Source organism: Panthera pardus, unplaced genomic scaffold (assembly GCF_024362965.1).
Source record: "Panthera pardus isolate Hobbes unplaced genomic scaffold, ASM2436296v1 HiC_scaffold_233, whole genome shotgun sequence".
Classification (NCBI taxonomy): domain Eukaryota; kingdom Metazoa; phylum Chordata; class Mammalia; order Carnivora; family Felidae; genus Panthera; species Panthera pardus.
This window is the reverse complement of record NW_026526803.1, coordinates 11,958-84,046: the sequence shown is the minus strand read 5'-3', so window position 1 is coordinate 84,046 and position 72,089 is coordinate 11,958. Positions and strand designations below refer to the sequence as shown.

Sequence of the window (72,089 nt, the reverse complement as noted above, 5' to 3'; positions counted from 1 at the left end):
CTCCTGCCAACCTGAAGGAATATAATGATGAGTTAGCTGTAGGACCCCAGCACAGCTCTTCCAGGCATTAAGAAAGCCACCTTTTTCACCAAAGACGTCTTCCAGAATTCTGTGTTGGTCATCAGCTGTGGACCAGTCCACCATCATCCCCAAATATCAGCATTTTGGTGTCCGAATGTGGGGCTTCGAATCTTCTCACCTTGACTCTGTGCTTCAGTGTCAATTTGGTATGTTTTCTCTTTCATTTACTCTCATTTCAGAGGATTTTTGAGAAGTAGGGTCTTATGGGAACACTTTTGCGGGGATTGCTCTGGCTGCAATCCTCTAGGCTGCGGCGACTCTACGGGGAGGAGAAAGCCTGCCTTTTGGTTGGAAGTTAGGACCTTGGCCAGAATGGCAGTGAGATGCAGAAACTTGACGCCCTCTCTTTATTCCTTTCCGTGTCTAAAGTTGTCTGTCTTGGGCAGGGGACAGCCACTTAAGTGACTACCATGTCTGCCAATCTTAAGACTCCCGTGTGTGAGGATTCCTCCTCATTGATCTAATGTGACCCCCTCCATATCTCTGGGGTAGCCTCTTCTGCATGCCAGATCTCCACTGAGAGCTGACCGAAACCAGCACCTGACTGAATTCAAACCCAACAGGGCGCCATTTCCTAGGGAGGTTCGCTGTGAAGACTACGCGGGTCAGAATGTCACTTATATCATGATGGATTTCTCTCTTTTCTGTTTTCCCTCAATGTCCTCTATTAACTACTACTTAAAATTGGGTCATTTCCCCTTGTCAAACTCTTCTAGTATTTCCATGGGTTGAAAATGGCAGTTCCTTCTCTGCCTTCTCAGCAAAGGAGACGCGGGTCTGTAAGTCAGGCACCCATCTGTTGTCTAGAATGCAATGGGGAAGCCGGTGGGGGTGGGGAGGCTAGCATCCCTCCTTCAGGAGCCCTTCGCCACCTGGTTGGCAGTCATAGTGATTTTGTTCAAGGGATGTCTCGGGTCGCTTTGACACTTCGGGAACCCCTGACATATTCTGTGTGGGGGATGCTACTGGGGAGTCGGGATGGATTCTAAGGGTAATGGACCTTCTCTCTCCCCTTTTCTCTCGAGGTGGAACATGGGAGTTCCTCTTTGGTCCGCAAGGATTCTCCCTTAGGATGCCTTTTGAACCCACTGGAAACAGTTGGGTTTGCAAAATGTGGAAAGGACTGATCCTGTAACACGGCATGGCTTTACTAAACAGGGCAAGTGGACGGCTGTTGCCCTAGGTCCAGCCCTTGGTGGCTAATGGGACACAGGGGCTTCTTGCAGAATGTGTTTGGTCAGTAGCTAAGCAAGTGAGCTCCCCCTTGATATGTTGGATGAAATTTGTCTAAATAGGCCTCCTCCTGAGAGAACTCAGAACTCAGTCACTGAAGGTAAGAGAGGCAATCCTTGAAAGGGTAACACGGACGCTTCCTCTCTGCATGATAGATCTGAGGGCCTCTCCCTCATTCCTTTCGTGAGTTAGGGGCTATAACTGGAGACAACTGTGCTCAGGTTACCTCAAGATGGAGACTTTTAAGGAAATTTCCCAGGCAGCTGCTGAAAATCCACTTATTTCGGGGAAATTCCCTGTCTTTTCCGGCCTGACTTGAACTGCCTTATTCCACTTTGGTGGAACAAAAGACATGGTGTCAGCTCTTCTGTCCCAGCTGACAAGATTAGACCCGGGAAATTTTCCTTCTCTGCCTTCTGCTGGCACCCCAAATCTTCTGCCTTCCCATCCCCTTCCTCCTGTTTCTGCACCAGCTTGTGTGGGGCCTATAGAACTGGTTCCCTTACCACCCTCAGTGCCTTAGGCACCATCGGCCCCTCTTCCCACGCTAAATATCAAGGGAAAAAGAGCATTCCCTTGCACCACGCACTTCAGGTTCTTGGAGCCCACTGACATCTCTGGTAAAAACTGAACGGTGGAACAAATGAGTGTAGGTGAACCAATTCCGTGTTTCAGCTAAATGAAGTTTGCTGGTTTCATTAAGATAGACTTGTCTTTAGAGTCATCAGCATTCAGTGTGAAAATTTATTCTATCAATCTTTATGAAAGGTCAAATATGCTCAATGGATCTCGATTGCAATTTGTCACCAAATGAGGACTTGAAATAATGGTTAATTTCAACTGTCTTAAATGGTTAATTACTTGGGTAATTCTGAAGATAACTTTCAAAGTCTTTGGAAACCTGAGACTTTAGACTTGTGCTTTTAAGTTTACACGGTGAATGACAAGACGTTCATGGGACATCTATGTCCTTTCCAAAGAGATTGCAGGGGAAATCTTTCATTATTGGACATAGAAGTGGTCTTTTAACTTCTTTCTTTTCTACTTTTTATGTTTATCCTTTTTGAAGAGAGAAAAGACAGAGAAACAGAGTGTGAGTGGGGGAGGTGCAGAGTGAGAAGGAGACATAAAACCGAAGCAGCCTCCAGGCTCTGAGCAGTCAACACAGAGCCCGACGTAGGGCTTGAACCCATGAACGGCTAGATCGTGACCCGAGCCGCAGTCGGACACTTAACGACTGAGTCACCCAGTCGCCTCTGTGCTTTTAATGCACAGGAACTTATGCAGAGGAACTCCTTAATGCATAGGAACTAAGGCTATTTGGACCTATTTGAAAACATGCTTTGTGCTTAACTGACTCATGAATTAGCCATCTAAAGAATTCTGGTGCAAAGAGGTCTCAACTGCTTATTAAGTTTTCATTGGAGACTACGGTTCTAAAAGTTAAAATTCTGCTAAGTGTTCTTAAGACTGATGGAAATAAGGAAAGCAGTTTTGTTGGAAAATAGGAGGTTGTAAGAAAGATACAAAGAATGGCAATACATTTTTTGTTGAGGGTAAAAGAAAGAAAATTGGGTTAAATGGGTTGTTTGGAAAGAAATGACTTGGGACAAAACCTGAAGGCAAAGGAAAGTTGTACCAGGTTCATGAAGGGAAATCTTTGGAAAGGAATTTTATGGGTGGTAAAGCTGGACTAAGTTTGCCGTCTACGGATTTTACTACACTGATATAAGTTTAAAATCCTGTTTTCTTATGTTTTGGAAAGACAAAGTTTTCTTGGATTGTTGATCTGCTCTTCATAAGAAAATGTAAACAAAGTTTTGTTTTGTTTTTTTCTTTGTCTTTTGTATGCCAGGAAAACCAAAGCTTTGGATATGTTCTTTGTCAAGTCTGATGACTTAAACTGAAAACTTCTCAATGGTAAAGGAGTTAGGTTTTGCTAACAACTATAAAATGTTCCCTATTTGCCTTTGGAATCTCGTCTTGCCATCTCGGTTAAATATCAACTTAAATTTTATTTTTTATCATTTATTTTTGAAATTCAGAGAGATAGAACATGAGCAGGGGAAGGGCAGATAGGGAGGCACAGAATCTGAACCAGGCTCCAGGCTCCAAGCTGTCAGCACAGAGTGTGACGTGGGCCTGGAATTCACAAACCACGAGATTATGACCCGAGCTGCAGTCAGACGTCTAACCAACAGAGCCACCCCAGTGCCCCAATAATTTAAAGTTTCACATTGGAAATGATCTGTAATTCTATCTAGGATGTGCTCTATCACTTCCTAAGGCTTGAACGAACTTTCCCAAGAATTCAATTGTAAATGAAGTCTTTTTGACCAATTAGGCCTTTTTATGTGGCATGTATGCTAAGTTGCTTGGAGAAGCGTTGTCAATGGTAAACCTTAGGTTCTCTTGCTTGGGTTAATGCTGTAACTGCTCAAAGACAGGCAATGCTCAAGTTTTAATTGGTTCTGCTCTAAGGTCTTCACTTGATATTCTTTGTATCACAGTGTTATATGCCACAGAAAGAACCGAATGCCCTTGTCAGTTGCGTCATCCTGAAGTCTCATCAGATCTCTAACACTATTTCTGAGACTTTAACACTTGGTATTGTTCTTCTCTCACAAAACCTTTTTGGTCTTGTAGGAAACTCACAAAAAAACCACTTTTAGGAGAAATACAAGAATTTGAAAACTTTCTGGCCTGGATAGGCTATAAAAATTCAGTCTGGAGATACCTTAGAAGGGATTCCAGCAAAATACACTTTCAAAGATCCTTAGGATCAATGACTCTTCTTGCAGAGTTTATGGAAATAAATGAGGCCAAGTTTTTCAAGTGGTGTTTTGCAAATGAATTAGTCTGGATGGCTACTTTTGGGCAATGAGGGTTTTTAGAGAGAAAATCTACATTTCAGCAATGCACATTTACAGATGTTAAATCCTAGGTGTCTTTAATTGTTTGCCTAAACTACACGTGAAGTAACCTTGAGAGATCCTGTCACAGTACCACAGGTATGGACAACCTTGTTGTTCTGTGGGCATAGTAATAAGACCCACCCTGGGTATAATCTTTAAACAGCTTGAAAATGGGATGGGTTTCCCCAACAACTGTATGCAAAGTCTTTTCTCACTGTATACCTATCAAGGGACAGTGCTCTAGTATTCACTTGTAGCTGAGTTAATTTGTAAATCTCTAAGTATGCAAACGATGTCCTCCCTACACCTGATCTGACAGTTACTCGAAACTCACCCCATATAAACCCCCAAGACCTGGTTTATTCACAGGATGGAATCTCATGCAACAGGGGATTTAACTCTGAAATAAAAAGCCCTTAATGCATCATATTATGTCTTCCAACTGCAATCATTTAGAGGGGCAATCTTCATGGGCTCCCGTATCGAAACAAAACCTCTACCCACTTTACAGGAAGTCAGTGGGCAAACGAGTGTGCCTTATTATTCCGAGGAACCTGTACGAGACCTCAAACCTCTCTTAGGATGGTCCCACCTTTCTTTTTCACTTTCCTTTCTCAATTCATACTAACATTTCCTTCTTACAGATGGGCCATTCGAAGGATCACTGCAGACATTTGAGTTCCCAACTGGAAAGACCAATCGGATTCCTGCTGCCTGTTCCCACTTCCATCTGAGGATGCTTCAAACCTCACATCTAAAAACCTCACTGGCAGCACTGGTAGACACGGGGTTTGGAATCTGATCTGACAAAATATTGTGTATACATTCTAGATTACCACCGAGAGAATTCTGGACTTCTGACTGACATGAATACTTCAATTGATTTAAACAATGCCTCTCTTCCCTTTAGTGACTGGCTACACTCCTGGACTTGAGCATGTTTGTCAACTACCAAAGGACTTTGGGCTTCTCTCTTGTTTTTCTAACTAGGCTTTGCAGGGTTCTCCCATGCCTATCTGCCTGGTGCCGACTCCATCACTACAATTACTTGCCAAACGATGAGACTTTCTACTCAAGAAAGCCCACTTTGAATTCAGCTGCCCCTGCCTTTTGTAACTCTTTTACATGTTGCTTAAGAAACCAATAAGGATCCATATAGGTTAGGACGACTTACGCCTCTACCCAGTACAACGAAGCTACAGAAGATGAAACCTTCTACCTTCATCAATCTTCAAGGTTTCAGGGTTGACGTTATTCAGTGAGGATATGATGAGGGAGCATAAGGCAGACTGAGGGATAAAGCACAAGCTAGCCCCTCTTCCCACCCCGGGGGGGGGGGGATATTATTGTTTTTCTGTGGACACTCTTGACAACCCAAGTAGAGGGAAAAGGGGCTTAAGCACTTGCCATGGTAATGTGTGATACAGCAAATGCAAATGAAATTCCCTTACTGCCTATAGCCCACTGACAAGTCCCTGAAACGGACAGAGTGAGCTCCTTCTAGAAGCTCGGCTGCTCAATGATGGTGATGACACTTTGCTAGGGTCAAAAGACAACCTTAGCGTAACATTATCCCAACAACGAGGGCCCTGCAGGTCAACGTCTATTAATTCAAATGGCCCAAGATATAAGCTGGCAGTCTTACTCCAAGCTTAAGCACCCCCGATATACATTCAATGCATCTCATGACTTGGGTTTCATTAAAGTGGCATTTCCCTAGCCACACTTAGCCCCTCAAGGTGCTGAAAACTTGCTTCCAACACTGCTTAGAGACTTACCCTATCCCTGATGCCCTGCCATCCTGATGGTGTGTGATAATGAGTTACCCTTCAGGACCCCAGTGCAGTTCTTCCTGCATGTGGGTTCTGTCCCCATCATTTAATAAAATCACCTTCTTTTTATGAAAGTTGTCTTAAGGAAATCTTTCTTTGTCTTGGGCTATGGACCACCCCAACCATCACCGCCACTCTTCATCAGTTTGACAACAGAACACCAACCATTGGTGGCTACAGATGCCTTCACCATGCAGAGCAGACTCTTCATCCATTGGCAATATTCTTCAGGATGTGCCACATGCCGGACACCGCCCACTAAAGCACTGCTACAGCAGAGCCACTCTCCAAATACCTGAGGGTTAACCACAAGCCAAAAGCTGGTAACTAGGTGTCACTACTGGCTTCAAAGGACAGGGCAACAAAAGCCAATGCCAGAAAATTTCCACCCCTGTCTGAAGAAACAGTGCAGGAAGTCTCCCTTGGTACTAGCCCATACATGGTTCTTACTCCTGAGGCAACCATTCTGTCAGGATACTGTGCTCGTTCGTTGCTTCGTTGCTCTATCGCATTCTCTCGTGTTAAGAAAGAACTTTGGTCTTCTCTGTATCCTCCATCCTGTTGCTCTTTTCCAAAAAAGTTCTCCCTGGTGTCCACTCAGGACAGTGTCTCAGAACCATTTTTTCCACTTTTAACTGGAGTGTCAGGCTATATTCTTGTCACTGCGGGGTCCCTTCGGCCACAGGATCCCTCAACAATTGACTTTCTGTACTCTGTGGACAAAGTTAAGCCCAGGGCATTTCAAATTGCCCAGGAGGAATGCCTATGTGGAGTCAGCGTCACCGATATTGGGAGGGAGCTATCCTCTCTTCTGGGATAAGAAGCATGTGGAGGTAGATATTTCCGTCTCAGCTTGATTCCATAATGTGGTGAACTGAAACACTTTTGCTCTGTTTCTAACCATTCTGATTATCCTGACCATAGGGATAACCCTGTATTGGGTCTCAGGCAAGGACAATGAGGCTGTCCCCCACATAGTGTGTGCTGGCCACTCCTAACCAGCTCTGAATCTGGTCTGTGCTAAACAAGAGCAGTTTCTGAGATCCCAAAGGAAGGATTGCCTTCCTGAGAGTACATGGTGTTTGGTTGGCTGGTATAAGAAATAATGGCTAGCCAACTTGTTTCCCTCCCTGGCCATTAAAGATTTCATTCTGAAGAGCAGTTGGTTCACCATGGGCAGGATTCTCGAGGACCTGCTTAGCACAGAAAGAGACCTTTCAAGAATTACAGCACCCCAGCCCTGTTCTAAACATTTGAACTTTCGCCTGCAACACAAGCCTGTTACCTTGGAATCACTGTCTTCTCTATCCACTGACAGGATGGCAAGGGAAAACAGTGAACTCCAGAAGCTTTCCCTCACTTTCTGAAGTAAGAACTCGGGCATCTTGCTTTTGGGTTCCCACTGTAGACGACAGAAGCTTTCCTTTGCCCCACTCTTTTGTGTTTCTTATCTATCTGTATCTTATTCCTGGGACGATCATCTTTCCAGGGAGTTGTCCTAGTCATTTTACCTCATTTTCTGGACCACATTCTTCCTTGGGGAACACCACCAGATAGCTAAAGCAGAGTTAATACTTTTCTTACTCAATGTGTTCTAAAGAATAGAAATGAAAGGAAAACTTCCAGACTCATTCTACGAAGACAGCTTTACCTTGACTCCGAAACCAGAGACCAAGAAAAAAAAGACTACAGAACAATATGCCTGATGAATAAGGATGCAAAAATTCTCAAGAAGACACTGGCAAATCAAACACACAGCATATGAAAATATTCACCATGGTCAAATGGGATTCCTTCCTGGGCTATAGGGCTGGTTCAATATTTGCAAATCAATCAATATGATATATCACATTACTAAAAGAACAAGAACCACATGATTCTGTCAATACAGGCAGAAAAAGCATTTGACAAAACACAGCAAACTTTCTTAATAAACACTTTCACGAAAGTTGGAATAGAAGGAACATACATAAGTACACATGATAAAAGCCATTGATGATAAAAGCCCATAGCTACTAGTATCATCCTCCTGGGGAAAAAAATGAAAGTTTTCCTCCTCTGAGATCAGGAACATGACAAAGATGTCCACTCTCACCACTGTTGTTGAACGTAGTTTTGGAATTCCCGAAACCAGAATTCATACAACAAAATGAAATAAATGGCATCAAAATGGCAAAGATGAAGTCGAACTTTCACTCTTCAGAGACCACATGATACTCTACATGGAAAACCTCACAGACCGCACCAAATTCTCCTAGAACTGAAACATGAATTCAGCAAAGTCGCAGGGTACAAAATCAATGTACAGAAACCCGTTGCATTTTCATACACGAATAATGAAAAACAGGGAGATATCAAGAAATTGATCACATTCACAATTGCGCCAGCACCATAAAATACGTATAATCTAAATAACAAAGACACCTATCCAAAGATATAAAAAAATTATGCTGAAAACTATAGAATGGTTATGAAGGAAATTGAAGAAGACACAAAGAAATGGGAAAATCTTCCATGTTCGTGGATTAGAAGAATAATTATTGTTAAAATGTCAATACTACCCAAAGCAATCGGCATATTCACTGCAATCCACATCAACATTGTGTCAGCATTATTTTAAAGCTAGAACAAACAATCCTAACATTTATGTGGAATCACAAAAGACCCCGAATATCCAAAGTATTATTGAAGTCTAAAACCAAAACACGATGCATCACAATCTCAGAATTTAGCTTCTGCTACAAACCTGTAATTAAGACAGTACGGTATGGGCACACAGACACACAGGCCAATGGAATAAAATATAGAACCCAGAATCAGACCCAAATATATATGGCTCACTAATCTTCCACAAAGCAGGAAACAGTATCCCATGGGAAAAAAAAAGATTCTTTAACAAATGTTGTTGGGAGAACTGGTAACAACATGTAGAAAAAAAGAAGCTAGACCAATTCCTTAGAGATATCTCAAAATAAACTTAAAAAGGATAAAGACCTGAATGTGAGTCAGGAATCTGTAAAAACTCTAGAAGAGAAAAGACAGACCCTCTCTTACCTCATCTGCGGCAATTTCTTACATGACACATCTCCAAAGGTAAGAGAATTAAAAGCAAAAATGAACTATACGGACCTCATAAAGATAAAAACCTTCTGCACTCCAAAGAAAACAATAAACACAAAAAAGGCAACAGATGAAATGGGTGTATTTGCAAATGACTTATCAGACAAGGGCTACTATCCAAAAACCTATAAAGAACTCACCAAACTCCACATCTGAAAACAATCCAGTCATGAATTGGGCAGAAGATATGAATAGGCACTCTTCTCTAAAGAAGACCTACAGATCGCCAAGAGACACCTGACAAGAGGCTCCTCATCTTGCTCTCAACACCACTACTCTTCACGGAAATACAAATCAAAACCACACTGAGATTGCACTTCACATCAGACTGGGGGAAATGAAAAAATCAGGATACTATAGATGCTGAAGAGGATGGGGAGAAACAAGAAACCTTTTGCATTGTTGGTGGGAAAGAAAACTGGTGAAGGTTCTCTGGAAAACTGTGGAGATTCCTCACAAAATTAAAAATAAATGTACCCTATGACTCAGCAAAAGCACTGCTAGAATACAGGGGACTCAGGAGTGCTGGTGCATAAGGGACTGGCACACCAATGTTTATAGCAGCATTTTCAACAGTAGACAAATGATGGAAAGAATCTAAATAGCCTTCAACTGATGAATGGATGAAGAAATGGTCGTTTCCAAACATAATTGACTAATACGTGGCAATAAAAATGAGATTTGTAGCAAAGTGGATGGAACTGGATGGTGTTCTGCCAAGTGAAATAAGACAGAGAAAGACAGATACAATATGTTTTCATTCGTATTTGGATGCTGAGAAACTTAGACCAGGGGAGAGGGGAAAGGGGGAAAAAATTTACAGAGAGGGAAGGAGTCTTACCGTAAGCGAGTCTTAAATACTGAGAAAAAGCTGAGGCTTGATGGGGGGTGGGGGAGAGGGGAAAGCGGGTGATGGTCATTGAGGAGAGGATGTGTGGGGATGAGTACTGGGTGTTGAATGGAAACCAATTTGACAATCAATTATATTGAATACAAGAAAAAGGAAAAGATGCTCAAAGTCACTCTTCATCAGAGGACTACAATTAAAATCCACACTGAGATGACCCCTCACACGGGTCGGAGTGTGCCATGTGTGGGCAGTCAGCACTGCTGCTTTGCTTGGGACACAGTGTGTCTTCCAAAAGCGACAAGGGGGGGGGGGGAACTCGCTCTTTGGGAAACATGGACAATCAGGAACAATGAGGCTCCACCGTAGCCCAGGGTGTCCCGAACCTGGCCCATCAGTAACATCGGGGCTGGTACATGCTCTGGAGCCGCTCTCGGTGGCCAAGGAAGGGGGTGAGGAATAGGCTTGGAAAGAGCACATATGTGGGTTATGATTGCATGGAAACCCGCCCATGCATCTTTTGGGGGGGGTGTTTGGCCTCTTGCCTAGTTTTTTAGACAGTTTTAACAAACGTGAGAGGAAGCTCCAGAGATGTCACACACATTCCTGCCCTCACTGCTGCAAAGTCTCTCCCAGGAGCAGGTATTCGTACAGCCCTCTGAGGCGAGGCCTTTGTTAAAACCCCAAAACTTTGCTGACGTGTGTCCACGCCCAAGGAGCACAGCTGAGATCGGGTTCTCTTCTGACGTTGTACCAGAGTGCGTCCGGGCGGGTGTTTGTTGATGAGTCTCCATCGTTGCAACTTACCACTGGATGGTCTTCCTGCCCTGAGGCAGCTGATTCTGTGTCTGCTGGCCCCACAGCCCATTTGCCAGGCAGAGAGGTAGGCGGGAGGAGAGTGGGCTCCTGAAGGCAGTAGGAAGGCTCGCGAAGGCTCCTGAAGGCTGTAGAAGGCAAGAGAAGTGCTCCCTGAACGTCGCTCTTCTCGCTTGCTAGATAACTTCCAACTACGAGGATGTCACCTTGGGGCTCCTGCTTCTCAGAAGGCGTCCCCATCGAGGCAGGTGAGTTCTGCGGAACACCTCGACACAAGGACTCCCGCAGGCGTCACAATGCCAGCCATGAGAAGCCGGGTGGCTCAGGGCCCCCTGGTTCTACTCATGCTGGGACAGCATTTGGCCACCCTCGGGAGAAAGTACAGACTGTCCATGTGGATGCCCACAGGCTCCCATCAGTCGTGGTGGCCGCTTTCTGGCGGCGGGTTCGGTGTGTGGGGCGCTCGGGGGACCGTAAGGGCCCTTCTCACTGCAAGAGGCTGCTTCTGGGAGGTTCTCCCGGTGCCTGCCTCAGCCGCTACTGTGGTGTGAGAAGTGTGCCGCCTGCCCACGCCGAGGCTGTCGCAGACCGTCCCGCCTTGTCTGTTACTTGGCCCCGCACAGGCTGCACATGTCCTGTCCCCCGAGGCGGCTTTCACGAAAAAAAGTCGACTTAGGCCCTCCAGTCCTGTGGGCCAGGCCCTAGAGAGTTTGGTGAGCTGGGGAAACCCTACAGAAATTGGGAAGTTGAGGAGAAGGGGAGAGTGCCCTTTTCCCCCTGGGTCAGTGTTTCTCAAACTCGGTGGTGTCGGGACATTTGGACATCAGGGGATTATTGAGGGCCCCAGAGAGCCTTCGAGTGTGGGGGTTGTGTCTCTTGATCTCTACTGTGGTGAGGTTAAACCGAGAATTGAAGCGGGCGCCTGGGTGCCTCTCTGTGTTAAGGGTCCTACTCTGGCTCAGGTGATGATCTCACAGTTGATGGTTTAGAGCCCCATGTCGGGCTCTGTACTGCCAGCTGCCAACCTGGACTTGTCTCAGATTCTCTGTGGCCCTCTCCCTCTGCCCCTCCCCTTCACGTGCCCTGCGTCTCTCTCTCAAAAACAAACATTAAGGAAACGAAACCAAATCCGAGCATCTCAGATGTGATGAATTCACTTAAAGACAATAAATTAGTACTTATTAACGTACTCATACCTTTCATGGAAAAAATCCGTACATTTTCAGAACAACACTGTGTAGAAGCGTGGCATTTGCTTAGTGCAAGATCTTTATTCTTCCAGCTGCTTCTGCATTCAGTGTCTTGTGGCCAATGATGTTTAGGAAGGTGATGTGGACTCCCCCAGATGAACAGCTGGAGGCGAGTAGGGTGTGGCGGTAGCTCCTCTGGCGTCTGGATGCTCTTTCCTGACTCCGCACTCAGATGGGTGGGGCTTCCTTGCTTCTCTTGGGGGTTAGCTGCCCGCACAGAGCGGCCTAGTTGTGTGGCACGCGGTGGACGTTTGGAACATCCTAGGCCACTACTTTCAGCTGATCTTCCATATTTTTCACTCAGCGAACACATTCTTGGAACCACCACCTGGATGTGAAGAACTGGAACCTTACCGTGCTTCCTACCTCCTGCTGACTCCCACCGAACGTCCCCCAAAGGTAACCACGGTCTTGACTTTCACCGGCAATTGCTTTGGCTTGTTCTTCGCTTCATGTTGAGCTAACCCTTGAGCGCTGTGTGTGCGCAATGCACCTGCTTTCCTTGTGTGGCTCTGCTCGTCCTCCCTTGCTGTCAAAGGCCTAGTGAGTGAGCACGGAACGGTTTATTCTTTCTCCGGTGGGTGTTCCGGTTTGTGCAGAGGCTGCCTGCAGCTCCACATGCATCGTATTGGGTTGCCTTGGAAGAGCAGGTCATGAATGGTGGCACGTGTGTCTTTTCCCCACGAGCAACAGAGTGAGGGAGCTCCCCGGTGGCTCATCCCTGGTATTGCCTTTTCTCTTGTGTTTGCTCTTTGCTGGGGCTCAGGTGTTGGGAGGTGTGGAGTATTCATGCTGCTCCTGTGGGACCCAGGAAGCAAGTGCTTCTAAGCCACTTGCATATTTCTTTTGTCAAATATTTGCCTTTTGCAAGCCACTTTGTGATAGTTTTGTGTGTTTTGTGTTTTGTCAAAAGAGGTCTTTCTATGAGTGTGGAATATATCTGTGAATGGCAGAATTTTTCATATTCTTGTGTATGTCTGCCTTTCATTCTCCCAGTGTTGCCTTTTGTAAGTTTCTTTTGTTTCTTTCCAGTAGTGTGACCATTTTCACCCTTCTTGCCTTGAACCGGCTAGGGCCTCCAGTACAGTGTTGAAAGGAAGTGGTGAGAGTAGGTGTCCTTGTCTCCTTCCAGATAGTAGAGAGAAGGTTTTCATTATTTTTGTATATATTTTCTAAAGTTTGTTTATTTATTTATTTAGAGCACATGCATGGGAAGGAGACTGAGGGGGGGAAAGAGAGGATTCCCAAGAAGAGTCCACACTCTCACCTGAGAGTCTGATGCAGGGCTCAAACCCATGAACCGTGAGATCATGGCCTGAGCTGAATCAAGAGCTGGAAGCTTCACCAACTATAGGCCACTCAGGAACCCAAAGAGTTCAGTATTTTACCACTACATATGACACCAGTGGCGTTACTGGTAGAGTGGTCTATCAAAATTTGAAAATTCTCTATTTTTAATTTTCTAAGATTTAAAAATCATCAATGAAATAATGACTAGATTTTCTGAGAAGTGTTTTGTGCATCTTTTGCAAAAAGAGATTTTCTTTTTAATGTTTTGGCTTAACGTAAAACAACTCTTGACCTTCTAGAATAAGCAGAACCTGTTGTCTCTTTTCATTGGATTCCATTTGTAACTATTGTGCTTCGGATTCTTGCATCTGTATTCGAGAGTAGTGGGTGTTCACTTGCACCCAATTTTGCTGTCTTTCCTGGGGTTTGAGGTTAAGGTCCTGCTGGCCTCCTAAAATGACGTAGGTAGGAGCACTCCTTGTGCTTTCCCAGAAGAATTTTTTTGTATGTTCTTTATTTTTGGGAAAAAGTGATAGGCAAACCTGCTGGCGTTAGGTTTTCCTTGAGAGAAGGGATTTCATGGCAGATTGCTTTTTTAAGTGGAAACAAGATTTTTCCGATTTTCCATATCTTCTATTTTCTAGATAAGGCATTTTGTTTTCGAAGAATTTGCTCAGACTTCCCAAACTTACCAAGAAAAAAGTGCAAACTGGTTTATAATATCCTTCTTATCTGCAGCATATGTTTTGATATTTACTTTAGTAATCCTTGATAGAGGTAAATCGTGCTTTGTCCCTTTCTCAGACAACCAACTTTGGCTTTTTTGATTTCTGACATCTACTCTTTGTTTTCTGTTGCATGGATTTCTGCCTTTTATTGTTCCATCTATGTGGTGATTTCCGTCCTTTCCTGTAGTTCTAGAAAGAAATCCTTCATTTGATGTTTAGCCTTTGTTCTTTTCCAGTATGTGTATTGTATTTGCTTATTGGTGTGTTGATTCATTTTAGAATGAGAGCATGAGCAGGGCAGAGGGGCAGAGGGGGAGAGAGAGAGAGAGACAGAGAGACAGAGAGAGAATCTCAAGCAGGCTCCTCACTCAGTGAGGAACCTTGCTCGGGGCTCGATCTTGTGGCCATGGGATCAGGCCCTGAGCCAAAATCAATAGTTGGTTGCCGAGGGACTGAGCTATCCCTATGAGTCTCCCTTTAAGCACACTTTTACTGATCTCACAAGTTTTGATAAGCCAAATGTTTATCTTTTATGTGAAACTATTTTCTAACTTTCATTGTGGCATTTTTTTTTCTTAATTCATCACAATGTTTAGTAGCATAACACCTTGATATTTTGGGATACTTTCTCGTTCTCTCTGTGCGGATTTCTAGCTTAATTCCATGAAGTTATCTGTCTCAGTGTTTTGGTGTGGTTATAACAAAATACCATAGACTGGCTGCCTAATAAGCAGAAGAAGCTTCTTTCTTATAGTTGAGGAGACTGGGAAGTTCTCAAGGTCAAGGCGTCTGCAGATTCAGAGTCAGGTGAGAGTCAGCTTCCTGGTTCATCAACAGCTTGCTTCTCCATGTCCTCCTGTGGTGGCAAGGGTGACAGTGCTCTCTCAGCCGCCCATGACTGGTCATCACCGGAAGTCTCCCTGTCTTCATACCATCACTTTGGAAGTGATGAATTTTGGGGGAAATTGAACTCTTCATTGAATGCAAGCCCTAAATATGCCCTGCAGTATTTCAGTCCTTTGAGATGAGATGACTTTCCTAGTGTCCTAGCATATATGAGTTTTCATGAACTGTTCTTTGGTCACGTGAAAAAAATATTTATCGGTAAGATATGCAGTATTTCTATATTTATAGGTTAGATGAAGTTTGTTAATGACAGAATTCAGATTTTAGTAACAACTTTAAATCAAGTAAGTAATAGACGAGAATGAGTTTAATACTACTAACATATCACAGTGTTTAGCTACTGTGAGAAAAAACTAATGAAAGATTTTGCATTCTCTTTTATGTTTTCTTTAAAATGTGGTGTGCATTTTATACTTTCTATACATCGCAGTTTGGAGGAGCCTCCTTTCAAGTACTTATAATAAAGTACGTGACTGCATTTTGGACAGCCCCGTCCCACTCCCTTGATTTTCCTGTTGTCAGTTCTGTCCGATACTGAGAAATGTTATTTCGAGTCTCCCATCGTGCTTTTCTATATTTGTCAATTTTTCTGTAGTTTGACATTGCGTTATCAGTTATATGCAAATTAGTCTTGTTTTCTTGGAAGATGGAATTTTAATCGCAAATTGTTCCTCTTTTTCTCTAGTAGAGCTTTTTGCTATAGAGGTTATTTTATTGGAGGGTCCCAGTGGCCACATCAGTTTTCTGTTTGGTAAGATTTGCCTGGCGATCTTTTACTTCCACCTGTCAGTGATCATTCGTTTTAAGGTGTAACTTTGTGACCAGTGAATGCTTAGTTTCCTTTTAATGAATTTGATAGTCAATCTTTTGCTTGGAGTATTTGAGTACGTGTGACTGATATGTTGGTTTACACCTACCATATTACTAGTTTCTTCCTGGTCCCACCTGTTATTTGTTCTTTTGGCCTCTGACCTTCCATTAGAAATATAAGGGATTTTTATCAACTGATGAATGGATAAAGAAATTGTGGCTTATATACACAATGGAATACTACGTGGCAATCAGAAAAAATGAAATATGGCCTTTTGTAGCAACGTGGATGGAACTGGAGAGTGTTATGCTAAGTGAAATAAGCCATACAGAGAAAGACAGATACCATATGGTTTCACTCTTATGTGGATCCTGAGAAACGTAACAGAAGCCCATGGTGGAGGGAAAGGAAAAAGAAAAAAGGTTAGAGTGGGGGAGAAAGACAAAGCATAAGAGACTGTTAAAAAATGAGAACAAACAGAGGGTTGATGGGGGGTGGGAGGGAAGGGAGGGTGGGCGATGGGTATTGAGGAGGGCACCTTTTGGGATGAGCACGGGGGTGTTGTATGGAAATCAATTTGACCATAAATTTCATATATTAAAAAAAAGAAATATGAGGGATTTTTGAAATGTACACGTATCTGGTAGGTAATTGGAATATATTTCTAGAGGCTGGTGCATTTTAAACTGACCCCCGCCTGATTCAGGACTTGGACTGCTTCCTTGACACTGCCGTCTCATTTTTCTTTTCTTTTTTTTAATATTTATTGGTTTTTTGAGAGAGACATAAAAAAGTGGGGGAGGGGCTAGAGAAATGGAGACACAGAATCTGAAGCAGGTTCCAGGCTCTGAACCATCAGCACAGAACCTGACACGGGGTTCCAACTCACAAACCGTGAGATCGTGACCTGAGCCAAAGTCGGACATTCAACTGACTGAGTTAACCAGGTGCCCCTGCTGTTTCCTTTGACATTTGAACCACGGTGAACACTTTCACCTTTTTTTTCGGTAAAATTTTAAAGTTTTAGATAGATTTTGGCGTAGTTGTCATTGTTTTGTGTCTTTAATGATTGTTAAGATTTGTTCTCATAGCCTTTCTGTTGGGACGCTGTTCTGGAAGCCTTGATTTTTCCTATATCTGTCAGAGACTAGGTTTCTTTTCTTTAACGACGTGTTTTAATATTGTTTTTAGTTCGTTTGTGTAGTTGATTCCTCATCTTAGTTGTTTGTTTGTTTTTTCTCTTTTTGCTTTTGTTTTGCCTGGAAAATATCTTTACCTTGTCTTCACTTTGAAGGTTTTTATTAGGTAAAGACTTCCAGGTTGGTGGTTATTTTCATTCAACATTTTCTAGATGACAATCCATCATCTGGCTTCATTTGCTTTCTGGAAACGTGAGCTGGTAGTCTTGTCCCATGGAAGGCGGTATCTTTTACCTCTCATGACTGTTAACATCTTTTTGCCTCAGGCATTCTTTGTGGAGTCATTGTCATGGTTCTTTTATGAGTTTTGGAAAGTTTTGATTCTTTGTAGGGATCTGGTAACCCCCATTCTGTGTTTTCTCTACTTTGAAGGTTCTCATTGGACCCTTCAACCATATTTTGTGTGTCTTTTGGTTTCTCTACTGATTTTTTCTCTGTGTATGGTCTAGATAAATTTTTACATACTTATCTTCCAGTTCACTGTGGCTCTCTTCACTTGTGTTTAGTCTGATATTAAGCCCACATAGTTCTTAATCTTACTAAAATTTTTTTTTTACTCTTATTTATGTTGGAAAGGACAGAATTTGAGCAAGGGAAGAACAGAGAGCTAGACACAGATACCGAAGCAAGTTCTAGGCTCTGAGCACTCAGCACAGAGTCCAACGCGGGGCTCAAACTCCCGAATCACGAGATCACGACCTGACCTGAAGTCAGATGCTTAACCAAATGAGCCATCCAGGCGCCTAGAGTTCTTAGTTTTAGCTCTGATAATTTTTAGGTTTAGAATCTGTTTTGATTCTCTGAAAATTTCCCATTTGTCAAGTAGGCTTGTTGGACAGTTGACCTTTGCATCCCGTATTCCCAGTCGGTGTGTCTCCCTTTGGTCTCTTTCTGTTCGTTCTTCTTTTCGTCTATATGATGTAAAACCTTGTTTTTTAAAATGTTTATTTATTTATTTTTCAGAAAGAGAGTGAGAGTACGCGTCGGGGTAGAGGATGGGAGGGGAGCGTAGAGACTCTTGAGAGGCTCCATTCTATCAGTAGAGAGACCAACACAGGGCTCACACTCACAAACCTGAGTCGAAACCAAATTTTGGTCACCTAAACGAGTAACCTGAGCTATCCTCGTGCCTTTCCCTGTTTTTTTTTTTTTCTTTTTTATTAAAATTTTTTTTTAATATTATTTATTTTGAGAGAGAGGTAGAGACAAATCTTGAGCATGGGAGATGGAGACAAACAGGGAGACACAGAATCCAAAGCAGGCTCCATGCTTTTCAATGTCAGCACAGAGTCCGACACGGGAATCAAATCATAAAACCGTGAAATCATGACCCGAACCAAAGTGGGATGATTAACCGACTGAGCCACCCAGGCATCCCTTTTCTTTTTTCTTTTCTTTCTTTTGTTTCTTTTTTTCATTTCTTTTCATTTATTCTTTTTCTTTTCTTAATTTCTTTTTTAAATTTTGTGTTGGACATTATGGAGAAGCATAGAGGCTCTTCGTGTGCTTGCTTTTCTTCAGCCTTTCATCCCACACACACTGAGTGTGATGGTTATTGAGCTCAGTCAGGCCTGAATGACTTGTCACCGGTCCTCTGTCTTTGTAAGGTTCAGTGTGAGCGGGGCTCAAAATGTTCACCACCCCCGTGTAGTCCTCCAGGATGTCCATCTCGAGGCCTGGAGTGTCTTCCAGGACCCCTCTTTGGGGCTTGGTCCAAAAGCCCAGGTATTCTTCTCCGCAGCACAATGAGATTATTGAAGGCTCAGCTTCTCAGGCAGTGTTTGCCGAGTGCCGGGGTAATTTTCTGTACCTCCCTGTGCTGTACAGTGTTGGTTATCAGTGATTTTCTGCTTGTCTGTTTTGTTTCCTTTCCTGCTCATTGGTATATTGCCTCAAATCCCTGAAGAAATTCAGAATCCTCAAATTCCTTGAGGGAGAGAGAGGACTCTGAACATTAGTGTTGGCTCAGCGGGCTTCCCTTTGTTGGGGTCTCGTTCCTTCCAGTTGTGACTACCTCAGTGTCTCCTTGATGCCTTCAAACATGCTTCAGATTGAAATCATCTTTCCTAGTTCATGATAGGTTGACTAACAGAATATTCACAAGTATAAGAGCAGGCGGGGAAGAAAGAGAAGTCATAGTAAACATTTTGCTCAACAGCATTTGTTGCAGGAGAAAACGAAACCCTGTAATCCTTGCCTAGTACCCGTCGTTCTAAAATGGTCAGTTTGCTCATCCTCAGCCAGCGTCCGTTGAGTGGTGATGTTGTGTCTCAGGCCCCCCCACCCCACCGCCGCTGCCTTCCTCCCCTTTCATGTGCTTGCCCAGGGCAAGCATTGCAGTGACGGGCTGGATGTGGCAAAGCAGGACGAGGAGGTGGATGGGGTGACACTTATTCTGTGAGTGTTTGATCAGTTTTGGCTTTTTAAAAAATTTTTTGGTAATATTTATTTACTTTTGAGAGAGAGAAAGTACGGACAAAAGGGCAGAGGAAGGGAGACCCAGAAACTGAAGCAGAATCGGGATGAATTGCCCCTCAACTGTACAGAGCAACCCCGACAACAAGGGTTTCTGGGTTGGTGCACCTGCATCATCTGCACAGACACAACTAGGCACCCTTGTTGAGCCCCTTTATGACCCTGCACCATTGTGGTAGTTGGGATCTGGCATCTGTGTTCCTCGGAGTCGAAGGTGGAGGCACATCTGAGTTTATCTGAAAGAATGATGCAGTTAGGAGGAATCGCTTACTTGCGCACTGCCGTTCAGGAAAGGCTTTTTCTGGAGAGGTCCATCAGCATCTGAGTCTAACAGAACATTCTCCAAGCAGTCTCTGGGGCCAAAAGCCAGAATCAAGGAGAAACGTGGCTTTGTTTTAAGCTATGGAAGGGGAAGTGGAGTCAAGTGAGGCACCAGGCCGCTGGTGTTGGGCAGAAACTTCCCCGTAAGGAATTTGGTATTCAGAGAAGGGCCTTGGGTCATTGTGTCCTCAGGGGAAAGGACTGACATGATGTTAACATTTTTAAAAGCTGGTGCTGTTACTGTGTGGATAGTGTGTTGGGGGGTGACACGACTGGAAGCAGGGTAGACGCCATTGGGTAGTGTGGCTCCTATTGTGTGGGTTGAGCTATAAGATTCGTGCTTTAGGCAACAGGTACAACCGCCTCATATCACCCATCACATAAAGCACAGGACAGTTTGTGTCTTTATACCCTACACAGAACTACGTAATATTGAAAGCAATGTGTGTAATAGTTACCTGGGTGAGTACAAGGCGTACACTAAAGTGTTCACCTGTTTATTGAGTGCATGGCAGGTACTGTTCTAGGTGCTGAACACTATGTGCTGCAGGTACCTCACCCAAAGACGTATGTGGTTATACGGAGAGCAATAGAAGGGCATGGGAGTGTGTGGTTTGGTGGAATAGGGGGAACGTGTGCACAGTGCTGCTGCAGGATGGCTGATTTTGTCACGAGTCTGAGTCACTCAGAATCGGGGAGGAGATTCTTCTTGGGAGGTTCGGCTGCCCTGAATTCTTCTTCATCCACCCCCCTCTGTCTCTTGGACACCTTTCCGACCGCCTCATAGTGAAGCTCCATCTGGGTGGGTTGTCGGCTCTTTGAGTTCCACATGGGCCACAAATCTGCAAACATCTCTGCCTCCTCTTGTGAACGTAGCAGCTTGCTACCTGGTCCGGTGGTCAGAAGCCAGGGAGATGGCTTTGCCTCTTTCCTGCTCTTCCCTCTCCCTGCTGGTCCCTGGGTACTCTGTCATGGAGCTTGCATGTCTCAGAGGCCATGTGTGAGGTCCCTGGAGATCTGTACCCTGTCTTCACTTGGGTGGACTCGTGGAGGGACCGAGTCCTGCAGTCCTCCCTGCACCTGCCCCACTCGCCTCTCAGCAGCTTGGCTGTGTTGGGAGCGCCTCCCGCTGTGCAGAGATGCCGACATCCTGCCCCATCCGTGTACAATACGCCACGATCTCTGAGAAGACGGCCTTTCTTCTGAAACTGTGTCCCGCCTGTTGGCCCTTTGTGCTGGCTTTTGCTGAGCAACTTAGTAACTAACTCTTTTGGGGAAACAGGTTTGCTTTGTGTACAAGGAACCTCCAAATTACTCCTATTCTGTTCCTGGGTGGCTCAGTCGGTTAAACAGCCAACTTCAGCTCGGGTCATGAACTTTGTGTTGGCGAGGTAACCCCCGAGTCTGGCTCTGTGCTAACAACACAGAGCCTGGAGTCTGCTTTGAATTCCTTGTCTCCTTCTCACTCCGCCCCTCCCTTGCTGCTCTTTGTCTCTGCCTCTAAGAAATAAAGAATGACATTTAAAAAATTAAAATCAAAAAATTCTATTTTACTTTTTTCTGTTGACGATGGTAGTGCTTTCTCCATTTTTCCCCACGGATGACTACAACTGATCCTAGAAAAACTTGGTTCTCGGTTTTAAATCCTGCCCACAATTGAAAATCCATGTATAACTTCCTCGCCAGAAATCTTAAGTGTTCAAACTCTCCTGTTGTCCAGAAACCTTAGTAGAAACACAAAAATTTCATTAACATTTGTATGTTTTATGTCATATATACCATATTCTCCGAGTCGAGGAAGCTATGGAAACAGTTACATAGAAAACAGGTTCACAGCTCTGTGCTGTATTCATACCTAAGTTTTTTCTCCGTTTTGTTTCTAGGATAAATTGTCTACCAGAACTCGCATCAGTGTTGGCTTAGGTTACACACTAAGCTGTTTTTAAGTGTATCTCCAGAACTAGTCATCAGAAATGGAGGAATTAGAAAGATTCCTGTATATTTACATTGTTACATGCGTAACCATGCATTAACATTGAAGAGTGACTACTTCATGATTGCTTAATGTAATCAGTACGCTTGCTACCTCATGGCCTAGGAGATACAGGGGTGAATGAATTGTTATAAAGCTTTTCTAGCCTGCATTTTACAGCCATATTCCTAATAGAGTCTGAACACATTGTTGCATTACAAAAAAGGCCTGTGAGAGTAGGCTGAGAGGCATTTTCTCCAGGCAGGTACAGAGACAGGCATGCTACAAGGTAATGTCATTTTTTGAAAGACTACTTATGGAAAACACATTATTCGTTTTATATCAGATCTTATGTCCCTTATGTCCGTGTGTGGGTAGGTTGTCCAAGTGCACAAAAGTCTCACACACGATGTTCCTGCTGAAAAACCCTTAGGTGGTAGTGACACACGTGCATCTCGGGTGGACTGGCTGCATGCTCCCTCGATTTTCACGCACAGACGTGTGCACGGCAGGTGAAGAGATTCACTGAGCTCCTTGGTAAGGATTTGCTGTCTGGAAAGTGAGGGTGGGTCTCACAAATGTCCTGATGTGCAGACCTGCATGGGGTGGGGAGGACCCGCTGGATGGGGCAATTTTGGGTCTCGGGGCCTGGCTGTATGTGGTGGATGCGGGCAATGTCTTTGCAACTTTTCAGGAGGGCCTTCCTGGCTCAAGTCTCCATAGACGGCTGGCTGTCTTTAGTCCCAGCGCCCTTGTCATGGAATGGTCCATGTGGGAGAGTAGCTGAGACTCTGCCGGATCACATCTGGTGGCAGCAGGCTTTCCAGCGATGGCACTGCCATTCAGCTTTCCTCGACCTCTGGGTTTTTCACCAGATCTCCTCTCTGTGCTGTCTTCTGTGACATCCTCTGGGTTTTTCTCTGCACTCGACCTTCTTTAGGATACACATTTTGAATCTCTGCATCCCCCAAACCTTTTTCGTATTTTTTTTTTTTTTTTACCATAATCAGAGTCTCATTCTTGAGTTTCCAGATAGGCTGTGACATAGGTCCTGTGACCACGTCATTTGGACAGTTTTCTGTAGCAGGGATTTCTTTATTGTGTTGGCCTTGACGGAGTTTATAAAAACATCCCTCGGAATCCTCCTTTCGTATATTTCATCTGAGGTTGTTCTCTTTGGTAGCAATGACCGTCCTTCTTGTAAATGGCATTTGTCATGAGCTTCACATGTCCTCGTGGCCCCTTCTCCGCTGGTGTACTTAGACTTGCTGCCCTCCAGAGCGAGTGAGCTGCCAAGACACGTTTGATGGTGACCCGTGGGGTTCTGGGTGGCCAGGACATTGTCCAGTGTCAGTGGAAATTTAAAGGACAGTCCCTTGCTTTCAGCGTACTTCCTGAGTTGAGGGACAGAGCCGGGATGGAACTGGTCCAGGGAAAGGGCTCTGGTTGTGCAGCCAGACCACTGGCCACTGGCACTTGTTGCCTTCAGGACCCTGGGGTGAGCTTCCTCCACAGGGCCAGTCGCCCTGATCATACCCAGCCTGTGTCCGCTCAGACGGTAGCTGCTTCACCCCTTCCTACCCAACATCATTGTGCTCACTTGTCTTTTTCGTGAATAAATGTCCTTTGTGGCAATTTCCCCCCGACAGGGCACCTCCTTCTGCATGAAAAACCTGTGCAGGCAGCCATGGTCTCCTCAACTGATTTTCTTGGGTTTTTCACTTTTTGTGTTGGAGTGGTTGACATGTGGTGGATTGTAGTTCCTTCTTCTCTGCAATCACCTCTTGGGCGTCTGGGAAACCGTGTACTTCCTCTTCGTGGTAGAAGCTGCTCTTCCTATCCGTCTTGACCATTCTAAAAGCCAAACCCCTTTCTAAAATCACCAAGCTATCCTGTGCCTGCATTGAAATATTCCAGTTTTTGGTCATTCCCTTCCTTCTGCCTTAACTTGTGATGTCAGGACTTGTCTTTCCGTTTGAGTCGAGATTGCACGTGTGCCCGTCTCATAACATTAGTACCCCCATAGAGATGCCACATCTTCAACATGAGACAAAAAGATGTCTCACAAAAAGCCCCAGGTTTTTCAGGTGCTGGGATAGCCGCAGCGAGAGCTTCGAGAATTTCCCTTTCTTTCACGCTGGCCGGCTGGCAGCTGCAGCTGTGGGCCTCAGTACATGTCAGGCCATTCAGCCTTTTCTTGTCATAACATGATTCTTCTCTGCATCTCGGGAGCACGTCCAGCATCCTTACGGACACATCAGACGGGTCCCAGGGTGTAATCCATGGTTCATGGTATTACGCTTAACACGGTGACAATTACCCAGGAACCATGAGATATCACGTTTCCTGTGGTGCTTGATTTACTGGAGAAATGAAGGGCTTACCAAGAGCTGATTAGCAGATTCGTGCAACACTTGACGTGACCTCAATAGCAACAGGAGGTGGTGCACACTTTCCCCAGAGGACAGCGTCTGCTACAGCTCATTTTATGCGATTAGGACTTCATCCTGAATTTCCACTTTTGTTTGCCTTTCTCTTGACTGCAAATGGCATCTTGTGGGTATGGTCTGTTTCAATTTTTTTACTGGGAGAGAGACAGAGAGGAGGAGAGAATGAGTCTGGGAGGGACACAGAGAGAGAGAGCGACAGGAGGTGGTGCACACTTTCCCCAGAGGACAGCGTCTGCTACAGCTCATTTTATGCGATTAGGACTTAATCCTGAATTTCCACTTTTGTTTGCCTTTCTCTTGACTGCAAATGGCATCTTGTGGGTATTGTCTGTTTTCAATTTTTTTACTGGGAGAGAGACAGAGAGGAGGAGAGAATGAGTCTGGGAGGGACACAGAGAGAGAGAGAGCGACAGCATGCGAAGCAGTCTTCAGGCTCTGAGGTGTTAGCACAGAACCCGACATGGGGCTGGAACCCAGGAACCCTGAGATCATGAGCTGGGCCAAAGTCGGAAGTTTAACCCACTCAGCCACCAAAGGCACCCTAGGTAATCCTATTTGATCTGACATTTCCTTCTTGCCTTTATTCCCCCCCATCACTATGGAGAGGTGAGTGATACAGGCCCATCAGGAAATTGAGTAGTTTTCTGGAGATTAGACTGTTAACATTGCCTTTGTCTTGTAATTTCCTAAGATACTGATCAAGGTTGGGGCAGAAAGAGGGTGAGAGGATCCAAAGCAGGCTTCATGCCATGAGTTCAAAGCCAGATGCAGGGCTTCAATTCATGACCTTGAGATCATGACCTGACCCGAAATCAAGAGTCAGCTGCTTAACCCACTGAGCTACCCAGGCACCCCAACACTTGCTGATTTTCTGTCTTTATTGGTTCCCACCAGGCACATTGGGCTTGTCCATAACTCAGTGTAAACCCAGGGAATGGTGGAGAGCTCCCATTCTGCTACCATGCTACCTGAAAGCAACCATTTGCTGATTTACAAAAAGATCCATTGACCCCCTTTCACTTATCACTTGGTGCTTAAAAGGCGGCAGTTGGCATGGTAAGAGTTATGGAGCATGAGCCCGACTGAGAGTAAACCGCAAGTTAGCCGCCCCCTGCCACCCCATGGGGGATCTGAGGAATATCCCTTGGACACCCCTGCTACCCAAGAACAGGGGCTTAAGCCCTTGCCGTGCTAATGTCGGAAACAAAGGCACGGGAAAAATTAAATTCCTTATGCCTTTAGGCCTTTGACAACACCTTGAAACCAGCACAGTGACCTCCAAGAGCTCAGCTGCCTAGATAATGGCACTTTGATGGGGGCAAAAGAGAACTGTAGCCTAACATTACCCCAACATCCAGGACCTTGTAAGTCCACTTCCTTTCCCTCAGTTTCCCCGATGTACACGGGCAATCAACTTGGGACACGGGATCCAACTTACGGTCCCCGATCTACATCTAAAGGGTCTCATGACACGTTTCATTAAGGGTTAATAGTGTTTCCCAAGAGTTATGCCCTGAAGGTGCAGGAAACCTTGCTTCCAAAATTTCTTATTCTATCCCTGACCTCCTGCCAACCTGAAGGAATATAATGATGAGTTAGCTGTAGGACCCCAGCACAGCTCTTCCAGGCATTAAGAAAGCCACCTTTTTCACCAAAGACGTCTTCCAGAATTCTGTGTTGGTCATCAGCTGTGGACCAGTCCACCATCATCCCCAAATATCAGCATTTTGGTGTCCGAATGTGGGGCTTCGAATCTTCTCACCTTGACTCTGTGCTTCAGTGTCAATTTGGTATGTTTTCTCTTTCATTTACTCTCATTTCAGAGGATTTTTGAGAAGTAGGGTCTTATGGGAACACTTTTGCGGGGATTGCTCTGGCTGCAATCCTCTAGGCTGCGGCGACTCTACGGGGAGGAGAAAGCCTGCCTTTTGGTTGGAAGTTAGGACCTTGGCCAGAATGGCAGTGAGATGCAGAAACTTGACGCCCTCTCTTTATTCCTTTCCGTGTCTAAAGTTGTCTGTCTTGGGCAGGGGACAGCCACTTAAGTGACTACCATGTCTGCCAATCTTAAGACTCCCGTGTGTGAGGATTCCTCCTCATTGATCTAATGTGACCCCCTCCATATCTCTGGGGTAGCCTCTTCTGCATGCCAGATCTCCACTGAGAGCTGACCGAAACCAGTACCTGACTGAATTCAAACCCAACAGGGCGCCATTTCCTAGGGAGGTTCGCTGTGAAGACTACGCGGGTCAGAATGTCACTTATATCATGATGGATTTCTCTCTTTTCTGTTTTCCCTCAATGTCCTCTATTAACTACTACTTAAAATTGGGTCATTTCCCCTTGTCAAACTCTTCTAGTATTTCCATGGGTTGAAAATGGCAGTTCCTTCTCTGCCTTCTCAGCAAAGGAGACGCGGGTCTGTAAGTCAGGCACCCATCTGTTGTCTAGAATGCAATGGGGAAGCCGGTGGGGGTGGGGAGGCTAGCATCCCTCCTTCAGGAGCCCTTCGCCACCTGGTTGGCAGTCATAGTGATTTTGTTCAAGGGATGTCTCGGGTCGCTTTGACACTTCGGGAACCCCTGACATATTCTGTGTGGGGGATGCTACTGGGGAGTCGGGATGGATTCTAAGGGTAATGGACCTTCTCTCTCCCCTTTTCTCTCGAGGTGGAACATGGGAGTTCCTCTTTGGTCCGCAAGGATTCTCCCTTAGGATGCCTTTTGAACCCACTGGAAACAGTTGGGTTTGCAAAATGTGGAAAGGACTGATCCTGTAACACGGCATGGCTTTACTAAACAGGGCAAGTGGACGGCTGTTGCCCTAGGTCCAGCCCTTGGTGGCTAATGGGACACAGGGGCTTCTTGCAGAATGTGTTTGGTCAGTAGCTAAGCAAGTGAGCTCCCCCTTGATATGTTGGATGAAATTTGTCTAAATAGGCCTCCTCCTGAGAGAACTCAGAACTCAGTCACTGAAGGTAAGAGAGGCAATCCTTGAAAGGGTAACACGGACGCTTCCTCTCTGCATGATAGATCTGAGGGCCTCTCCCTCATTCCTTTCGTGAGTTAGGGGCTATAACTGGAGACAACTGTGCTCAGGTTACCTCAAGATGGAGACTTTTAAGGAAATTTCCCAGGCAGCTGCTGAAAATCCACTTATTTCGGGGAAATTCCCTGTCTTTTCCGGCCTGACTTGAACTGCCTTATTCCACTTTGGTGGAACAAAAGACATGGTGTCAGCTCTTCTGTCCCAGCTGACAAGATTAGACCCGGGAAATTTTCCTTCTCTGCCTTCTGCTGGCACCCCAAATCTTCTGCCTTCCCATCCCCTTCCTCCTGTTTCTGCACCAGCTTGTGTGGGGCCTATAGAACTGGTTCCCTTACCACCCTCAGTGCCTTAGGCACCATCGGCCCCTCTTCCCACGCTAAATATCAAGGGAAAAAGAGCATTCCCTTGCACCACGCACTTCAGGTTCTTGGAGCCCACTGACATCTCTGGTAAAAACTGAACGGTGGAACAAATGAGTGTAGGTGAACCAATTCCGTGTTTCAGCTAAATGAAGTTTGCTGGTTTCATTAAGATAGACTTGTCTTTAGAGTCATCAGCATTCAGTGTGAAAATTTATTCTATCAATCTTTATGAAAGGTCAAATATGCTCAATGGATCTCGATTGCAATTTGTCACCAAATGAGGACTTGAAATAATGGTTAATTTCAACTGTCTTAAATGGTTAATTACTTGGGTAATTCTGAAGATAACTTTCAAAGTCTTTGGAAACCTGAGACTTTAGACTTGTGCTTTTAAGTTTACACGGTGAATGACAAGACGTTCATGGGACATCTATGTCCTTTCCAAAGAGATTGCAGGGGAAATCTTTCATTATTGGACATAGAAGTGGTCTTTTAACTTCTTTCTTTTCTACTTTTTATGTTTATCCTTTTTGAAGAGAGAAAAGACAGAGAAACAGAGTGTGAGTGGGGGAGGTGCAGAGTGAGAAGGAGACATAAAACCGAAGCAGCCTCCAGGCTCTGAGCAGTCAACACAGAGCCCGACGTAGGGCTTGAACCCATGAACGGCTAGATCGTGACCCGAGCCGCAGTCGGACACTTAACGACTGAGTCACCCAGTCGCCTCTGTGCTTTTAATGCACAGGAACTTATGCAGAGGAACTCCTTAATGCATAGGAACTAAGGCTATTTGGACCTATTTGAAAACATGCTTTGTGCTTAACTGACTCATGAATTAGCCATCTAAAGAATTCTGGTGCAAAGAGGTCTCAACTGCTTATTAAGTTTTCATTGGAGACTACGGTTCTAAAAGTTAAAATTCTGCTAAGTGTTCTTAAGACTGATGGAAATAAGGAAAGCAGTTTTGTTGGAAAATAGGAGGTTGTAAGAAAGATACAAAGAATGGCAATACATTTTTTGTTGAGGGTAAAAGAAAGAAAATTGGGTTAAATGGGTTGTTTGGAAAGAAATGACTTGGGACAAAACCTGAAGGCAAAGGAAAGTTGTACCAGGTTCATGAAGGGAAATCTTTGGAAAGGAATTTTATGGGTGGTAAAGCTGGACTAAGTTTGCCGTCTACGGATTTTACTACACTGATATAAGTTTAAAATCCTGTTTTCTTATGTTTTGGAAAGACAAAGTTTTCTTGGATTGTTGATCTGCTCTTCATAAGAAAATGTAAACAAAGTTTTGTTTTGTTTTTTTCTTTGTCTTTTGTATGCCAGGAAAACCAAAGCTTTGGATATGTTCTTTGTCAAGTCTGATGACTTAAACTGAAAACTTCTCAATGGTAAAGGAGTTAGGTTTTGCTAACAACTATAAAATGTTCCCTATTTGCCTTTGGAATCTCGTCTTGCCATCTCGGTTAAATATCAACTTAAATTTTATTTTTTATCATTTATTTTTGAAATTCAGAGAGATAGAACATGAGCAGGGGAAGGGCAGATAGGGAGGCACAGAATCTGAACCAGGCTCCAGGCTCCAAGCTGTCAGCACAGAGTGTGACGTGGGCCTGGAATTCACAAACCACGAGATTATGACCCGAGCTGCAGTCAGACGTCTAACCAACAGAGCCACCCCAGTGCCCCAATAATTTAAAGTTTCACATTGGAAATGATCTGTAATTCTATCTAGGATGTGCTCTATCACTTCCTAAGGCTTGAACGAACTTTCCCAAGAATTCAATTGTAAATGAAGTCTTTTTGACCAATTAGGCCTTTTTATGTGGCATGTATGCTAAGTTGCTTGGAGAAGCGTTGTCAATGGTAAACCTTAGGTTCTCTTGCTTGGGTTAATGCTGTAACTGCTCAAAGACAGGCAATGCTCAAGTTTTAATTGGTTCTGCTCTAAGGTCTTCACTTGATATTCTTTGTATCACGGTGTTATATGCCACAGAAAGAACCGAATGCCCTTGTCAGTTGCGTCATCCTGAAGTCTCATCAGATCTCTAACACTATTTCTGAGACTTTAACACTTGGTATTGTTCTTCTCTCACAAAACCTTTTTGGTCTTGTAGGAAACTCACAAAAAAACCACTTTTAGGAGAAATACAAGAATTTGAAAACTTTCTGGCCTGGATAGGCTATAAAAATTCAGTCTGGAGATACCTTAGAAGGGATTCCAGCAAAATACACTTTCAAAGATCCTTAGGATCAATGACTCTTCTTGCAGAGTTTATGGAAATAAATGAGGCCAAGTTTTTCAAGTGGTGTTTTGCAAATGAATTAGTCTGGATGGCTACTTTTGGGCAATGAGGGTTTTTAGAGAGAAAATCTACATTTCAGCAATGCACATTTACAGATGTTAAATCCTAGGTGTCTTTAATTGTTTGCCTAAACTACACGTGAAGTAACCTTGAGAGATCCTGTCACAGTACCACAGGTATGGACAACCTTGTTGTTCTGTGGGCATAGTAATAAGACCCACCCTGGGTATAATCTTTAAACAGCTTGAAAATGGGATGGGTTTCCCCAACAACTGTATGCAAAGTCTTTTCTCACTGTATACCTATCAAGGGACAGTGCTCTAGTATTCACTTGTAGCTGAGTTAATTTGTAAATCTCTAAGTATGCAAACGATGTCCTCCCTACACCTGATCTGACAGTTACTCGAAACTCACCCCATATAAACCCCCAAGACCTGGTTTATTCACAGGATGGAATCTCATGCAACAGGGGATTTAACTCTGAAATAAAAAGCCCTTAATGCATCATATTATGTCTTCCAACTGCAATCATTTAGAGGGGCAATCTTCATGGGCTCCCGTATCGAAACAAAACCTCTACCCACTTTACAGGAAGTCAGTGGGCAAACGAGTGTGCCTTATTATTCCGAGGAACCTGTACGAGACCTCAAACCTCTCTTAGGATGGTCCCACCTTTCTTTTTCACTTTCCTTTCTCAATTCATACTAACATTTCCTTCTTACAGATGGGCCATTCGAAGGATCACTGCAGACATTTGAGTTCCCAACTGGAAAGACCAATCGGATTCCTGCTGCCTGTTCCCACTTCCATCTGAGGATGCTTCAAACCTCACATCTAAAAACCTCACTGGCAGCACTGGTAGACACGGGGTTTGGAATCTGATCTGACAAAATATTGTGTATACATTCTAGATTACCACCGAGAGAATTCTGGACTTCTGACTGACATGAATACTTCAATTGATTTAAACAATGCCTCTCTTCCCTTTAGTGACTGGCTACACTCCTGGACTTGAGCATGTTTGTCAACTACCAAAGGACTTTGGGCTTCTCTCTTGTTTTTCTAACTAGGCTTTGCAGGGTTCTCCCATGCCTATCTGCCTGGTGCCGACTCCATCACTACAATTACTTGCCAAACGATGAGACTTTCTACTCAAGAAAGCCCACTTTGAATTCAGCTGCCCCTGCCTTTTGTAACTCTTTTACATGTTGCTTAAGAAACCAATAAGGATCCATATAGGTTAGGACGACTTACGCCTCTACCCAGTACAACGAAGCTACAGAAGATGAAACCTTCTACCTTCATCAATCTTCAAGGTTTCAGGGTTGACGTTATTCAGTGAGGATATGATGAGGGAGCATAAGGCAGACTGAGGGATAAAGCACAAGCTAGCCCCTCTTCCCACCCCGGGGGGGGGGGGGATATTATTGTTTTTCTGTGGACACTCTTGACAACCCAAGTAGAGGGAAAAGGGGCTTAAGCACTTGCCATGGTAATGTGTGATACAGCAAATGCAAATGAAATTCCCTTACTGCCTATAGCCCACTGACAAGTCCCTGAAACGGACAGAGTGAGCTCCTTCTAGAAGCTCGGCTGCTCAATGATGGTGATGACACTTTGCTAGGGTCAAAAGACAACCTTAGCGTAACATTATCCCAACAACGAGGGCCCTGCAGGTCAACGTCTATTAATTCAAATGGCCCAAGATATAAGCTGGCAGTCTTACTCCAAGCTTAAGCACCCCCGATATACATTCAATGCATCTCATGACTTGGGTTTCATTAAAGTGGCATTTCCCTAGCCACACTTAGCCCCTCAAGGTGCTGAAAACTTGCTTCCAACACTGCTTAGAGACTTACCCTATCCCTGATGCCCTGCCATCCTGATGGTGTGTGATAATGAGTTACCCTTCAGGACCCCAGTGCAGTTCTTCCTGCATGTGGGTTCTGTCCCCATCATTTAATAAAATCACCTTCTTTTTATGAAAGTTGTCTTAAGGAAATCTTTCTTTGTCTTGGGCTATGGACCACCCCAACCATCACCGCCACTCTTCATCAGTTTGACAACAGAACACCAACCATTGGTGGCTACAGATGCCTTCACCATGCAGAGCAGACTCTTCATCCATTGGCAATATTCTTCAGGATGTGCCACATGCCGGACACCGCCCACTAAAGCACTGCTACAGCAGAGCCACTCTCCAAATACCTGAGGGTTAACCACAAGCCAAAAGCTGGTAACTAGGTGTCACTACTGGCTTCAAAGGACAGGGCAACAAAAGCCAATGCCAGAAAATTTCCACCCCTGTCTGAAGAAACAGTGCAGGAAGTCTCCCTTGGTACTAGCCCATACATGGTTCTTACTCCTGAGGCAACCATTCTGTCAGGATACTGTGCTCGTTCGTTGCTTCGTTGCTCTATCGCATTCTCTCGTGTTAAGAAAGAACTTTGGTCTTCTCTGTATCCTCCATCCTGTTGCTCTTTTCCAAAAAAGTTCTCCCTGGTGTCCACTCAGGACAGTGTCTCAGAACCATTTTTTCCACTTTTAACTGGAGTGTCAGGCTATATTCTTGTCACTGCGGGGTCCCTTCGGCCACAGGATCCCTCAACAATTGACTTTCTGTACTCTGTGGACAAAGTTAAGCCCAGGGCATTTCAAATTGCCCAGGAGGAATGCCTATGTGGAGTCAGCGTCACCGATATTGGGAGGGAGCTATCCTCTCTTCTGGGATAAGAAGCATGTGGAGGTAGATATTTCCGTCTCAGCTTGATTCCATAATGTGGTGAACTGAAACACTTTTGCTCTGTTTCTAACCATTCTGATTATCCTGACCATAGGGATAACCCTGTATTGGGTCTCAGGCAAGGACAATGAGGCTGTCCCCCACATAGTGTGTGCTGGCCACTCCTAACCAGCTCTGAATCTGGTCTGTGCTAAACAAGAGCAGTTTCTGAGATCCCAAAGGAAGGATTGCCTTCCTGAGAGTACATGGTGTTTGGTTGGCTGGTATAAGAAATAATGGCTAGCCAACTTGTTTCCCTCCCTGGCCATTAAAGATTTCATTCTGAAGAGCAGTTGGTTCACCATGGGCAGGATTCTCGAGGACCTGCTTAGCACAGAAAGAGACCTTTCAAGAATTACAGCACCCCAGCCCTGTTCTAAACATTTGAACTTTCGCCTGCAACACAAGCCTGTTACCTTGGAATCACTGTCTTCTCTATCCACTGACAGGATGGCAAGGGAAAACAGTGAACTCCAGAAGCTTTCCCTCACTTTCTGAAGTAAGAACTCGGGCATCTTGCTTTTGGGTTCCCACTGTAGACGACAGAAGCTTTCCTTTGCCCCACTCTTTTGTGTTTCTTATCTATCTGTATCTTATTCCTGGGACGATCATCTTTCCAGGGAGTTGTCCTAGTCATTTTACCTCATTTTCTGGACCACATTCTTCCTTGGGGAACACCACCAGATAGCTAAAGCAGAGTTAATACTTTTCTTACTCAATGTGTTCTAAAGAATAGAAATGAAAGGAAAACTTCCAGACTCATTCTACGAAGACAGCTTTACCTTGACTCCGAAACCAGAGACCAAGAAAAAAAAGACTACAGAACAATATGCCTGATGAATAAGGATGCAAAAATTCTCAAGAAGACACTGGCAAATCAAACACACAGCATATGAAAATATTCACCATGGTCAAATGGGATTCCTTCCTGGGCTATAGGGCTGGTTCAATATTTGCAAATCAATCAATATGATATATCACATTACTAAAAGAACAAGAACCACATGATTCTGTCAATACAGGCAGAAAAAGCATTTGACAAAACACAGCAAACTTTCTTAATAAACACTTTCACGAAAGTTGGAATAGAAGGAACATACATAAGTACACATGATAAAAGCCATTGATGATAAAAGCCCATAGCTACTAGTATCATCCTCCTGGGGAAAAAAATGAAAGTTTTCCTCCTCTGAGATCAGGAACATGACAAAGATGTCCACTCTCACCACTGTTGTTGAACGTAGTTTTGGAATTCCCGAAACCAGAATTCATACAACAAAATGAAATAAATGGCATCAAAATGGCAAAGATGAAGTCGAACTTTCACTCTTCAGAGACCACATGATACTCTACATGGAAAACCTCACAGACCGCACCAAATTCTCCTAGAACTGAAACATGAATTCAGCAAAGTCGCAGGGTACAAAATCAATGTACAGAAACCCGTTGCATTTTCATACACGAATAATGAAAAACAGGGAGATATCAAGAAATTGATCACATTCACAATTGCGCCAGCACCATAAAATACGTATAATCTAAATAACAAAGACACCTATCCAAAGATATAAAAAAATTATGCTGAAAACTATAGAATGGTTATGAAGGAAATTGAAGAAGACACAAAGAAATGGGAAAATCTTCCATGTTCGTGGATTAGAAGAATAATTATTGTTAAAATGTCAATACTACCCAAAGCAATCGGCATATTCACTGCAATCCACATCAACATTGTGTCAGCATTATTTTAAAGCTAGAACAAACAATCCTAACATTTATGTGGAATCACAAAAGACCCCGAATATCCAAAGTATTATTGAAGTCTAAAACCAAAACACGATGCATCACAATCTCAGAATTTAGCTTCTGCTACAAACCTGTAATTAAGACAGTACGGTATGGGCACACAGACACACAGGCCAATGGAATAAAATATAGAACCCAGAATCAGACCCAAATATATATGGCTCACTAATCTTCCACAAAGCAGGAAACAGTATCCAATGGGAAAAAAAAAAAAGATTCTTTAACAAATGTTGTTGGGAGAACTGGTAACAACATGTAGAAAAAAAGAAGCTAGACCAATTCCTTAGAGATATCTCAAAATAAACTTAAAAAGGATAAAGACCTGAATGTGAGTCAGGAATCTGTAAAAACTCTAGAAGAGAAAAGACAGACCCTCTCTTACCTCATCTGCGGCAATTTCTTACATGACACATCTCCAAAGGTAAGAGAATTAAAAGCAAAAATGAACTATACGGACCTCATAAAGATAAAAACCTTCTGCACTCCAAAGAAAACAATAAACACAAAAAAGGCAACAGATGAAATGGGTGTATTTGCAAATGACTTATCAGACAAGGGCTACTATCCAAAAACCTATAAAGAACTCACCAAACTCCACATCTGAAAACAATCCAGTCATGAATTGGGCAGAAGATATGAATAGGCACTCTTCTAAAGAAGACCTACAGATCGCCAAGAGACACCTGACAAGAGGCTCCTCATCTTGCTCTCAACACCACTACTCTTCACGGAAATACAAATCAAAACCACACTGAGATTGCACTTCACATCAGACTGGGGGAAATGAAAAAATCAGGATACTATAGATGCTGAAGAGGATGGGGAGAAACAAGAAACCTTTTGCATTGTTGGTGGGAAAGAAAACTGGTGAAGGTTCTCTGGAAAACTGTGGAGATTCCTCACAAAATTAAAAATAAATGTACCCTATGACTCAGCAAAAGCACTGCTAGAATACAGGGGACTCAGGAGTGCTGGTGCATAAGGGACTGGCACACCAATGTTTATAGCAGCATTTTCAACAGTAGACAAATGATGGAAAGAATCTAAATAGCCTTCAACTGATGAATGGATGAAGAAATGGTCGTTTCCAAACATAATTGACTAATACGTGGCAATAAAAATGAGATTTGTAGCAAAGTGGATGGAACTGGATGGTGTTCTGCCAAGTGAAATAAGACAGAGAAAGACAGATACAATATGTTTTCATTCGTATTTGGATGCTGAGAAACTTAGACCAGGGGAGAGGGGAAAGGGGGAAAAAATTTACAGAGAGGGAAGGAGTCTTACCGTAAGCGAGTCTTAAATACTGAGAAAAAGCTGAGGCTTGATGGGGGGTGGGGGAGAGGGGAAAGCGGGTGATGGTCATTGAGGAGAGGATGTGTGGGGATGAGTACTGGGTGTTGAATGGAAACCAATTTGACAATCAATTATATTGAATACAAGAAAAAGGAAAAGATGCTCAAAGTCACTCTTCATCAGAGGACTACAATTAAAATCCACACTGAGATGACCCCTCACACGGGTCGGAGTGTGCCATGTGTGGGCAGTCAGCACTGCTGCTTTGCTTGGGACACAGTGTGTCTTCCAAAAGCGACAAGGGGGGGGGGGGGAACTCGCTCTTTGGGAAACATGGACAATCAGGAACAATGAGGCTCCACCGTAGCCCAGGGTGTCCCGAACCTGGCCCATCAGTAACATCGGGGCTGGTACATGCTCTGGAGCCGCTCTCGGTGGCCAAGGAAGGGGGTGAGGAATAGGCTTGGAAAGAGCACATATGTGGGTTATGATTGCATGGAAACCCGCCCATGCATCTTTTGGGGGGGGTGTTTGGCCTCTTGCCTAGTTTTTTAGACAGTTTTAACAAACGTGAGAGGAAGCTCCAGAGATGTCACACACATTCCTGCCCTCACTGCTGCAAAGTCTCTCCCAGGAGCAGGTATTCGTACAGCCCTCTGAGGCGAGGCCTTTGTTAAAACCCCAAAACTTTGCTGACGTGTGTCCACGCCCAAGGAGCACAGCTGAGATCGGGTTCTCTTCTGACGTTGTACCAGAGTGCGTCCGGGCGGGTGTTTGTTGATGAGTCTCCATCGTTGCAACTTACCACTGGATGGTCTTCCTGCCCTGAGGCAGCTGATTCTGTGTCTGCTGGCCCCACAGCCCATTTGCCAGGCAGAGAGGTAGGCGGGAGGAGAGTGGGCTCCTGAAGGCAGTAGGAAGGCTCGCGAAGGCTCCTGAAGGCTGTAGAAGGCAAGAGAAGTGCTCCCTGAACGTCGCTCTTCTCGCTTGCTAGATAACTTCCAACTACGAGGATGTCACCTTGGGGCTCCTGCTTCTCAGAAGGCGTCCCCATCGAGGCAGGTGAGTTCTGCGGAACACCTCGACACAAGGACTCCCGCAGGCGTCACAATGCCAGCCATGAGAAGCCGGGTGGCTCAGGGCCCCCTGGTTCTACTCATGCTGGGACAGCATTTGGCCACCCTCGGGAGAAAGTACAGACTGTCCATGTGGATGCCCACAGGCTCCCATCAGTCGTGGTGGCCGCTTTCTGGCGGCGGGTTCGGTGTGTGGGGCGCTCGGGGGACCGTAAGGGCCCTTCTCACTGCAAGAGGCTGCTTCTGGGAGGTTCTCCCGGTGCCTGCCTCAGCCGCTACTGTGGTGTGAGAAGTGTGCCGCCTGCCCACGCCGAGGCTGTCGCAGACCGTCCCGCCTTGTCTGTTACTTGGCCCCGCACAGGCTGCACATGTCCTGTCCCCCGAGGCGGCTTTCACGAAAAAAAGTCGACTTAGGCCCTCCAGTCCTGTGGGCCAGGCCCTAGAGAGTTTGGTGAGCTGGGGAAACCCTACAGAAATTGGGAAGTTGAGGAGAAGGGGAGAGTGCCCTTTTCCCCCTGGGTCAGTGTTTCTCAAACTCGGTGGTGTCGGGACATTTGGACATCAGGGGATTATTGAGGGCCCCAGAGAGCCTTCGAGTGTGGGGGTTGTGTCTCTTGATCTCTACTGTGGTGAGGTTAAACCGAGAATTGAAGCGGGCGCCTGGGTGCCTCTCTGTGTTAAGGGTCCTACTCTGGCTCAGGTGATGATCTCACAGTTGATGGTTTAGAGCCCCATGTCGGGCTCTGTACTGCCAGCTGCCAACCTGGACTTGTCTCAGATTCTCTGTGGCCCTCTCCCTCTGCCCCTCCCCTTCACGTGCCCTGCGTCTCTCTCTCAAAAACAAACATTAAGGAAACGAAACCAAATCCGAGCATCTCAGATGTGATGAATTCACTTAAAGACAATAAATTAGTACTTATTAACGTACTCATACCTTTCATGGAAAAAATCCGTACATTTTCAGAACAACACTGTGTAGAAGCGTGGCATTTGCTTAGTGCAAGATCTTTATTCTTCCAGCTGCTTCTGCATTCAGTGTCTTGTGGCCAATGATGTTTAGGAAGGTGATGTGGACTCCCCCAGATGAACAGCTGGAGGCGAGTAGGGTGTGGCGGTAGCTCCTCTGGCGTCTGGATGCTCTTTCCTGACTCCGCACTCAGATGGGTGGGGCTTCCTTGCTTCTCTTGGGGGTTAGCTGCCCGCACAGAGCGGCCTAGTTGTGTGGCACGCGGTGGACGTTTGGAACATCCTAGGCCACTACTTTCAGCTGATCTTCCATATTTTTCACTCAGCGAACACATTCTTGGAACCACCACCTGGATGTGAAGAACTGGAACCTTACCGTGCTTCCTACCTCCTGCTGACTCCCACCGAACGTCCCCCAAAGGTAACCACGGTCTTGACTTTCACCGGCAATTGCTTTGGCTTGTTCTTCGCTTCATGTTGAGCTAACCCTTGAGCGCTGTGTGTGCGCAATGCACCTGCTTTCCTTGTGTGGCTCTGCTCGTCCTCCCTTGCTGTCAAAGGCCTAGTGAGTGAGCACGGAACGGTTTATTCTTTCTCCGGTGGGTGTTCCGGTTTGTGCAGAGGCTGCCTGCAGCTCCACATGCATCGTATTGGGTTGCCTTGGAAGAGCAGGTCATGAATGGTGGCACGTGTGTCTTTTCCCCACGAGCAACAGAGTGAGGGAGCTCCCCGGTGGCTCATCCCTGGTATTGCCTTTTCTCTTGTGTTTGCTCTTTGCTGGGGCTCAGGTGTTGGGAGGTGTGGAGTATTCATGCTGCTCCTGTGGGACCCAGGAAGCAAGTGCTTCTAAGCCACTTGCATATTTCTTTTGTCAAATATTTGCCTTTTGCAAGCCACTTTGTGATAGTTTTGTGTGTTTTGTGTTTTGTCAAAAGAGGTCTTTCTATGAGTGTGGAATATATCTGTGAATGGCAGAATTTTTCATATTCTTGTGTATGTCTGCCTTTCATTCTCCCAGTGTTGCCTTTTGTAAGTTTCTTTTGTTTCTTTCCAGTAGTGTGACCATTTTCACCCTTCTTGCCTTGAACCGGCTAGGGCCTCCAGTACAGTGTTGAAAGGAAGTGGTGAGAGTAGGTGTCCTTGTCTCCTTCCAGATAGTAGAGAGAAGGTTTTCATTATTTTTGTATATATTTTCTAAAGTTTGTTTATTTATTTATTTAGAGCACATGCATGGGAAGGAGACTGAGGGGGGGAAAGAGAGGATTCCCAAGAAGAGTCCACACTCTCACCTGAGAGTCTGATGCAGGGCTCAAACCCATGAACCGTGAGATCATGGCCTGAGCTGAATCAAGAGCTGGAAGCTTCACCAACTATAGGCCACTCAGGAACCCAAAGAGTTCAGTATTTTACCACTACATATGACACCAGTGGCGTTACTGGTAGAGTGGTCTATCAAAATTTGAAAATTCTCTATTTTTAATTTTCTAAGATTTAAAAATCATCAATGAAATAATGACTAGATTTTCTGAGAAGTGTTTTGTGCATCTTTTGCAAAAAGAGATTTTCTTTTTAATGTTTTGGCTTAACGTAAAACAACTCTTGACCTTCTAGAATAAGCAGAACCTGTTGTCTCTTTTCATTGGATTCCATTTGTAACTATTGTGCTTCGGATTCTTGCATCTGTATTCGAGAGTAGTGGGTGTTCACTTGCACCCAATTTTGCTGTCTTTCCTGGGGTTTGAGGTTAAGGTCCTGCTGGCCTCCTAAAATGACGTAGGTAGGAGCACTCCTTGTGCTTTCCCAGAAGAATTTTTTTGTATGTTCTTTATTTTTGGGAAAAAGTGATAGGCAAACCTGCTGGCGTTAGGTTTTCCTTGAGAGAAGGGATTTCATGGCAGATTGCTTTTTTAAGTGGAAACAAGATTTTTCCGATTTTCCATATCTTCTATTTTCTAGATAAGGCATTTTGTTTTCGAAGAATTTGCTCAGACTTCCCAAACTTACCAAGAAAAAAGTGCAAACTGGTTTATAATATCCTTCTTATCTGCAGCATATGTTTTGATATTTACTTTAGTAATCCTTGATAGAGGTAAATCGTGCTTTGTCCCTTTCTCAGACAACCAACTTTGGCTTTTTTGATTTCTGACATCTACTCTTTGTTTTCTGTTGCATGGATTTCTGCCTTTTATTGTTCCATCTATGTGGTGATTTCCGTCCTTTCCTGTAGTTCTAGAAAGAAATCCTTCATTTGATGTTTAGCCTTTGTTCTTTTCCAGTATGTGTATTGTATTTGCTTATTGGTGTGTTGATTCATTTTAGAATGAGAGCATGAGCAGGGCAGAGGGGCAGAGGGGGAGAGAGAGAGAGAGACAGAGAGACAGAGAGAGAATCTCAAGCAGGCTCCTCACTCAGTGAGGAACCTTGCTCGGGGCTCGATCTTGTGGCCATGGGATCAGGCCCTGAGCCAAAATCAATAGTTGGTTGCCGAGGGACTGAGCTATCCCTATGAGTCTCCCTTTAAGCACACTTTTACTGATCTCACAAGTTTTGATAAGCCAAATGTTTATCTTTTATGTGAAACTATTTTCTAACTTTCATTGTGGCATTTTTTTTTCTTAATTCATCACAATGTTTAGTAGCATAACACCTTGATATTTTGGGATACTTTCTCGTTCTCTCTGTGCGGATTTCTAGCTTAATTCCATGAAGTTATCTGTCTCAGTGTTTTGGTGTGGTTATAACAAAATACCATAGACTGGCTGCCTAATAAGCAGAAGAAGCTTCTTTCTTATAGTTGAGGAGACTGGGAAGTTCTCAAGGTCAAGGCGTCTGCAGATTCAGAGTCAGGTGAGAGTCAGCTTCCTGGTTCATCAACAGCTTGCTTCTCCATGTCCTCCTGTGGTGGCAAGGGTGACAGTGCTCTCTCAGCCGCCCATGACTGGTCATCACCGGAAGTCTCCCTGTCTTCATACCATCACTTTGGAAGTGATGAATTTTGGGGGAAATTGAACTCTTCATTGAATGCAAGCCCTAAATATGCCCTGCAGTATTTCAGTCCTTTGAGATGAGATGACTTTCCTAGTGTCCTAGCATATATGAGTTTTCATGAACTGTTCTTTGGTCACGTGAAAAAAATATTTATCGGTAAGATATGCAGTATTTCTATATTTATAGGTTAGATGAAGTTTGTTAATGACAGAATTCAGATTTTAGTAACAACTTTAAATCAAGTAAGTAATAGACGAGAATGAGTTTAATACTACTAACATATCACAGTGTTTAGCTACTGTGAGAAAAAACTAATGAAAGATTTTGCATTCTCTTTTATGTTTTCTTTAAAATGTGGTGTGCATTTTATACTTTCTATACATCGCAGTTTGGAGGAGCCTCCTTTCAAGTACTTATAATAAAGTACGTGACTGCATTTTGGACAGCCCCGTCCCACTCCCTTGATTTTCCTGTTGTCAGTTCTGTCCGATACTGAGAAATGTTATTTCGAGTCTCCCATCGTGCTTTTCTATATTTGTCAATTTTTCTGTAGTTTGACATTGCGTTATCAGTTATATGCAAATTAGTCTTGTTTTCTTGGAAGATGGAATTTTAATCGCAAATTGTTCCTCTTTTTCTCTAGTAGAGCTTTTTGCTATAGAGGTTATTTTATTGGAGGGTCCCAGTGGCCACATCAGTTTTCTGTTTGGTAAGATTTGCCTGGCGATCTTTTACTTCCACCTGTCAGTGATCATTCGTTTTAAGGTGTAACTTTGTGACCAGTGAATGCTTAGTTTCCTTTTAATGAATTTGATAGTCAATCTTTTGCTTGGAGTATTTGAGTACGTGTGACTGATATGTTGGTTTACACCTACCATATTACTAGTTTCTTCCTGGTCCCACCTGTTATTTGTTCTTTTGGCCTCTGACCTTCCATTAGAAATATAAGGGATTTTTATCAACTGATGAATGGATAAAGAAATTGTGGCTTATATACACAATGGAATACTACGTGGCAATCAGAAAAAATGAAATATGGCCTTTTGTAGCAACGTGGATGGAACTGGAGAGTGTTATGCTAAGTGAAATAAGCCATACAGAGAAAGACAGATACCATATGGTTTCACTCTTATGTGGATCCTGAGAAACGTAACAGAAGCCCATGGTGGAGGGAAAGGAAAAAGAAAAAAGGTTAGAGTGGGGGAGAAAGACAAAGCATAAGAGACTGTTAAAAAATGAGAACAAACAGAGGGTTGATGGGGGGTGGGAGGGAAGGGAGGGTGGGCGATGGGTATTGAGGAGGGCACCTTTTGGGATGAGCACGGGGTGTTGTATGGAAATCAATTTGACCATAAATTTCATATATTAAAAAAAAGAAATATGAGGGATTTTTGAAATGTACACGTATCTGGTAGGTAATTGGAATATATTTCTAGAGGCTGGTGCATTTTAAACTGACCCCCGCCTGATTCAGGACTTGGACTGCTTCCTTGACACTGCCGTCTCATTTTTCTTTTCTTTTTTTTAATATTTATTGGTTTTTTGAGAGAGACATAAAAAAGTGGGGGAGGGGCTAGAGAAATGGAGACACAGAATCTGAAGCAGGTTCCAGGCTCTGAACCATCAGCACAGAACCTGACACGGGGTTCCAACTCACAAACCGTGAGATCGTGACCTGAGCCAAAGTCGGACATTCAACTGACTGAGTTAACCAGGTGCCCCTGCTGTTTCCTTTGACATTTGAACCACGGTGAACACTTTCACCTTTTTTTCGGTAAAATTTTAAAGTTTTAGATAGATTTTGGCGTAGTTGTCATTGTTTTGTGTCTTTAATGATTGTTAAGATTTGTTCTCATAGCCTTTCTGTTGGGACGCTGTTCTGGAAGCCTTGATTTTTCCTATATCTGTCAGAGACTAGGTTTCTTTTCTTTAACGACGTGTTTTAATATTGTTTTTAGTTCGTTTGTGTAGTTGATTCCTCATCTTAGTTGTTTGTTTGTTTTTTCTCTTTTTGCTTTTGTTTTGCCTGGAAAATATCTTTACCTTGTCTTCACTTTGAAGGTTTTTATTAGGTAAAGACTTCCAGGTTGGTGGTTATTTTCATTCAACATTTTCTAGATGACAATCCATCATCTGGCTTCATTTGCTTTCTGGAAACGTGAGCTGGTAGTCTTGTCCCATGGAAGGCGGTATCTTTTACCTCTCATGACTGTTAACATCTTTTTGCCTCAGGCATTCTTTGTGGAGTCATTGTCATGGTTCTTTTATGAGTTTTGGAAAGTTTTGATTCTTTGTAGGGATCTGGTAACCCCCATTCTGTGTTTTCTCTACTTTGAAGGTTCTCATTGGACCCTTCAACCATATTTTGTGTGTCTTTTGGGTTTCTCTACTGATTTTTTCTCTGTGTATGGTCTAGATAAATTTTTACATACTTATCTTCCAGTTCACTGTGGCTCTCTTCACTTGTGTTTAGTCTGATATTAAGCCCACATAGTTCTTAATCTTACTAAAATTTTTTTTTTACTCTTATTTATGTTGGAAAGGACAGAATTTGAGCAAGGGAAGAACAGAGAGCTAGACACAGATACCGAAGCAAGTTCTAGGCTCTGAGCACTCAGCACAGAGTCCAACGCGGGGCTCAAACTCCCGAATCACGAGATCACGACCTGACCTGAAGTCAGATGCTTAACCAAATGAGCCATCCAGGCGCCTAGAGTTCTTAGTTTTAGCTCTGATAATTTTTAGGTTTAGAATCTGTTTTGATTCTCTGAAAATTTCCCATTTGTCAAGTAGGCTTGTTGGACAGTTGACCTTTGCATCCCGTATTCCCAGTCGGTGTGTCTCCCTTTGGTCTCTTTCTGTTCGTTCTTCTTTTCGTCTATATGATGTAAAACCTTGTTTTTTAAAATGTTTATTTATTTATTTTTCAGAAAGAGAGTGAGAGTACGCGTCGGGGTAGAGGATGGGAGGGGAGCGTAGAGACTCTTGAGAGGCTCCATTCTATCAGTAGAGAGACCAACACAGGGCTCACACTCACAAACCTGAGTCGAAACCAAATTTTGGTCACCTAAACGAGTAACCTGAGCTATCCTCGTGCCTTTCCCTGTTTTTTTTTTTTTCTTTTTTATTAAAATTTTTTTTTAATATTATTTATTTTGAGAGAGAGGTAGAGACAAATCTTGAGCATGGGAGATGGAGACAAACAGGGAGACACAGAATCCAAAGCAGGCTCCATGCTTTTCAATGTCAGCACAGAGTCCGACACGGGAATCAAATCATAAAACCGTGAAATCATGACCCGAACCAAAGTGGGATGATTAACCGACTGAGCCACCCAGGCATCCCTTTTCTTTTTTCTTTTCTTTCTTTTGTTTCTTTTTTTCATTTCTTTTCATTTATTCTTTTTCTTTTCTTAATTTCTTTTTTAAATTTTGTGTTGGACATTATGGAGAAGCATAGAGGCTCTTCGTGTGCTTGCTTTTCTTCAGCCTTTCATCCCACACACACTGAGTGTGATGGTTATTGAGCTCAGTCAGGCCTGAATGACTTGTCACCGGTCCTCTGTCTTTGTAAGGTTCAGTGTGAGCGGGGCTCAAAATGTTCACCACCCCCGTGTAGTCCTCCAGGATGTCCATCTCGAGGCCTGGAGTGTCTTCCAGGACCCCTCTTTGGGGCTTGGTCCAAAAGCCCAGGTATTTTCTCCGCAGCACAATGAGATTATTGAAGGCTCAGCTTCTCAGGCAGTGTTTGCCGAGTGCCGGGGTAATTTTCTGTACCTCCCTGTGCTGTACAGTGTTGGTTATCAGTGATTTTCTGCTTGTCTGTTTTGTTTCCTTTCCTGCTCATTGGTATATTGCCTCAAATCCCTGAAGAAATTCAGAATCCTCAAATTCCTTGAGGGAGAGAGAGGACTCTGAACATTAGTGTTGGCTCAGCGGGCTTCCCTTTTGTTGGGGTCTCGTTCCTTCCAGTTGTGACTACCTCAGTGTCTCCTTGATGCCTTCAAACATGCTTCAGATTGAAATCATCTTTCCTAGTTCATGATAGGTTGACTAACAGAATATTCACAAGTATAAGAGCAGGCGGGGAAGAAAGAGAAGTCATAGTAAACATTTTGCTCAACAGCATTTGTTGCAGGAGAAAACGAAACCCTGTAATCCTTGCCTAGTACCCGTCGTTCTAAAATGGTCAGTTTGCTCATCCTCAGCCAGCGTCCGTTGAGTGGTGATGTTGTGTCTCAGGCCCCCCCACCCCACCGCCGCTGCCTTCCTCCCCTTTCATGTGCTTGCCCAGGGCAAGCATTGCAGTGACGGGCTGGATGTGGCAAAGCAGGACGAGGAGGTGGATGGGGTGACACTTATTCTGTGAGTGTTTGATCAGTTTTGGCTTTTTAAAAAATTTTTTGGTAATATTTATTTACTTTTGAGAGAGAGAAAGTACGGACAAAAGGGCAGAGGAAGGGAGACCCAGAAACTGAAGCAGAATCGGGATGAATTGCCCCTCAACTGTACAGAGCAACCCCGACAACAAGGGTTTCTGGGTTGGTGCACCTGCATCATCTGCACAGACACAACTAGGCACCCTTGTTGAGCCCCTTTATGACCCTGCACCATTGTGGTAGTTGGGATCTGGCATCTGTGTTCCTCGGAGTCGAAGGTGGAGGCACATCTGAGTTTATCTGAAAGAATGATGCAGTTAGGAGGAATCGCTTACTTGCGCACTGCCGTTCAGGAAAGGCTTTTTCTGGAGAGGTCCATCAGCATCTGAGTCTAACAGAACATTCTCCAAGCAGTCTCTGGGGCCAAAAGCCAGAATCAAGGAGAAACGTGGCTTTGTTTTAAGCTATGGAAGGGGAAGTGGAGTCAAGTGAGGCACCAGGCCGCTGGTGTTGGGCAGAAACTTCCCCGTAAGGAATTTGGTATTCAGAGAAGGGCCTTGGGTCATTGTGTCCTCAGGGGAAAGGACTGACATGATGTTAACATTTTTAAAAGCTGGTGCTGTTACTGTGTGGATAGTGTGTTGGGGGGTGACACGACTGGAAGCAGGGTAGACGCCATTGGGTAGTGTGGCTCCTATTGTGTGGGTTGAGCTATAAGATTCGTGCTTTAGGCAACAGGTACAACCGCCTCATATCACCCATCACATAAAGCACAGGACAGTTTGTGTCTTTATACCCTACACAGAACTACGTAATATTGAAAAGCAATGTGTGTAATAGTTACCTGGGTGAGTACAAGGCGTACACTAAAGTGTTCACCTGTTTATTGAGTGCATGGCAGGTACTGTTCTAGGTGCTGAACACTATGTGCTGCAGGTACCTCACCCAAAGACGTATGTGGTTATACGGAGAGCAATAGAAGGGCATGGGAGTGTGTGGTTTGGTGGAATAGGGGGAACGTGTGCACAGTGCTGCTGCAGGATGGCTGATTTTGTCACGAGTCTGAGTCACTCAGAATCGGGGAGGAGATTCTTCTTGGGAGGTTCGGCTGCCCTGAATTCTTCTTCATCCACCCCCCTCTGTCTCTTGGACACCTTTCCGACCGCCTCATAGTGAAGCTCCATCTGGGTGGGTTGTCGGCTCTTTGAGTTCCACATGGGCCACAAATCTGCAAACATCTCTGCCTCCTCTTGTGAACGTAGCAGCTTGCTACCTGGTCCGGTGGTCAGAAGCCAGGGAGATGGCTTTGCCTCTTTCCTGCTCTTCCCTCTCCCTGCTGGTCCCTGGGTACTCTGTCATGGAGCTTGCATGTCTCAGAGGCCATGTGTGAGGTCCCTGGAGATCTGTACCCTGTCTTCACTTGGGTGGACTCGTGGAGGGACCGAGTCCTGCAGTCCTCCCTGCACCTGCCCCACTCGCCTCTCAGCAGCTTGGCTGTGTTGGGAGCGCCTCCCGCTGTGCAGAGATGCCGACATCCTGCCCCATCCGTGTACAATACGCCACGATCTCTGAGAAGACGGCCTTTCTTCTGAAACTGTGTCCCGCCTGTTGGCCCTTTGTGCTGGCTTTTGCTGAGCAACTTAGTAACTAACTCTTTTGGGGAAACAGGTTTGCTTTGTGTACAAGGAACCTCCAAATTACTCCTATTCTGTTCCTGGGTGGCTCAGTCGGTTAAACAGCCAACTTCAGCTCGGGTCATGAACTTTGTGTTGGCGAGGTAACCCCCGAGTCTGGCTCTGTGCTAACAACACAGAGCCTGGAGTCTGCTTTGAATTCCTTGTCTCCTTCTCACTCCGCCCCTCCCTTGCTGCTCTTTGTCTCTGCCTCTAAGAAATAAAGAATGACATTTAAAAAATTAAAATCAAAAAATTCTATTTTACTTTTTTCTGTTGACGATGGTAGTGCTTTCTCCATTTTTCCCCACGGATGACTACAACTGATCCTAGAAAAACTTGGTTCTCGGTTTTAAATCCTGCCCACAATTGAAAATCCATGTATAACTTCCTCGCCAGAAATCTTAAGTGTTCAAACTCTCCTGTTGTCCAGAAACCTTAGTAGAAACACAAAAATTTCATTAACATTTGTATGTTTTATGTCATATATACCATATTCTCCGAGTCGAGGAAGCTATGGAAACAGTTACATAGAAAACAGGTTCACAGCTCTGTGCTGTATTCATACCTAAGTTTTTTCTCCGTTTTGTTTCTAGGATAAATTGTCTACCAGAACTCGCATCAGTGTTGGCTTAGGTTACACACTAAGCTGTTTTTAAGTGTATCTCCAGAACTAGTCATCAGAAATGGAGGAATTAGAAAGATTCCTGTATATTTACATTGTTACATGCGTAACCATGCATTAACATTGAAGAGTGACTACTTCATGATTGCTTAATGTAATCAGTACGCTTGCTACCTCATGGCCTAGGAGATACAGGGGTGAATGAATTGTTATAAAGCTTTTCTAGCCTGCATTTTACAGCCATATTCCTAATAGAGTCTGAACACATTGTTGCATTACAAAAAAGGCCTGTGAGAGTAGGCTGAGAGGCATTTTCTCCAGGCAGGTACAGAGACAGGCATGCTACAAGGTAATGTCATTTTTTGAAAGACTACTTATGGAAAACACATTATTCGTTTTATATCAGATCTTATGTCCCTTATGTCCGTGTGTGGGTAGGTTGTCCAAGTGCACAAAAGTCTCACACACGATGTTCCTGCTGAAAAACCCTTAGGTGGTAGTGACACACGTGCGTCTCGGGTGGACTGGCTGCATGCTCCCTCGATTTTCACGCACAGACGTGTGCACGGCAGGTGAAGAGATTCACTGAGCTCCTTGGTAAGGATTTGCTGTCTGGAAAGTGAGGGTGGGTCTCACAAATGTCCTGATGTGCAGACCTGCATGGGGTGGGGAGGACCCGCTGGATGGGGCAATTTTGGGTCTCGGGGCCTGGCTGTATGTGGTGGATGCGGGCAATGTCTTTGCAACTTTTCAGGAGGGCCTTCCTGGCTCAAGTCTCCATAGACGGCTGGCTGTCTTTAGTCCCAGCGCCCTTGTCATGGAATGGTCCATGTGGGAGAGTAGCTGAGACTCTGCCGGATCACATCTGGTGGCAGCAGGCTTTCCAGCGATGGCACTGCCATTCAGCTTTCCTCGACCTCTGGGTTTTTCACCAGATCTCCTCTCTGTGCTGTCTTCTGTGACATCCTCTGGGTTTTTCTCTGCACTCGACCTTCTTTAGGATACACATTTTGAATCTCTGCATCCCCCAAACCTTTTTCGTATTTTTTTTTTTTTTTACCATAATCAGAGTCTCATTCTTGAGTTTCCAGATAGGCTGTGACATAGGTCCTGTGACCACGTCATTTGGACAGTTTTCTGTAGCAGGGATTTCTTTATTGTGTTGGCCTTGACGGAGTTTATAAAAACATCCCTCGGAATCCTCCTTTCGTATATTTCATCTGAGGTTGTTCTCTTTGGTAGCAATGACCGTCCTTCTTGTAAATGGCATTTGTCATGAGCTTCACATGTCCTCGTGGCCCCTTCTCCGCTGGTGTACTTAGACTTGCTGCCCTCCAGAGCGAGTGAGCTGCCAAGACACGTTTGATGGTGACCCGTGGGGTTCTGGGTGGCCAGGACATTGTCCAGTGTCAGTGGAAATTTAAAGGACAGTCCCTTGCTTTCAGCGTACTTCCTGAGTTGAGGGACAGAGCCGGGATGGAACTGGTCCAGGGAAAGGGCTCTGGTTGTGCAGCCAGACCACTGGCCACTGGCACTTGTTGCCTTCAGGACCCTGGGGTGAGCTTCCTCCACAGGGCCAGTCGCCCTGATCATACCCAGCCTGTGTCCGCTCAGACGGTAGCTGCTTCACCCCTTCCTACCCAACATCATTGTGCTCACTTGTCTTTTTCGTGAATAAATGTCCTTTGTGGCAATTTCCCCCCGACAGGGCACCTCCTTCTGCATGAAAAACCTGTGCAGGCAGCCATGGTCTCCTCAACTGATTTTCTTGGGTTTTTCACTTTTTGTGTTGGAGTGGTTGACATGTGGTGGATTGTAGTTCCTTCTTCTCTGCAATCACCTCTTGGGCGTCTGGGAAACCGTGTACTTCCTCTTCGTGGTAGAAGCTGCTCTTCCTATCCGTCTTGACCATTCTAAAAGCCAAACCCCTTTCTAAAATCACCAAGCTATCCTGTGCCTGCATTGAAATATTCCAGTTTTTGGTCATTCCCTTCCTTCTGCCTTAACTTGTGATGTCAGGACTTGTCTTTCCGTTTGAGTCGAGATTGCACGTGTGCCCGTCTCATAACATTAGTACCCCCATAGAGATGCCACATCTTCAACATGAGACAAAAAGATGTCTCACAAAAAGCCCCAGGTTTTTCAGGTGCTGGGATAGCCGCAGCGAGAGCTTCGAGAATTTCCCTTTCTTTCACGCTGGCCGGCTGGCAGCTGCAGCTGTGGGCCTCAGTACATGTCAGGCCATTCAGCCTTTTCTTGTCATAACATGATTCTTCTCTGCATCTCGGGAGCACGTCCAGCATCCTTACGGACACATCAGACGGGTCCCAGGGTGTAATCCATGGTTCATGGTATTACGCTTAACACGGTGACAATTACCCAGGAACCATGAGATATCACGTTTCCTGTGGTGCTTGATTTACTGGAGAAATGAAGGGCTTACCAAGAGCTGATTAGCAGATTCGTGCAACACTTGACGTGACCTCAATAGCAACAGGAGGTGGTGCACACTTTCCCCAGAGGACAGCGTCTGCTACAGCTCATTTTATGCGATTAGGACTTCATCCTGAATTTCCACTTTTGTTTGCCTTTCTCTTGACTGCAAATGGCATCTTGTGGGTATGGTCTGTTTCAATTTTTTTACTGGGAGAGAGACAGAGAGGAGGAGAGAATGAGTCTGGGAGGGACACAGAGAGAGAGAGCGACAGGAGGTGGTGCACACTTTCCCCAGAGGACAGCGTCTGCTACAGCTCATTTTATGCGATTAGGACTTAATCCTGAATTTCCACTTTTGTTTGCCTTTCTCTTGACTGCAAATGGCATCTTGTGGGTATTGTCTGTTTTCAATTTTTTTACTGGGAGAGAGACAGAGAGGAGGAGAGAATGAGTCTGGGAGGGACACAGAGAGAGAGAGAGCGACAGCATGCGAAGCAGTCTTCAGGCTCTGAGGTGTTAGCACAGAACCCGACATGGGGCTGGAACCCAGGAACCCTGAGATCATGAGCTGGGCCAAAGTCGGAAGTTTAACCCACTGAGCCACCAAAGGCACCCTAGGTAATCCTATTTGATCTGACATTTCCTTCTTGCCTTTATTCCCCCCCATCACTATGGAGAGGTGAGTGATACAGGCCCATCAGGAAATTGAGTAGTTTTCTGGAGATTAGACTGTTAACATTGCCTTTGTCTTGTAATTTCCTAAGATACTGATCAAGGTTGGGGCAGAAAGAGGGTGAGAGGATCCAAAGCAGGCTTCATGCCATGAGTTCAAAGCCAGATGCAGGGCTTCAATTCATGACCTTGAGATCATGACCTGACCCGAAATCAAGAGTCAGCTGCTTAACCCACTGAGCTACCCAGGCACCCCAACACTTGCTGATTTTCTGTCTTTATTGGTTCCCACCAGGCACATTGGGCTTGTCCATAACTCAGTGTAAACCCAGGGAATGGTGGAGAGCTCCCATTCTGCTACCATGCTACCTGAAAGCAACCATTTGCTGATTTACAAAAAGATCCATTGACCCCCTTTCACTTATCACTTGGTGCTTAAAAGGCGGCAGTTGGCATGGTAAGAGTTATGGAGCATGAGCCCGACTGAGAGTAAACCGCAAGTTAGCCGCCCCCTGCCACCCCATGGGGGATCTGAGGAATATCCCTTGGACACCCCTGCTACCCAAGAACAGGGGCTTAAGCCCTTGCCGTGCTAATGTCGGAAACAAAGGCACGGGAAAAATTAAATTCCTTATGCCTTTAGGCCTTTGACAACACCTTGAAACCAGCACAGTGACCTCCAAGAGCTCAGCTGCCTAGATAATGGCACTTTGATGGGGGCAAAAGAGAACTGTAGCCTAACATTACCCCAACATCCAGGACCTTGTAAGTCCACTTCCTTTCCCTCAGTTTCCCCGATGTACACGGGCAATCAACTTGGGACACGGGATCCAACTTACGGTCCCCGATCTACATCTAAAGGGTCTCATGACACGTTTCATTAAGGGTTAATAGTGTTTCCCAAGAGTTATGCCCTGAAGGTGCAGGAAACCTTGCTTCCAAAATTTCTTATTCTATCCCTGACCTCCTGCCAACCTGAAGGAATATAATGATGAGTTAGCTGTAGGACCCCAGCACAGCTCTTCCAGGCATTAAGAAAGCCACCTTTTTCACCAAAGACGTCTTCCAGAATTCTGTGTTGGTCATCAGCTGTGGACCAGTCCACCATCATCCCCAAATATCAGCATTTTGGTGTCCGAATGTGGGGCTTCGAATCTTCTCACCTTGACTCTGTGCTTCAGTGTCAATTTGGTATGTTTTCTCTTTCATTTACTCTCATTTCAGAGGATTTTTGAGAAGTAGGGTCTTATGGGAACACTTTTGCGGGGATTGCTCTGGCTGCAATCCTCTAGGCTGCGGCGACTCTACGGGGAGGAGAAAGCCTGCCTTTTGGTTGGAAGTTAGGACCTTGGCCAGAATGGCAGTGAGATGCAGAAACTTGACGCCCTCTCTTTATTCCTTTCCGTGTCTAAAGTTGTCTGTCTTGGGCAGGGGACAGCCACTTAAGTGACTACCATGTCTGCCAATCTTAAGACTCCCGTGTGTGAGGATTCCTCCTCATTGATCTAATGTGACCCCCTCCATATCTCTGGGGTAGCCTCTTCTGCATGCCAGATCTCCACTGAGAGCTGACCGAAACCAGTACCTGACTGAATTCAAACCCAACAGGGCGCCATTTCCTAGGGAGGTTCGCTGTGAAGACTACGCGGGTCAGAATGTCACTTATATCATGATGGATTTCTCTCTTTTCTGTTTTCCCTCAATGTCCTCTATTAACTACTACTTAAAATTGGGTCATTTCCCCTTGTCAAACTCTTCTAGTATTTCCATGGGTTGAAAATGGCAGTTCCTTCTCTGCCTTCTCAGCAAAGGAGACGCGGGTCTGTAAGTCAGGCACCCATCTGTTGTCTAGAATGCAATGGGGAAGCCGGTGGGGGTGGGGAGGCTAGCATCCCTCCTTCAGGAGCCCTTCGCCACCTGGTTGGCAGTCATAGTGATTTTGTTCAAGGGATGTCTCGGGTCGCTTTGACACTTCGGGAACCCCTGACATATTCTGTGTGGGGGATGCTACTGGGGAGTCGGGATGGATTCTAAGGGTAATGGACCTTCTCTCTCCCCTTTTCTCTCGAGGTGGAACATGGGAGTTCCTCTTTGGTCCGCAAGGATTCTCCCTTAGGATGCCTTTTGAACCCACTGGAAACAGTTGGGTTTGCAAAATGTGGAAAGGACTGATCCTGTAACACGGCATGGCTTTACTAAACAGGGCAAGTGGACGGCTGTTGCCCTAGGTCCAGCCCTTGGTGGCTAATGGGACACAGGGGCTTCTTGCAGAATGTGTTTGGTCAGTAGCTAAGCAAGTGAGCTCCCCCTTGATATGTTGGATGAAATTTGTCTAAATAGGCCTCCTCCTGAGAGAACTCAGAACTCAGTCACTGAAGGTAAGAGAGGCAATCCTTGAAAGGGTAACACGGACGCTTCCTCTCTGCATGATAGATCTGAGGGCCTCTCCCTCATTCCTTTCGTGAGTTAGGGGCTATAACTGGAGACAACTGTGCTCAGGTTACCTCAAGATGGAGACTTTTAAGGAAATTTCCCAGGCAGCTGCTGAAAATCCACTTATTTCGGGGAAATTCCCTGTCTTTTCCGGCCTGACTTGAACTGCCTTATTCCACTTTGGTGGAACAAAAGACATGGTGTCAGCTCTTCTGTCCCAGCTGACAAGATTAGACCCGGGAAATTTTTCTCTGCCTTCTGCTGGCACCCCAAATCTTCTGCCTTCCCATCCCCTTCCTCCTGTTTCTGCACCAGCTTGTGTGGGGCCTATAGAACTGGTTCCCTTACCACCCTCAGTGCCTTAGGCACCATCGGCCCCTCTTCCCACGCTAAATATCAAGGGAAAAAGAGCATTCCCTTGCACCACGCACTTCAGGTTCTTGGAGCCCACTGACATCTCTGGTAAAAACTGAACGGTGGAACAAATGAGTGTAGGTCTTTTCTGTGGGTGTAGGTGAACCAATTCCGTGTTTCAGCTAAATGAAGTTTGCTGGTTTCATTAAGATAGACTTGTCTTTAGAGTCATCAGCATTCAGTGTGAAAATTTATTCTATCAATCTTTATGAAAGGTCAAATATGCTCAATGGATCTCGATTGCAATTTGTCACCAAATGAGGACTTGAAATAATGGTTAATTTCAACTGTCTTAAATGGTTAATTACTTGGGTAATTCTGAAGATAACTTTCAAAGTCTTTGGAAACCTGAGACTTTAGACTTGTGCTTTTAAGTTTACACGGTGAATGACAAGACGTTCATGGGACATCTATGTCCTTTCCAAAGAGATTGCAGGGGAAATCTTTCATTATTGGACATAGAAGTGGTCTTTTAACTTCTTTCTTTTCTACTTTTTATGTTTATCCTTTTTGAAGAGAGAAAAGACAGAGAAACAGAGTGTGAGTGGGGGAGGTGCAGAGTGAGAAGGAGACATAAAACCGAAGCAGCCTCCAGGCTCTGAGCAGTCAACACAGAGCCCGACGTAGGGCTTGAACCCATGAACGGCTAGATCGTGACCCGAGCCGCAGTCGGACACTTAACGACTGAGTCACCCAGTCGCCTCTGTGCTTTTAATGCACAGGAACTTATGCAGAGGAACTCCTTAATGCATAGGAACTAAGGCTATTTGGACCTATTTGAAAACATGCTTTGTGCTTAACTGACTCATGAATTAGCCATCTAAAGAATTCTGGTGCAAAGAGGTCTCAACTGCTTATTAAGTTTTCATTGGAGACTACGGTTCTAAAAGTTAAAATTCTGCTAAGTGTTCTTAAGACTGATGGAAATAAGGAAAGCAGTTTTGTTGGAAAATAGGAGGTTGTAAGAAAGATACAAAGAATGGCAATACATTTTTTGTTGAGGGTAAAAGAAAGAAAATTGGGTTAAATGGGTTGTTTGGAAAGAAATGACTTGGGACAAAACCTGAAGGCAAAGGAAAGTTGTACCAGGTTCATGAAGGGAAATCTTTGGAAAGGAATTTTATGGGTGGTAAAGCTGGACTAAGTTTGCCGTCTACGGATTTTACTACACTGATATAAGTTTAAAATCCTGTTTTCTTATGTTTTGGAAAGACAAAGTTTTCTTGGATTGTTGATCTGCTCTTCATAAGAAAATGTAAACAAAGTTTTGTTTTGTTTTTTTCTTTGTCTTTTGTATGCCAGGAAAACCAAAGCTTTGGATATGTTCTTTGTCAAGTCTGATGACTTAAACTGAAAACTTCTCAATGGTAAAGGAGTTAGGTTTTGCTAACAACTATAAAATGTTCCCTATTTGCCTTTGGAATCTCGTCTTGCCATCTCGGTTAAATATCAACTTAAATTTTATTTTTTATCATTTATTTTTGAAATTCAGAGAGATAGAACATGAGCAGGGGAAGGGCAGATAGGGAGGCACAGAATCTGAACCAGGCTCCAGGCTCCAAGCTGTCAGCACAGAGTGTGACGTGGGCCTGGAATTCACAAACCACGAGATTATGACCCGAGCTGCAGTCAGACGTCTAACCAACAGAGCCACCCCAGTGCCCCAATAATTTAAAGTTTCACATTGGAAATGATCTGTAATTCTATCTAGGATGTGCTCTATCACTTCCTAAGGCTTGAACGAACTTTCCCAAGAATTCAATTGTAAATGAAGTCTTTTTGACCAATTAGGCCTTTTTATGTGGCATGTATGCTAAGTTGCTTGGAGAAGCGTTGTCAATGGTAAACCTTAGGTTCTCTTGCTTGGGTTAATGCTGTAACTGCTCAAAGACAGGCAATGCTCAAGTTTTAATTGGTTCTGCTCTAAGGTCTTCACTTGATATTCTTTGTATCACAGTGTTATATGCCACAGAAAGAACCGAATGCCCTTGTCAGTTGCGTCATCCTGAAGTCTCATCAGATCTCTAACACTATTTCTGAGACTTTAACACTTGGTATTGTTCTTCTCTCACAAAACCTTTTTGGTCTTGTAGGAAACTCACAAAAAAACCACTTTTAGGAGAAATACAAGAATTTGAAAACTTTCTGGCCTGGATAGGCTATAAAAATTCAGTCTGGAGATACCTTAGAAGGGATTCCAGCAAAATACACTTTCAAAGATCCTTAGGATCAATGACTCTTCTTGCAGAGTTTATGGAAATAAATGAGGCCAAGTTTTTCAAGTGGTGTTTTGCAAATGAATTAGTCTGGATGGCTACTTTTGGGCAATGAGGGTTTTTAGAGAGAAAATCTACATTTCAGCAATGCACATTTACAGATGTTAAATCCTAGGTGTCTTTAATTGTTTGCCTAAACTACACGTGAAGTAACCTTGAGAGATCCTGTCACAGTACCACAGGTATGGACAACCTTGTTGTTCTGTGGGCATAGTAATAAGACCCACCCTGGGTATAATCTTTAAACAGCTTGAAAATGGGATGGGTTTCCCCAACAACTGTATGCAAAGTCTTTTCTCACTGTATACCTATCAAGGGACAGTGCTCTAGTATTCACTTGTAGCTGAGTTAATTTGTAAATCTCTAAGTATGCAAACGATGTCCTCCCTACACCTGATCTGACAGTTACTCGAAACTCACCCCATATAAACCCCCAAGACCTGGTTTATTCACAGGATGGAATCTCATGCAACAGGGGATTTAACTCTGAAATAAAAAGCCCTTAATGCATCATATTATGTCTTCCAACTGCAATCATTTAGAGGGGCAATCTTCATGGGCTCCCGTATCGAAACAAAACCTCTACCCACTTTACAGGAAGTCAGTGGGCAAACGAGTGTGCCTTATTATTCCGAGGAACCTGTACGAGACCTCAAACCTCTCTTAGGATGGTCCCACCTTTCTTTTTCACTTTCCTTTCTCAATTCATACTAACATTTCCTTCTTACAGATGGGCCATTCGAAGGATCACTGCAGACATTTGAGTTCCCAACTGGAAAGACCAATCGGATTCCTGCTGCCTGTTCCCACTTCCATCTGAGGATGCTTCAAACCTCACATCTAAAAACCTCACTGGCAGCACTGGTAGACACGGGGTTTGGAATCTGATCTGACAAAATATTGTGTATACATTCTAGATTACCACCGAGAGAATTCTGGACTTCTGACTGACATGAATACTTCAATTGATTTAAACAATGCCTCTCTTCCCTTTAGTGACTGGCTACACTCCTGGACTTGAGCATGTTTGTCAACTACCAAAGGACTTTGGGCTTCTCTCTTGTTTTTCTAACTAGGCTTTGCAGGGTTCTCCCATGCCTATCTGCCTGGTGCCGACTCCATCACTACAATTACTTGCCAAACGATGAGACTTTCTACTCAAGAAAGCCCACTTTGAATTCAGCTGCCCCTGCCTTTTGTAACTCTTTTACATGTTGCTTAAGAAACCAATAAGGATCCATATAGGTTAGGACGACTTACGCCTCTACCCAGTACAACGAAGCTACAGAAGATGAAACCTTCTACCTTCATCAATCTTCAAGGTTTCAGGGTTGACGTTATTCAGTGAGGATATGATGAGGGAGCATAAGGCAGACTGAGGGATAAAGCACAAGCTAGCCCCTCTTCCCACCCCGGGGGGGGGGGGATATTATTGTTTTTCTGTGGACACTCTTGACAACCCAAGTAGAGGGAAAAGGGGCTTAAGCACTTGCCATGGTAATGTGTGATACAGCAAATGCAAATGAAATTCCCTTACTGCCTATAGCCCACTGACAAGTCCCTGAAACGGACAGAGTGAGCTCCTTCTAGAAGCTCGGCTGCTCAATGATGGTGATGACACTTTGCTAGGGTCAAAAGACAACCTTAGCGTAACATTATCCCAACAACGAGGGCCCTGCAGGTCAACTTCTATTAATTCAAATGGCCCAAGATATAAGCTGGCAGTCTTACTCCAAGCTTAAGCACCCCCGATATACATTCAATGCATCTCATGACTTGGGTTTCATTAAAGTGGCATTTCCCTAGCCACACTTAGCCCCTCAAGGTGCTGAAAACTTGCTTCCAACACTGCTTAGAGACTTACCCTATCCCTGATGCCCTGCCATCCTGATGGTGTGTGATAATGAGTTACCCTTCAGGACCCCAGTGCAGTTCTTCCTGCATGTGGGTTCTGTCCCCATCATTTAATAAAATCACCTTCTTTTTATGAAAGTTGTCTTAAGGAAATCTTTCTTTGTCTTGGGCTATGGACCACCCCAACCATCACCGCCACTCTTCATCAGTTTGACAACAGAACACCAACCATTGGTGGCTACAGATGCCTTCACCATGCAGAGCAGACTCTTCATCCATTGGCAATATTCTTCAGGATGTGCCACATGCCGGACACCGCCCACTAAAGCACTGCTACAGCAGAGCCACTCTCCAAATACCTGAGGGTTAACCACAAGCCAAAAGCTGGTAACTAGGTGTCACTACTGGCTTCAAAGGACAGGGCAACAAAAGCCAATGCCAGAAAATTTCCACCCCTGTCTGAAGAAACAGTGCAGGAAGTCTCCCTTGGTACTAGCCCATACATGGTTCTTACTCCTGAGGCAACCATTCTGTCAGGATACTGTGCTCGTTCGTTGCTTCGTTGCTCTATCGCATTCTCTCGTGTTAAGAAAGAACTTTGGTCTTCTCTGTATCCTCCATCCTGTTGCTCTTTTCCAAAAAAGTTCTCCCTGGTGTCCACTCAGGACAGTGTCTCAGAACCATTTTTTCCACTTTTAACTGGAGTGTCAGGCTATATTCTTGTCACTGCGGGGTCCCTTCGGCCACAGGATCCCTCAACAATTGACTTTCTGTACTCTGTGGACAAAGTTAAGCCCAGGGCATTTCAAATTGCCCAGGAGGAATGCCTATGTGGAGTCAGCGTCACCGATATTGGGAGGGAGCTATCCTCTCTTCTGGGATAAGAAGCATGTGGAGGTAGATATTTCCGTCTCAGCTTGATTCCATAATGTGGTGAACTGAAACACTTTTGCTCTGTTTCTAACCATTCTGATTATCCTGACCATAGGGATAACCCTGTATTGGGTCTCAGGCAAGGACAATGAGGCTGTCCCCCACATAGTGTGTGCTGGCCACTCCTAACCAGCTCTGAATCTGGTCTGTGCTAAACAAGAGCAGTTTCTGAGATCCCAAAGGAAGGATTGCCTTCCTGAGAGTACATGGTGTTTGGTTGGCTGGTATAAGAAATAATGGCTAGCCAACTTGTTTCCCTCCCTGGCCATTAAAGATTTCATTCTGAAGAGCAGTTGGTTCACCATGGGCAGGATTCTCGAGGACCTGCTTAGCACAGAAAGAGACCTTTCAAGAATTACAGCACCCCAGCCCTGTTCTAAACATTTGAACTTTCGCCTGCAACACAAGCCTGTTACCTTGGAATCACTGTCTTCTCTATCCACTGACAGGATGGCAAGGGAAAACAGTGAACTCCAGAAGCTTTCCCTCACTTTCTGAAGTAAGAACTCGGGCATCTTGCTTTTGGGTTCCCACTGTAGACGACAGAAGCTTTCCTTTGCCCCACTCTTTTGTGTTTCTTATCTATCTGTATCTTATTCCTGGGACGATCATCTTTCCAGGGAGTTGTCCTAGTCATTTTACCTCATTTTCTGGACCACATTCTTCCTTGGGGAACACCACCAGATAGCTAAAGCAGAGTTAATACTTTTCTTACTCAATGTGTTCTAAAGAATAGAAATGAAAGGAAAACTTCCAGACTCATTCTACGAAGACAGCTTTACCTTGACTCCGAAACCAGAGACCAAGAAAAAAAAGACTACAGAACAATATGCCTGATGAATAAGGATGCAAAAATTCTCAAGAAGACACTGGCAAATCAAACACACAGCATATGAAAATATTCACCATGGTCAAATGGGATTCCTTCCTGGGCTATAGGGCTGGTTCAATATTTGCAAATCAATCAATATGATATATCACATTACTAAAAGAACAAGAACCACATGATTCTGTCAATACAGGCAGAAAAAGCATTTGACAAAACACAGCAAACTTTCTTAATAAACACTTTCACGAAAGTTGGAATAGAAGGAACATACATAAGTACACATGATAAAAGCCATTGATGATAAAAGCCCATAGCTACTAGTATCATCCTCCTGGGGAAAAAAATGAAAGTTTTCCTCCTCTGAGATCAGGAACATGACAAAGATGTCCACTCTCACCACTGTTGTTGAACGTAGTTTTGGAATTCCCGAAACCAGAATTCATACAACAAAATGAAATAAATGGCATCAAAATGGCAAAGATGAAGTCGAACTTTCACTCTTCAGAGACCACATGATACTCTACATGGAAAACCTCACAGACCGCACCAAATTCTCCTAGAACTGAAACATGAATTCAGCAAAGTCGCAGGGTACAAAATCAATGTACAGAAACCCGTTGCATTTTCATACACGAATAATGAAAAACAGGGAGATATCAAGAAATTGATCACATTCACAATTGCGCCAGCACCATAAAATACGTATAATCTAAATAACAAAGACACCTATCCAAAGATATAAAAAAATTATGCTGAAAACTATAGAATGGTTATGAAGGAAATTGAAGAAGACACAAAGAAATGGGAAAATCTTCCATGTTCGTGGATTAGAAGAATAATTATTGTTAAAATGTCAATACTACCCAAAGCAATCGGCATATTCACTGCAATCCACATCAACATTGTGTCAGCATTATTTTAAAGCTAGAACAAACAATCCTAACATTTATGTGGAATCACAAAAGACCCCGAATATCCAAAGTATTATTGAAGTCTAAAACCAAAACACGATGCATCACAATCTCAGAATTTAGCTTCTGCTACAAACCTGTAATTAAGACAGTACGGTATGGGCACACAGACACACAGGCCAATGGAATAAAATATAGAACCCAGAATCAGACCCAAATATATATGGCTCACTAATCTTCCACAAAGCAGGAAACAGTATCCAATGGGAAAAAAAAAGATTCTTTAACAAATGTTGTTGGGAGAACTGGTAACAACATGTAGAAAAAAAGAAGCTAGACCAATTCCTTAGAGATATCTCAAAATAAACTTAAAAAGGATAAAGACCTGAATGTGAGTCAGGAATCTGTAAAAACTCTAGAAGAGAAAAGACAGACCCTCTCTTACCTCATCTGCGGCAATTTCTTACATGACACATCTCCAAAGGTAAGAGAATTAAAAGCAAAAATGAACTATACGGACCTCATAAAGATAAAAACCTTCTGCACTCCAAAGAAAACAATAAACACAAAAAAGGCAACAGATGAAATGGGTGTATTTGCAAATGACTTATCAGACAAGGGCTACTATCCAAAAACCTATAAAGAACTCACCAAACTCCACATCTGAAAACAATCCAGTCATGAATTGGGCAGAAGATATGAATAGGCACTCTTCTCTAAAGAAGACCTACAGATCGCCAAGAGACACCTGACAAGAGGCTCCTCATCTTGCTCTCAACACCACTACTCTTCACGGAAATACAAATCAAAACCACACTGAGATTGCACTTCACATCAGACTGGGGGAAATGAAAAAATCAGGATACTATAGATGCTGAAGAGGATGGGGAGAAACAAGAAACCTTTTGCATTGTTGGTGGGAAAGAAAACTGGTGAAGGTTCTCTGGAAAACTGTGGAGATTCCTCACAAAATTAAAAATAAATGTACCCTATGACTCAGCAAAAGCACTGCTAGAATACAGGGGACTCAGGAGTGCTGGTGCATAAGGGACTGGCACACCAATGTTTATAGCAGCATTTTCAACAGTAGACAAATGATGGAAAGAATCTAAATAGCCTTCAACTGATGAATGGATGAAGAAATGGTCGTTTCCAAACATAATTGACTAATACGTGGCAATAAAAATGAGATTTGTAGCAAAGTGGATGGAACTGGATGGTGTTCTGCCAAGTGAAATAAGACAGAGAAAGACAGATACAATATGTTTTCATTCGTATTTGGATGCTGAGAAACTTAGACCAGGGGAGAGGGGAAAGGGGGAAAAAATTTACAGAGAGGGAAGGAGTCTTACCGTAAGCGAGTCTTAAATACTGAGAAAAAGCTGAGGCTTGATGGGGGGTGGGGGAGAGGGGAAAGCGGGTGATGGTCATTGAGGAGAGGATGTGTGGGGATGAGTACTGGGTGTTGAATGGAAACCAATTTGACAATCAATTATATTGAATACAAGAAAAAGGAAAAGATGCTCAAAGTCACTCTTCATCAGAGGACTACAATTAAAATCCACACTGAGATGACCCCTCACACGGGTCGGAGTGTGCCATGTGTGGGCAGTCAGCACTGCTGCTTTGCTTGGGACACAGTGTGTCTTCCAAAAGCGACAAGGGGGGGGGGGGGGAACTCGCTCTTTGGGAAACATGGACAATCAGGAACAATGAGGCTCCACCGTAGCCCAGGGTGTCCCGAACCTGGCCCATCAGTAACATCGGGGCTGGTACATGCTCTGGAGCCGCTCTCGGTGGCCAAGGAAGGGGGTGAGGAATAGGCTTGGAAAGAGCACATATGTGGGTTATGATTGCATGGAAACCCGCCCATGCATCTTTTGGGGGGGGTGTTTGGCCTCTTGCCTAGTTTTTTAGACAGTTTTAACAAACGTGAGAGGAAGCTCCAGAGATGTCACACACATTCCTGCCCTCACTGCTGCAAAGTCTCTCCCAGGAGCAGGTATTCGTACAGCCCTCTGAGGCGAGGCCTTTGTTAAAACCCCAAAACTTTGCTGACGTGTGTCCACGCCCAAGGAGCACAGCTGAGATCGGGTTCTCTTCTGACGTTGTACCAGAGTGCGTCCGGGCGGGTGTTTGTTGATGAGTCTCCATCGTTGCAACTTACCACTGGATGGTCTTCCTGCCCTGAGGCAGCTGATTCTGTGTCTGCTGGCCCCACAGCCCATTTGCCAGGCAGAGAGGTAGGCGGGAGGAGAGTGGGCTCCTGAAGGCAGTAGGAAGGCTCGCGAAGGCTCCTGAAGGCTGTAGAAGGCAAGAGAAGTGCTCCCTGAACGTCGCTCTTCTCGCTTGCTAGATAACTTCCAACTACGAGGATGTCACCTTGGGGCTCCTGCTTCTCAGAAGGCGTCCCCATCGAGGCAGGTGAGTTCTGCGGAACACCTCGACACAAGGACTCCCGCAGGCGTCACAATGCCAGCCATGAGAAGCCGGGTGGCTCAGGGCCCCCTGGTTCTACTCATGCTGGGACAGCATTTGGCCACCCTCGGGAGAAAGTACAGACTGTCCATGTGGATGCCCACAGGCTCCCATCAGTCGTGGTGGCCGCTTTCTGGCGGCGGGTTCGGTGTGTGGGGCGCTCGGGGGACCGTAAGGGCCCTTCTCACTGCAAGAGGCTGCTTCTGGGAGGTTCTCCCGGTGCCTGCCTCAGCCGCTACTGTGGTGTGAGAAGTGTGCCGCCTGCCCACGCCGAGGCTGTCGCAGACCGTCCCGCCTTGTCTGTTACTTGGCCCCGCACAGGCTGCACATGTCCTGTCCCCCGAGGCGGCTTTCACGAAAAAAAGTCGACTTAGGCCCTCCAGTCCTGTGGGCCAGGCCCTAGAGAGTTTGGTGAGCTGGGGAAACCCTACAGAAATTGGGAAGTTGAGGAGAAGGGGAGAGTGCCCTTTTCCCCCTGGGTCAGTGTTTCTCAAACTCGGTGGTGTCGGGACATTTGGACATCAGGGGATTATTGAGGGCCCCAGAGAGCCTTCGAGTGTGGGGGTTGTGTCTCTTGATCTCTACTGTGGTGAGGTTAAACCGAGAATTGAAGCGGGCGCCTGGGTGCCTCTCTGTGTTAAGGGTCCTACTCTGGCTCAGGTGATGATCTCACAGTTGATGGTTTAGAGCCCCATGTCGGGCTCTGTACTGCCAGCTGCCAACCTGGACTTGTCTCAGATTCTCTGTGGCCCTCTCCCTCTGCCCCTCCCCTTCACGTGCCCTGCGTCTCTCTCTCAAAAACAAACATTAAGGAAACGAAACCAAATCCGAGCATCTCAGATGTGATGAATTCACTTAAAGACAATAAATTAGTACTTATTAACGTACTCATACCTTTCATGGAAAAAATCCGTACATTTTCAGAACAACACTGTGTAGAAGCGTGGCATTTGCTTAGTGCAAGATCTTTATTCTTCCAGCTGCTTCTGCATTCAGTGTCTTGTGGCCAATGATGTTTAGGAAGGTGATGTGGACTCCCCCAGATGAACAGCTGGAGGCGAGTAGGGTGTGGCGGTAGCTCCTCTGGCGTCTGGATGCTCTTTCCTGACTCCGCACTCAGATGGGTGGGGCTTCCTTGCTTCTCTTGGGGGTTAGCTGCCCGCACAGAGCGGCCTAGTTGTGTGGCACGCGGTGGACGTTTGGAACATCCTAGGCCACTACTTTCAGCTGATCTTCCATATTTTTCACTCAGCGAACACATTCTTGGAACCACCACCTGGATGTGAAGAACTGGAACCTTACCGTGCTTCCTACCTCCTGCTGACTCCCACCGAACGTCCCCCAAAGGTAACCACGGTCTTGACTTTCACCGGCAATTGCTTTGGCTTGTTCTTCGCTTCATGTTGAGCTAACCCTTGAGCGCTGTGTGTGCGCAATGCACCTGCTTTCCTTGTGTGGCTCTGCTCGTCCTCCCTTGCTGTCAAAGGCCTAGTGAGTGAGCACGGAACGGTTTATTCTTTCTCCGGTGGGTGTTCCGGTTTGTGCAGAGGCTGCCTGCAGCTCCACATGCATCGTATTGGGTTGCCTTGGAAGAGCAGGTCATGAATGGTGGCACGTGTGTCTTTTCCCCACGAGCAACAGAGTGAGGGAGCTCCCCGGTGGCTCATCCCTGGTATTGCCTTTTCTCTTGTGTTTGCTCTTTGCTGGGGCTCAGGTGTTGGGAGGTGTGGAGTATTCATGCTGCTCCTGTGGGACCCAGGAAGCAAGTGCTTCTAAGCCACTTGCATATTTCTTTTGTCAAATATTTGCCTTTTGCAAGCCACTTTGTGATAGTTTTGTGTGTTTTGTGTTTTGTCAAAAGAGGTCTTTCTATGAGTGTGGAATATATCTGTGAATGGCAGAATTTTTCATATTCTTGTGTATGTCTGCCTTTCATTCTCCCAGTGTTGCCTTTTGTAAGTTTCTTTTGTTTCTTTCCAGTAGTGTGACCATTTTCACCCTTCTTGCCTTGAACCGGCTAGGGCCTCCAGTACAGTGTTGAAAGGAAGTGGTGAGAGTAGGTGTCCTTGTCTCCTTCCAGATAGTAGAGAGAAGGTTTTCATTATTTTTGTATATATTTTCTAAAGTTTGTTTATTTATTTATTTAGAGCACATGCATGGGAAGGAGACTGAGGGGGGGAAAGAGAGGATTCCCAAGAAGAGTCCACACTCTCACCTGAGAGTTTGATGCAGGGCTCAAACCCATGAACCGTGAGATCATGGCCTGAGCTGAATCAAGAGCTGGAAGCTTCACCAACTATAGGCCACTCAGGAACCCAAAGAGTTCAGTATTTTACCACTACATATGACACCAGTGGCGTTACTGGTAGAGTGGTCTATCAAAATTTGAAAATTCTCTATTTTTAATTTTCTAAGATTTAAAAATCATCAATGAAATAATGACTAGATTTTCTGAGAAGTGTTTTGTGCATCTTTTGCAAAAAGAGATTTTCTTTTTAATGTTTTGGCTTAACGTAAAACAACTCTTGACCTTCTAGAATAAGCAGAACCTGTTGTCTCTTTTCATTGGATTCCATTTGTAACTATTGTGCTTCGGATTCTTGCATCTGTATTCGAGAGTAGTGGGTGTTCACTTGCACCCAATTTTGCTGTCTTTCCTGGGGTTTGAGGTTAAGGTCCTGCTGGCCTCCTAAAATGACGTAGGTAGGAGCACTCCTTGTGCTTTCCCAGAAGAATTTTTTTGTATGTTCTTTATTTTTGGGAAAAAGTGATAGGCAAACCTGCTGGCGTTAGGTTTTCCTTGAGAGAAGGGATTTCATGGCAGATTGCTTTTTTAAGTGGAAACAAGATTTTTCCGATTTTCCATATCTTCTATTTTCTAGATAAGGCATTTTGTTTTCGAAGAATTTGCTCAGACTTCCCAAACTTACCAAGAAAAAAGTGCAAACTGGTTTATAATATCCTTCTTATCTGCAGCATATGTTTTGATATTTACTTTAGTAATCCTTGATAGAGGTAAATCGTGCTTTGTCCCTTTCTCAGACAACCAACTTTGGCTTTTTTGATTTCTGACATCTACTCTTTGTTTTCTGTTGCATGGATTTCTGCCTTTTATTGTTCCATCTATGTGGTGATTTCCGTCCTTTCCTGTAGTTCTAGAAAGAAATCCTTCATTTGATGTTTAGCCTTTGTTCTTTTCCAGTATGTGTATTGTATTTGCTTATTGGTGTGTTGATTCATTTTAGAATGAGAGCATGAGCAGGGCAGAGGGGCAGAGGGGGAGAGAGAGAGAGAGACAGAGAGACAGAGAGAGAATCTCAAGCAGGCTCCTCACTCAGTGAGGAACCTTGCTCGGGGCTCGATCTTGTGGCCATGGGATCAGGCCCTGAGCCAAAATCAATAGTTGGTTGCCGAGGGACTGAGCTATCCCTATGAGTCTCCCTTTAAGCACACTTTTACTGATCTCACAAGTTTTGATAAGCCAAATGTTTATCTTTTATGTGAAACTATTTTCTAACTTTCATTGTGGCATTTTTTTTTCTTAATTCATCACAATGTTTAGTAGCATAACACCTTGATATTTTGGGATACTTTCTCGTTCTCTCTGTGCGGATTTCTAGCTTAATTCCATGAAGTTATCTGTCTCAGTGTTTTGGTGTGGTTATAACAAAATACCATAGACTGGCTGCCTAATAAGCAGAAGAAGCTTCTTTCTTATAGTTGAGGAGACTGGGAAGTTCTCAAGGTCAAGGCGTCTGCAGATTCAGAGTCAGGTGAGAGTCAGCTTCCTGGTTCATCAACAGCTTGCTTCTCCATGTCCTCCTGTGGTGGCAAGGGTGACAGTGCTCTCTCAGCCGCCCATGACTGGTCATCACCGGAAGTCTCCCTGTCTTCATACCATCACTTTGGAAGTGATGAATTTTGGGGGAAATTGAACTCTTCATTGAATGCAAGCCCTAAATATGCCCTGCAGTATTTCAGTCCTTTGAGATGAGATGACTTTCCTAGTGTCCTAGCATATATGAGTTTTCATGAACTGTTCTTTGGTCACGTGAAAAAAATATTTATCGGTAAGATATGCAGTATTTCTATATTTATAGGTTAGATGAAGTTTGTTAATGACAGAATTCAGATTTTAGTAACAACTTTAAATCAAGTAAGTAATAGACGAGAATGAGTTTAATACTACTAACATATCACAGTGTTTAGCTACTGTGAGAAAAAACTAATGAAAGATTTTGCATTCTCTTTTATGTTTTCTTTAAAATGTGGTGTGCATTTTATACTTTCTATACATCGCAGTTTGGAGGAGCCTCCTTTCAAGTACTTATAATAAAGTACGTGACTGCATTTTGGACAGCCCCGTCCCACTCCCTTGATTTTCCTGTTGTCAGTTCTGTCCGATACTGAGAAATGTTATTTCGAGTCTCCCATCGTGCTTTTCTATATTTGTCAATTTTTCTGTAGTTTGACATTGCGTTATCAGTTATATGCAAATTAGTCTTGTTTTCTTGGAAGATGGAATTTTAATCGCAAATTGTTCCTCTTTTTCTCTAGTAGAGCTTTTTGCTATAGAGGTTATTTTATTGGAGGGTCCCAGTGGCCACATCAGTTTTCTGTTTGGTAAGATTTGCCTGGCGATCTTTTACTTCCACCTGTCAGTGATCATTCGTTTTAAGGTGTAACTTTGTGACCAGTGAATGCTTAGTTTCCTTTTAATGAATTTGATAGTCAATCTTTTGCTTGGAGTATTTGAGTACGTGTGACTGATATGTTGGTTTACACCTACCATATTACTAGTTTCTTCCTGGTCCCACCTGTTATTTGTTCTTTTGGCCTCTGACCTTCCATTAGAAATATAAGGGATTTTTATCAACTGATGAATGGATAAAGAAATTGTGGCTTATATACACAATGGAATACTACGTGGCAATCAGAAAAAATGAAATATGGCCTTTTGTAGCAACGTGGATGGAACTGGAGAGTGTTATGCTAAGTGAAATAAGCCATACAGAGAAAGACAGATACCATATGGTTTCACTCTTATGTGGATCCTGAGAAACGTAACAGAAGCCCATGGTGGAGGGAAAGGAAAAAGAAAAAAGGTTAGAGTGGGGGAGAAAGACAAAGCATAAGAGACTGTTAAAAAATGAGAACAAACAGAGGGTTGATGGGGGGTGGGAGGGAAGGGAGGGTGGGCGATGGGTATTGAGGAGGGCACCTTTTGGGATGAGCACGGGGTGTTGTATGGAAATCAATTTGACCATAAATTTCATATATTAAAAAAAAGAAATATGAGGGATTTTTGAAATGTACACGTATCTGGTAGGTAATTGGAATATATTTCTAGAGGCTGGTGCATTTTAAACTGACCCCCGCCTGATTCAGGACTTGGACTGCTTCCTTGACACTGCCGTCTCATTTTTCTTTTCTTTTTTTTAATATTTATTGGTTTTTTGAGAGAGACATAAAAAAGTGGGGGAGGGGCTAGAGAAATGGAGACACAGAATCTGAAGCAGGTTCCAGGCTCTGAACCATCAGCACAGAACCTGACACGGGGTTCCAACTCACAAACCGTGAGATCGTGACCTGAGCCAAAGTCGGACATTCAACTGACTGAGTTAACCAGGTGCCCCTGCTGTTTCCTTTGACATTTGAACCACGGTGAACACTTTCACCTTTTTTTCGGTAAAATTTTAAAGTTTTAGATAGATTTTGGCGTAGTTGTCATTGTTTTGTGTCTTTAATGATTGTTAAGATTTGTTCTCATAGCCTTTCTGTTGGGACGCTGTTCTGGAAGCCTTGATTTTTCCTATATCTGTCAGAGACTAGGTTTCTTTTCTTTAACGACGTGTTTTAATATTGTTTTTAGTTCGTTTGTGTAGTTGATTCCTCATCTTAGTTGTTTGTTTGTTTTTTCTCTTTTTGCTTTTGTTTTGCCTGGAAAATATCTTTACCTTGTCTTCACTTTGAAGGTTTTTATTAGGTAAAGACTTCCAGGTTGGTGGTTATTTTCATTCAACATTTTCTAGATGACAATCCATCATCTGGCTTCATTTGCTTTCTGGAAACGTGAGCTGGTAGTCTTGTCCCATGGAAGGCGGTATCTTTTACCTCTCATGACTGTTAACATCTTTTTGCCTCAGGCATTCTTTGTGGAGTCATTGTCATGGTTCTTTTATGAGTTTTGGAAAGTTTTGATTCTTTGTAGGGATCTGGTAACCCCCATTCTGTGTTTTCTCTACTTTGAAGGTTCTCATTGGACCCTTCAACCATATTTTGTGTGTCTTTTGGGTTTCTCTACTGATTTTTTCTCTGTGTATGGTCTAGATAAATTTTTACATACTTATCTTCCAGTTCACTGTGGCTCTCTTCACTTGTGTTTAGTCTGATATTAAGCCCACATAGTTCTTAATCTTACTAAAATTTTTTTTTTACTCTTATTTATGTTGGAAAGGACAGAATTTGAGCAAGGGAAGAACAGAGAGCTAGACACAGATACCGAAGCAAGTTCTAGGCTCTGAGCACTCAGCACAGAGTCCAACGCGGGGCTCAAACTCCCGAATCACGAGATCACGACCTGACCTGAAGTCAGATGCTTAACCAAATGAGCCATCCAGGCGCCTAGAGTTCTTAGTTTTAGCTCTGATAATTTTTAGGTTTAGAATCTGTTTTGATTCTCTGAAAATTTCCCATTTGTCAAGTAGGCTTGTTGGACAGTTGACCTTTGCATCCCGTATTCCCAGTCGGTGTGTCTCCCTTTGGTCTCTTTCTGTTCGTTCTTCTTTTCGTCTATATGATGTAAAACCTTGTTTTTTAAAATGTTTATTTATTTATTTTTCAGAAAGAGAGTGAGAGTACGCGTCGGGGTAGAGGATGGGAGGGGAGCGTAGAGACTCTTGAGAGGCTCCATTCTATCAGTAGAGAGACCAACACAGGGCTCACACTCACAAACCTGAGTCGAAACCAAATTTTGGTCACCTAAACGAGTAACCTGAGCTATCCTCGTGCCTTTCCCTGTTTTTTTTTTTTTCTTTTTTATTAAAATTTTTTTTTAATATTATTTATTTTGAGAGAGAGGTAGAGACAAATCTTGAGCATGGGAGATGGAGACAAACAGGGAGACACAGAATCCAAAGCAGGCTCCATGCTTTTCAATGTCAGCACAGAGTCCGACACGGGAATCAAATCATAAAACCGTGAAATCATGACCCGAACCAAAGTGGGATGATTAACCGACTGAGCCACCCAGGCATCCCTTTTCTTTTTTCTTTTCTTTCTTTTGTTTCTTTTTTTCATTTCTTTTCATTTATTCTTTTTCTTTTCTTAATTTCTTTTTTAAATTTTGTGTTGGACATTATGGAGAAGCATAGAGGCTCTTCGTGTGCTTGCTTTTCTTCAGCCTTTCATCCCACACACACTGAGTGTGATGGTTATTGAGCTCAGTCAGGCCTGAATGACTTGTCACCGGTCCTCTGTCTTTGTAAGGTTCAGTGTGAGCGGGGCTCAAAATGTTCACCACCCCCGTGTAGTCCTCCAGGATGTCCATCTCGAGGCCTGGAGTGTCTTCCAGGACCCCTCTTTGGGGCTTGGTCCAAAAGCCCAGGTATTTTCTCCGCAGCACAATGAGATTATTGAAGGCTCAGCTTCTCAGGCAGTGTTTGCCGAGTGCCGGGGTAATTTTCTGTACCTCCCTGTGCTGTACAGTGTTGGTTATCAGTGATTTTCTGCTTGTCTGTTTTGTTTCCTTTCCTGCTCATTGGTATATTGCCTCAAATCCCTGAAGAAATTCAGAATCCTCAAATTCCTTGAGGGAGAGAGAGGACTCTGAACATTAGTGTTGGCTCAGCGGGCTTCCCTTTTGTTGGGGTCTCGTTCCTTCCAGTTGTGACTACCTCAGTGTCTCCTTGATGCCTTCAAACATGCTTCAGATTGAAATCATCTTTCCTAGTTCATGATAGGTTGACTAACAGAATATTCACAAGTATAAGAGCAGGCGGGGAAGAAAGAGAAGTCATAGTAAACATTTTGCTCAACAGCATTTGTTGCAGGAGAAAACGAAACCCTGTAATCCTTGCCTAGTACCCGTCGTTCTAAAATGGTCAGTTTGCTCATCCTCAGCCAGCGTCCGTTGAGTGGTGATGTTGTGTCTCAGGCCCCCCCACCCCACCGCCGCTGCCTTCCTCCCCTTTCATGTGCTTGCCCAGGGCAAGCATTGCAGTGACGGGCTGGATGTGGCAAAGCAGGACGAGGAGGTGGATGGGGTGACACTTATTCTGTGAGTGTTTGATCAGTTTTGGCTTTTTAAAAAATTTTTTGGTAATATTTATTTACTTTTGAGAGAGAGAAAGTACGGACAAAAGGGCAGAGGAAGGGAGACCCAGAAACTGAAGCAGAATCGGGATGAATTGCCCCTCAACTGTACAGAGCAACCCCGACAACAAGGGTTTCTGGGTTGGTGCACCTGCATCATCTGCACAGACACAACTAGGCACCCTTGTTGAGCCCCTTTATGACCCTGCACCATTGTGGTAGTTGGGATCTGGCATCTGTGTTCCTCGGAGTCGAAGGTGGAGGCACATCTGAGTTTATCTGAAAGAATGATGCAGTTAGGAGGAATCGCTTACTTGCGCACTGCCGTTCAGGAAAGGCTTTTTCTGGAGAGGTCCATCAGCATCTGAGTCTAACAGAACATTCTCCAAGCAGTCTCTGGGGCCAAAAGCCAGAATCAAGGAGAAACGTGGCTTTGTTTTAAGCTATGGAAGGGGAAGTGGAGTCAAGTGAGGCACCAGGCCGCTGGTGTTGGGCAGAAACTTCCCCGTAAGGAATTTGGTATTCAGAGAAGGGCCTTGGGTCATTGTGTCCTCAGGGGAAAGGACTGACATGATGTTAACATTTTTAAAAGCTGGTGCTGTTACTGTGTGGATAGTGTGTTGGGGGGTGACACGACTGGAAGCAGGGTAGACGCCATTGGGTAGTGTGGCTCCTATTGTGTGGGTTGAGCTATAAGATTCGTGCTTTAGGCAACAGGTACAACCGCCTCATATCACCCATCACATAAAGCACAGGACAGTTTGTGTCTTTATACCCTACACAGAACTACGTAATATTGAAAAGCAATGTGTGTAATAGTTACCTGGGTGAGTACAAGGCGTACACTAAAGTGTTCACCTGTTTATTGAGTGCATGGCAGGTACTGTTCTAGGTGCTGAACACTATGTGCTGCAGGTACCTCACCCAAAGACGTATGTGGTTATACGGAGAGCAATAGAAGGGCATGGGAGTGTGTGGTTTGGTGGAATAGG

At 44.4% G+C, this 72,089-nt stretch overlaps 1 long non-coding RNA gene across 1 annotated transcript; it reads left to right on the top strand.

Moving 5' to 3' along the window:
- Positions 1-37,270: 37,270 nt before the first annotated feature.
- LOC128772738 (uncharacterized) lies at positions 37,271-64,067 on the top strand. The gene is made up of 3 exons (XR_008416901.1): positions 37,271-37,369; positions 38,211-38,305; positions 64,037-64,067. It is a non-coding gene; the product is annotated as an uncharacterized LOC128772738 (long non-coding RNA).
- Positions 64,068-72,089: the final 8,022 nt, after the last annotated feature.